Genomic DNA, 72,089 nt, shown 5'->3' with positions numbered 1-72,089 from the left:
TGAAGGTGATGAAGACAAACTGGACAAAGACGTAGAGAATATATTATAAATCAAACAGCAATTGGATAAATTGGTGCATACCGGAGGATGTACAGGTTCAGAAGGAGTGGATGTCGTGTTTTAATACGAGTATACTGTGAAAATATATAGAAAGGGGACTTTTATTAATATTCAGTTACCTCGAATATTGGGAGCAATGACCAATTCTAGTGCAAATACTAGAAGACCAAGGTCAGTCACCCCATTACAGTCAGTCGGGGCATACTGAAATGCTCCGTTCGATTCTAATAACGGGAGTCAGCAAAAAAAAGAAAGGACCAATTCAACGACGGGTGAACCTGGTTCGAAGAGCCAATTGGATCTAATTTCAAGACATCCAATCCAGGTCCTCTTACCCAATATGAGACCTGAATTGGTCGGACAATCCAATGTAGTCTAATTACGGGAAAATCTAGGTCTTATTACGGGCCTCAGTCAATCTGACGCGAGGGACCAATTTGATCCAATTACGGGAACATCCGGGTCTCATTACTAGACTCTTACCCAATATGAGATCTGAATTGGTCGGGCGACTCAATGTGGTCCCGATTACGGGGCTCCGATTCCGTTTCAGGCTGTTCCGTCCTTTGTGTCGTTCCGGGAACGTCCTTTCGGTAAAAGGATTTCTTAAAGGTAAAAATGGAGGAGAAAGCTCTGACGGCGAGAGCCAGTTTTGGATCTAAGCTCTGATGGCGAGAGCCAATTTTGGATCCAAGATGGAAGATTGAAGAAATTCAGAATTAAGGTTAAGAAATGAGAGGGGAGAGAAGAAGTTTTTATGGGGTTTTGAAGGATTGGAGAACTAGCTTCATGCTTCGGGAAGGAAAAAAAAGACAGAGAATTGGGTTTTTTTTCTTCATAGGGTTTTGGGAAGACTGAGGCAATTGTTGCTGAAGTCAGTGTTGTAATGGTGAATCGGGATTTTTAATGAAGTGGGTTTGATTACTCTTGACTGTTTTGTGAAATCGACTTACGTTTGTAATTGAAGAATTAAAAGGGTATCTATAGGATTGAGTATGCGGAGTGAATGAAATTTATTGGGTTAATCTAACAAGACAGTCAGTGGATACAAGATCATGAGTATAAAGCGGTATCGGAGATTAGTAGATTGGGTTGTTCGGGGTTCTCTGTAACGTCTGGAGACCTACCAGCTGGGGCAAAAAGGACTTCGACGAGCAATCGAAGGGCATCCGTATAGATTTACGGTGTATTCTTGTAGTTGTTTACATTCCAACAATCAAAAACCGATAAACTGCTTGAATATTAGCAAATCTCCATACTACCTTCTATAGCCAGATGCCCGACGCGTTCTCGAGCTAGAAAGCACGTAATACAATAACGTCCTGAAATCAAAGGCAAAGGATATCTATTTTTGATGGTGATCTTGTTGAATCTTAGATAAGCCACACACATTTGCAGAGATCCATTTTTCTTCTTCACAAATAAGATATGAGCCTTGATTGGAAATTTAGAATGGTGCATGAAGTTCTTTGCCAAATTTTCATCAATGTACTCCTTTAATGCAACCAATTCATTTTGCGATAAGTTATAGATTGGTTCGAATGGTGGTTGAGCTCTTTCTTGTAAATCAATTGAACAATCATAAGGTTGATGCTTAAGGAGAAGATCTGCATTCTTTTCTTCAAGAATGACTTGGAATTCTTGATATTGATTATGAATATCACTTGATATTGTTTCACTATTAGAAAGAGATGTAGCAAATATAGCAAAAGATGATCCTTCTTTTGCAGCATGCATGAAAGCTTTTGCACCTACTACTAAAGGTTTAGACGTACTAGACCTACGTACTTTTATTTTACTAATGTGATCTTAAATTATACTATCAAGAAAATTAAAATTATGAAAAATCCAATCTATTTGAGGGTTATATTTTTCTAGCCATGATAATCCTAAAATAACTAGATTAAAGAGAGATTTTATTACATTAAATACTACTACGTTGTTATGATCTTTTATTGCTACATCTAAAGGAATAGTTTCATAGATAACATTTTCAAAAGACAAGGAACGACCATCTATGACTTCTACATGTACGGATTTAACTTGCTTCACTAAAGATATTTTTTGATTTTTGGCAAAATCTTTATCTATAAAACATGTTGAGGCTCTTGAATCTAACAAGGCAAAGACTTTATGATTATTAAGTCCTAAATATACTTCTATTATAAAACAAGGTGAAGGATCTAAAGAGAGGATATAACCTTTACTAGGTGTTGCACATGATTCCAACTGCACGGTCCCTATTGTACCTAGAGAAACTCATTTTTTGACACATTATTTTCTTTGGTAATTGTACTCCCTATTTTGTAATTGCATTGCTTCTTTGGATAATATTAAGCAGTGTACTTAGCTTCTCCACAATATAAACACAATCCCTCTTAGCAACGTCAAGTCTTTTCCTGCTTTGTGAGAGGTTTAAAATGTATCATATCAATTTGCATTGGTTCTGGCTTTGACAAATATGTTTCAAAAAACTTGGGAGCTGCCGCCATTGCTTGACTTATTCCTCTTCAACCAAATTTTTGTTCTTGATACCTTTCAAATAAATGATTGTCGCATACAATGGCTTGATTAATAAATTATTCCAAAGATTCTACTTTTGGAATTGTTAACAATAAATCTTTGATGCTATCCTTCAATCCATATCGAAATTAGTTGATAAATGCTTTGTTGTTCCAATCCATATCGCAAGCAAGGTTTTTGAATTTGGCAGCATATATAGTGGCCGATCGTGATCTTTATCGTAAAAATATAAGCTTAATCTCTGCTACTCGTTCTCAATCACTTTCCTTGAATATCACCGTAAACACTTCTAAGAATGAATTCAAATCATAATAGAGTCGTGGATCTTTTTCTATTAAAGGTGCAAACTAAGAGAGAACACTTCTTGATAGTAGTGCGCCTATGAATCCAACTTGGATAGATCCATCAAGATATTGGAAAGGGTGCAATCTTAGATAGAGCTTGACTTATTGCAAAAATCCTCAAAATTTTGATCTTGTTCCATCAAACTTCTCAAGCATACTAATCCTTGTCCTTGTCATACTTGTAGAAGTAAAATTCCCTGGATTTGGTTGTAATGTTGATCTACTTACTTCTTTCAATAACACAACTTCTTGTTGTAGACTCTGAACTTCTTCCATAGGCATAGATATAGTACTTCTATGATTCACATTGGAAATACATGAGATTTCCACTCTTAGAGTGTTGACAACCTCATGAAGATTTGCCATGGTTGTAAATCTATTTTCACTTCTGTCAAGAGTAGCATCCATAATCTTTCCTTCCATAGACAACTCAAACAAATTCAAAAGTTAAATTAGAGGAGGATAATCCACAACCTCTAAAAATAAATCCTATAAAGATAGATAATCCATTCTCTTTAAGAAAAAGATGAGTGTTAGAAAATAAGATTTTTTGCTTATAGATGGATAGTCCATAACCTTCAAAATACAACAACAGAAGTAGAATAATCCACTTACTTCTAAAACAAGACAAAAACAATATATTAGCACTCTTGTCAAACTGTTAAAGACATGAATCTCGAAGAAAGAGAACCCTCAATATACTTTTCTATCATAGAAGAAAACTAGAAAGTCACTCAAAAGATGATGTAATATTAACTAGAATGGCTTTTGCTAAAAATAAAAAGAGTAGAAAGTCTTGAAACAAGACTAAGACTAGAAAAGCATTGATAAGAGTGAAGAAAGCTTCACTCTTGCCTCCATATATACTACCTAACTAAGAGCTACATGACGATGTCTAATAGGACCTCCAACATATGTTGACTTTGCTAGCCACATGTCTTATCTTGTAAGACAAGTTATCTATATATGCGCCACATAGTTGGCTTGATCCACAAGCTATTATACGAAAATAACTTGTTCCACAAGCTATCAATATATGGTTAGTTTTTTGGCCAAGTTTCCAATCTACAAACACATCTAAAGTCAAAACCGTGTCTATGAAGCTTCTAAGAAGCTTTTTTAGAAGACTTTATGAAATTATTCTATATTTACCTAATTTTACTTAATCATATAAGTAACTCTTGTGGTAAATGTATATGTCCGTGACAATGATAGTAAGTAGCTCTTTATCATGGATTTCATAATTAATTTTTGCGATTGAAATTTTTTTACAATAGAATGAAATTAGATGAAGTTTGCTATCTTCTCCATATTGTGACAAAATTTCTCCTAATACAAAGTCTAAGGCATTGATCTCCATAAAATAGGACTTATTGAAATCTAGATGTATTAAAATTGGAGCTGTTATAAATCCATCTTTTAAGCTTTGAAAAACTTTTTTTGCTTTGAGGCTCTAGTCTAATTTATCCTTGTATGTCAACTTCATAAGTGGAGCAACATTCTTGGAGTAATTTTAAACAAAAATCATATAGAAGTTTACAAATCGAAGAAAGCATTGGACATCATGTACAATTTTTGGCTTTATCCAATCGATGATTGCTTGTACTTCCTTTGAATCCATAAAAAGGCCTTTGGTAGAAATAATATATCCAACAAATTTGACTTGAGGTGCATGAAATCTACACTTCTTCATTTTTGCATATAGCCTAGCAATTCATAGGTTTTTCAGTATAAAGCGGACATATTTTTTGTAGTCTTCTAGATTCTTATAAAAGATCAAAATATCATCTAAATAGATCACAATAAAATCATCAAGATACTTTCAAAATATGTCATTCATTAAATGTTGGAATATAGCTTGAGCATTGGTAAGTACAAAAGGCATGACATTGTATTGAAAATGTCCATACTTAGTGCAAAATATTGTCTTCCATTCATCTCCCTCTTTAATGCATACCAAGTTATACGTGCTTCATAGATCAATCTTTGTAAAGATCTTTGTTTGGGTAAGTTGATCAAGAAGTATGAATATCATCAATAATAGATATCTATTCTTTATCATGATTTTATTAAGACTACGATAATCAACACACATTTATAAGGATCTATCTTTCTTCTTCATGAATAATATCAAAGCACTAGCTGGTAACTTAGAATATCAAATAAAATTCTAACCTAAATTTTCTTCAATGTACTCTTTTAATGTCGCAAGTTCATTCTAGGATAAATTATAGATGGATCCAAATGGTGGTGTCAACGACAAGAACTCAATGAAAAAGCAATTCAGACAAGTAAGCCTTCATTCCAAGAAAGGTAACAAAATATAATTAAATAAGTATGTATATTAAAAGAAAAACTAGAATGGCTATTGCCAAAAGATAAAAAAAACTAGAGACCCTTGAAACTAGACTAGAAGCAAGAAAGAAGTTGACAAGAGTGAAGAAGGCTTCACTCTTGTCTCTATATATACTATCTAACTAGGAACTATGTGGCGATGTTCTATAGGACCTCCAATATGTGTTGACTTTGTAAGACACATGCCTTGACTTACAAGGCAAGTTTTTCTATGTGTGGGCCATATAGTTAGCTTGATCTTCAAGCTAACAACATGTGTGGCACATGGCAAACTTGTTGACTATGTTTTTAATCCAAAAAATCAATTAAAGACACTTATGAAGTCAAAGCAACATCTATGAAGCTTCTAGTAAGCTTCCATACCAAATACTATAGAATTAACTTACATTTACTACTTCTACATATTTTTATATTTAATTATAAAAATGTCCGTGACATTACCTCCCTTTCTAGGGACGAGTTCCACGAGGAGCGGTCATCATATGTTGAGAAAATCTATAATGCGATAAATTGTATTTGCGACATATTTTGATCTTTGTTCTCATCAAAGATGATTGATAGGGCCTCTCAACCATCGCTAGTGTCTCATACCAGTGCAGAAAGACCATCTATTTATTTGATCATTGTTGAGGCCTTTGTAACTTTCTTCGAATAGCACATTTGGAACACTATCAAGAATTGTTCCTACCTCTAGCAAAATCACCAAACATCGGGAGTCCCTTCCTAAGTCATAATACCAAATGTGTTGTATCTTACCATCTATTCAAGGAAGAACATGTCATTTTTGAAGATCTTCATCTCAATTCCGTCATTTTGAAAGTTGTGACAATCATAATGTCTCATCTAATTGGTCAGCAAATGAAGGCTCTTGAGTTGAATTCGCTGGTTGTTGGTTCTTCATCTCCTGAGCGTCACAACTACAAAGAAGCTACAAACAAGGATTAAAAGTAGAATATTATTTTGCATAGATGTTGTTTCTTTTATAAAACAAGTTTTTATCTTGATTTTGATGGATGTCATTGATGAAAAGTCTCGACCGCCTTTGCTGTATTTGCAAGATTCTTTACTCGCTTCCATGTGCGTTCACTAATATCATATCCGTGTCAATGGACAAGAAATTCTAATTTATTTCGACGCCGCCTTGAATCAAAGACTTCTTCTACTTCAAACTCTTTATTATTGTCCACTTCTATAGGAGGAGGTGGAACTTGTCATCTTCTTCATATGTCCACTGTCTTATATGGTTCAAGAAGAAAAACGTGGAATATTGGATGAATTTTCATTAACTCCGATAGATGTAAACCATATGCAACTGAATTGATTTGTGCAGAAATAGAAAATGGTCCAAGCCTTCAATAGTCCAACTTATCACAAAGACGAGTGGTCTTGATATTACAACAAAGTAGCCATACCTTATCACCCAAGTAGAATGGTGGTTGTATCTTTTGATAGACATCCACATTGACCTTTTGTTATTTTTGAGCCTCTTTTAATTGCACCTTCATCGTTGCATGTAGCTCTGACAAATGAATTGCCAAATCTTTTGCAGCAGGATTATCAACTTTTGAAAAGTCAAAAATATCAAGTCATGGATGATAACCATAATTAGCAAAGAAAGGTGTTTGTTTTGTAGAAAAATGTACCGTATTATTGTAAGCAAACTTTGCCAATGGTAAAAGCGTTGTCCAATCATCTTCTTGGTAGTTAATGGTACATTTTAAATATTGCTCCAAAACTTGATTAACACGCTCCGTTTGTCCATCAAATTGAGGATGGAATGTCGAAGATAGTTTTATATCCATTTTTAGAATCTTGAAAAGAGTCTGCCAAAAGCTTGATACAAATTGAGTTTTCCTATCTAATATAATATCCTAGGATAACCTATGATAGCAATAGATATTGTCAAGAAAGAGCTTAGCTGTTTCTTCACCTGTGATAGATTTTATACATGATACAAAATGTGCCATCTTAGTAAAATGATCTACTATCACAAATATAGAGACATAAGAACATGAGATTAAAAGACCAGTGATGAAGTCCATAGAAACAGAAGACCATGGTTGTTCTGAAATGGATAATGGCTGAAAAAGTCCAAAAGGTCGATGACGAGGAGTTTTTGATCTTAAGCAAACATCACATGATTGTACAAAATCTTTGACTGCCTTCTATATTTGAGGCCACCAAAAATCCTAAATATCAGCTCCAAAGTCTTATTGTATCCAAAATATCCTACTACTGGGACGAGCTTGAAGAATACGTAAACGTGCTTCTCCTTCTAGAATATATAGGCATCCTTCGAAATAAAGTAGGTTATTCTTGAACTCGAATTTAGAAGGATCATGAGATTTAGAAGAATTATTCTTGATATCATAAACAAAAGGGTCTAAAGACATACTTAACTGGACTTGCTTGAGAAAAGTTAAATCAACAGTCAATTTTGATTTTATTGCTCGAAGATGAAATTCTTGTGGCTTCTATAGAATCGTTCTTTGTTGCTCAAAATCTACATTTCCTTCTTTAGATGCAAGATAAGAATGTCTAGACAAGGCATTGGACAAACCTTGTTGTTTTCTTAATTGATAAGTGATGATGAACTCGAATCTTAATAAAGACATGCTCCAATGAGCTTGACGATGATTTAATACATTTGTTGACATGAAATACTTGAGGTTCTTATGATCCATATACACGATGATGGGACTGGAAGTGCCTTCTAGATAATGACACCATTCTTGAAAAGAATCCATAATTGCAAGAAGTTCTTTGTCATGGATCTCATAATTGGTTTCTGCTACTGAGAATTTTCTTGAATGAAGGGCTATTGGATGAAGTTTGTCATTTGTTCCCATTAGTAATAAAATTGCAGCCAAAGTAAAGTCTGATGCATCTGTTTTCATAAAGAATGCTTTGAAAAAATCAACACGATACAAGATTGGTGCAGAAACAAACGCTGTCTTCAAAGATTCAAAAGTAACTTCCGCTTCTTGATTCTATTGGAGTTTGTCTTTACAAGTCAAACGTGTAAATGGAGCTGCAACTCGAGAGAAGTCTTTGATGAAGATCCGATAGTTGTTGGCAAATTCCAAAAAGTATTGGACATGTCTTACCATTTTTGAGATCTTTCAATCTATAATAGTTTGAACTTTCTTAGAATCCATCATAAGTCCATCATTCGAAATGATGTAACATAAGAAATCGACTTGAATAGTGTGGAATATATACTTTTTTATCTTGGCATAGAGTCCCGCATCTCTTAATTTTTGTAACACATGACGAACATGAAGTTTATGTTCTTCTGGATTCTTAGAATAGATCAAGATGTCGTCTAGATAACAAACCACAAAATTATCCAAAAACTCTCAAAAAACATCATTCATTAGATGTTGAAAAGCTGTTGGTGCATTTGTAAGTCCAAATGGCATGACATTGTATTCAAAATGTCCATACCTAGTTCGAAATGAAGTCTTCCATTTATCTCTTTCTTTGATGCGTACTAGATTGTATGCTCCTCGGAGATCTATTTTTGTGTAGATCTTAGCTTGATTGAGTTGATCAAGAAGTCCAGATATTAAAGGTAGTGGATACTTGTTCTTGATGTTAATCTTGTTGAGTCCTCGATAATCAACACACATCTGCAATGATCCATCTTTTTTCTTCACAAATAGAATTGGAGCTCTTGTCGGATATTTAGAATGGCGTATGAAATTCTTGGCTAGATTTTCTTCAATATACTCCTTGAGTTGAGTCAACTCATTTTTTGATAAACTGTAGATTGGTCCGAATGGCGGTTGTGCTCCTTTTTGAAGGTCAATTGAGCAATCATAGGAATGATGTTCTGGAAGTATATTCGCATTGTTTTTTTCAAATACATCTTGAAATTTTTGATATTGGCTTGGATTGCCATGTGAAGTCTTTGCACCATTAGAAATGGATGTGGCATAAATAATATATGGTGATTCTTTCATAGCAGCATGCAAGAAAGTTTTTACAGCTATAAATATGGATTTAATTGAACTGGACTATGACTCTTTACTTGATTAAGTACACTGTTAGTTATACTTTTAGAGAAAGTAAGAGTTCGAGAAATCCAATCTATTTGACGGTTGTATTTTTCTAACCACGATAAACCTAAAATAAATGGATTAGAGAGAGATCTAATGATATTAAATACTACAAAGTTATTATGATCATTGATTATTACTTCTATAGGAAGGATTTCGTGAGTAATATCTCCAAAAGACAATGGACAACCATCTATGACTTCTACATGAACAAGTTTAGTTTTCTTTAGTAAAGATATGATATGTTTTTTAGTAAATTCTTCATCTAAGAAACACACTGAGGCTCCTGAATTTAATAAGGCAGAGGCTTTGTAATGTTTTGGTCCTAAAATAACATTTAATGTAAAATAAGGAGAGGGCTCTGAGGAGAGAATAGGACCTTTACTACATGTTGTGCAAGGTTCCAACCGCACGATCCCTATTGTAGCTGGATAAACTCGTTTTCTGACATATTGTCTTCTTTGATAGCCATACTCCTTATTTTATGGTTGCGTCATTTCTTTGGATAATGTTGAGCAGTGTATTTTGGTTCTCCAAAATATAAACATCATCCTTTTTGATGATGACGAGTCTTTTCTTGCTCAGTAAGAGGTTTGAAACGTACTGCATCAATTTGCATATCCTCTACTTCCGAATGTATGTGTTGAAGAGGTGTTAGTGTTGCCATTGAATTATAGTAACATTGAGGTGCACTTATATGGTTCTCAGATCGAAATTCAAAAAAGTGATTGTCGTACTTCACAGCAAAGTGAATTGCTTGACTGAATGTTTGAGGATCAGGTAAGTTGAGTATTAATTTTTTTATCTTATATTATAATCTATAGAAAAATTGGCTAATAAGTACAACATCATCCCACTTGATATCAATTGTAAGTTGTCAAAATTATGAAGTATACAACTTTATTAATCGATTGCCTTGTCATAATATATGGATCTTATTGGTTGCAGCATGAGTTGCATAATGTTCTCCATACATGGATCAAAACTTGGCCAGAAAAGCCTCTAGATTATTCAATATTGGATCTCGTCGTTCAAAAAAAGATGAAAACCACGATAGTGTTGAACTTGAAAGAAGCGTATCAATGAATCTAACTTGCGATCCTGAAGTTGGATAGCTTTGGGATTGAAGTTCAATCACAAGTTGCACTTGATTGATAAATCCTCGATACTTAGATCTGGTGCTATCAAACTTCTCAGATAGGGCAATTCTTGGTTCTCTAATATTGGAAGGACGTTCCACCATAAGAGAAAGGACATGGTTTGGTGCAGATGTTGAAGCAGCTTCAACCATTTCTATATCTTCACTTCCTGCCAATCTTGTTGCTCCTTGTGGTGGTAAATTAAGTTGATGCATCGTAAGCATTAATTCCTTCAATTTGTCTTGTATTTGTACCATTGCACTCTTCATTTGAACAAGTTCTGCCATGATAACACTTAGAAAAGAGAAGATGTCTAATATCGCTCATGACAAATAAAAGAGAGGACTTGAGAACAAAAAAAATACTAAAGACAATATTACTTTAGAAGAGGGTAATCCACAACTTCTAATATGCTTATATCTTATCAAGAAAAAGGGATAATCCACTCTTAATCAAGATTAGACAAAGCTTTGATATTGTAGGTCTTCACTCTTGTCAATCTGTCAAGGACAAGAACTCGATGAAAAAGTAATTTAGACAAGTGAGCCTTCACTCAAAGAAAGGTAACAAAATATAAATAAACAAGTATGTATATTGAAAGAAAAACTGGAATCGCTATTGCCAAAAAGAAACTAGAGACCCTTGAAACTAGATTGGAAGCAAGAAAAGAGTTGACAAGAGTGAAGAAGGCTTCACTCTTGTCTCTATATATACTATCTAACTAAGGGCTACGTGGCGACATTCTATAGGACTTCTAATATGTGTTGACTTTGTAGGACACATGCCTTGACTTATAAGGCAAGTTTTTCTACGTGTGGGCCATATAATTAGCTTGGCCTTTAAACTAACAACATGTGTCATTCATGGCCAACTTGTTGACCACGTTTCTAATCCAAAAAGTCAATTAAAGACACCTATGAAGTCAAAGCAACATCTATGAAGCTTCTAAGAAGCTTTCATATCAAATACTATAGAATTAACTTACTTTTACTTACTTATACCTATTTGTATATGTAATTATGAGTGTGTCCGTGATAGGTGGTTGAGTACCTTTTTGAAGGTCAATTGCACAATTGTAAGGGCAATGCTACTGCATGATATCTACATTTTTCTTTTCAAATACATAAGCAAAATCCTTGTACGCCTCTGGAATTGTTGTTATAGCAACCACAGGTTCCGATTTTGGATTTGCGTAGATAGCAAACATAGTACCTTGTTTGGCCACCTTCACAAATGCTCTAGCTCTTACAAGTAAATATTATTTAAGTTTTGGCTCATCGGGTGTTAGAAGCTTATTCATAGATCTAAGAGTTCCATGATCTACTAGAAGAAATTCTAACTTTTGTGATACCCAATCTATCCGTGGATTGTATTTTTTAAGCCATGAGAGTCCTAAAATGATTGGACTTGATGATGATCTAATGACGTTGAATACTACTTGACTGCTATTGTTTTCAAAGATTATTTCTAATAGAATTGTTTCATGAGTGATGTCTCTAGATGATAAAGGTCGACCATCTATTACTTTTATATGTATAGCTTTGGATTTTTTGATTGTACAGATTTTGTGTGATCTAAAAAATTCTTTGTTGATAAAACATGTAGAAGCTATCGAGTCAAATAATGCATAAGAATCTAGTTTTGTAACTCCTAACTATACATGTATAGTAAAACAATGAGAAGGGCTGGCAGAGAGTACATAATTTTTTTTAGTTTGTGATAGTGAAGGATCTAGTCACACAACCCTTATTGTGGCTACACGTCCTCATTTTCCTCCAATGCTTTTAATGATGTGATTGCACTCTTCATTTGATATATATGCTGGCATTTCTTTGAACAATTATTAATTTTATGGCCAAATTTTCCACAATATAAGCATAGGCCAAGTTCCCTTCGACGCTTTTTTTCTTATTCAAAAAGAGGTTTGAAGCAAACTGCATCAATCTGTATATCTTCTACTTCCAACTACTCATTAGAATTGGATGGTGAAGAAGCCACACAATAATTGGTCTATACATGTGGCATAATTGAAGAACATTTATCTTCTCTTCATTGAAATAAATGGTTATCATACTTCATAGCTTTACTAATGGCTTCATTGAGTGTTAGAGAATTTGGCATAGACAACAATAAGTCCTTGACATCATCTCTTAATCTCCAATGAAATTGGCTCATCAATGTATCTTCTCTCCAATTTATATTACATGCTAATTGTCAAAAATTTGAGGCATATGTTGATACAAAGTAGATTCTTTGTCAAAGTCTTCGAATTTTAATTGTTGAAGAATGAACCTTATCATATTCACCAAATGCTTCTGCAAATGTTACCAAAAATGGTTTAAAATTGTACAATATAGGAGAATTCTTTTCAAATAATGGGGCAAATCAGAATAAAGCTTGACCCGAGAGCAAGGGTCTAACCAAATCAATATGAAAAGCTTCAACAGAATATCATTGAAGTTGAAACAAAGAAATTAATCATACTTTGCTTATAAAGCCACAAAATTTTAAACAAGTGCCAGGGAACTTTTCTAGAAGGCTGATCATTGGTTCTTTTGTTGTTATTGTTGTCAAATCTTTGTCTTGAGTGGATGCACTTCCCATGTTTGAAGTAGACATAATCGTTTAAGAATTTGGAATCTTTGTTGCGATTTGATGTGGTGGTTGAGGCACTTCGGCTCCTTGACCATTATGTATGGTCATATATAATTCTTCATTCTGCTTTCACAAAGTTTCTATCTTAATCATCAATGCTTCAAGAGCAATAATAATAGAATTTAACTTAATTTCTTTTGATTCTATCATATTGACTTTTTTATCTTCTGCCATAGAAAATGAAAGAAATATATACCTTCAAAAGAAAAAAACTTGATCTATGATATAAAAAAAAGAAATCAAAAGAATATTAAGAAAAGAACAATATTAGTCTTGGGGAGGGTAATCCACAAGCCTCTAGAATACTATAGTACTTCCAAGAAGAGAAATAATCCACTCTCTGTCAAGAAAGACCAAACTCCTAATATTGTTTTATGGCAGTTTCAACAAGCTATTAGAGACCATATACAAGATAAGGATTCAAGATCAAAGAATGGAGTTAACTCGACATTAAAAAAATAACTAGATAGAAGGCAAGAAGGTCTTAGCTAAACCATAAGAAGTAGGTTGTTGAGATTGAAGATCTCCTCAGCCTCGACTCCTATATATATTAGGTCCTAAGAAGCTTCTTGAGAAGTTTTTATGAAGCTTGAGAACAAAGTAAGCCTAAGATCCTTCTTCAACAACTTCCTAAATCATCTAGAGCCACCTAGAATCTTCTAGGACCTCCTATGACCTTCTAGAACTTTCTTAGAATCTAGTAGAACCTTTTGAAACCTTCTGGAACCTCTTAGAACCTTCAAGAGCCTTCTTAAAACCTACTTGTATCTTCTAGAACCTTTTGGAACCTTCTTCAGTTATATGTCTATGATAAAGCCACACTCTCCCTTACCACCTCATGAATAATTCCATCCATTGTCTATCTTCCTCTTCTATTCTCTATTTCCAATTCTTTATTCTATATTCCTCATTCTTCATTTCCATCTCTATTTCTTATCCCCAATCCCATGTCTTTTATTCCGAATCTCTCATCTCCCCTCTCATATTTCCAAACTTCTTCCTCCCATCTTCCATCTTTTGTTTTCAACCCTTGTCTATGTTCTATGTTTTCCATCTTTTATTTTTTCATTTATTTAGTAATAAAAATTTAAAAACTATAGATTTTTTTAAAATAGGTTTTTTTTCAATAAGTTGAGAAATTATTTATTGACATATTATATGACATTCTATTTATAAAAAAATTAATTATCTTAAAAAAATATTTTATTAAATAATATTAAATTTTTAAATTTTATTTATATATTATTTCTTACATTTTGTAATTGGAATTTTAAACCAAATAAAAAGATAAAGCTAAATCATATATATAAAAAATAACTTTAAAATATATTAGTTTTTGAATTAAAATAGAGGAATTTACTTCTTATATATATATATATATATATATATATAATAATATTTCTTTATTAAGCTATTTTTAGTTCTCCAAAATATGTATATATTTTTAATATTATAATTTTTTATGTATTATTTTAATTAAATTTATTTGAACTATTTTTGAATTTAAAAATTAATTTGGATATCATTTTCCAATAATCATAACTAAATTTTGGTGATTTAATATTTACAATTTATAAAAGATTTTTTTTATTTAATATCTATGTAAAATCCTATGTTAATATAATTTTTATTTATTTTTTCAATTTCATTTTTATTTTTGTTGAATTGATGATATATAATTAACATATGTATGTACATAAATATATTTATTTATTAAATTTTAACTCTATTTTTTGTATTTTATGATATTTAAGAAATAATTCTTAAACGTTTCAAATTATCAATAAATATTTTCTAAAATAATATATAATTTTATTCTCTTCTGAATAAAATCTTAGTTTTGATCCCATTTCTTTTCAAAACTTTTCAACACTAATAAATTTCCTTTGTAACAAACTTAAGTGTTTATATAGTAGAATAAACAAAATAAAAACATAAGAAATATATTCTTGGAAGAAGCAAGAAATCCAAGCCTATGCCTTGAACAAGTTGGAAAGTAAACAAAAACCACCATAAATTAGCTGAATGCAATACTATAAAGAATATATTTCTTCACTTACATCATTTTATTCACATAAAACATATCTTTTATGTATTGCCTCCTATCAAGTATTATCTAACCAAATCTTATCAAAACATTTGTAAATGGCATAAATTACTTCAAACTTAGTTTGGGTCAAAAAATCCTATCTTGCACCATGTGCTTTGTAATGTGTGCCAACAAGCCATGTGGACATTCAACCATAGATTGTCACTTAGTTAAGTCAGCTATTGTCTAACTGTACAATATAATAAGACTAAAACTATGTCATTTTAGTACATTCATTCCATGACATATGACAGTTGCATTAATTAGTGTTTCATATTTCATGAAACTTAAAAAAGCATAATATCCACATGGCTTGATGGCACACATTAGTTCAAAAGCTGGTTGTGATTCCATGCATGAACAATGGGTCCTCAAATAGTACATGAAAAAACTTACCCAACTGCATGCATTGGGTGCACACAAACAACACCAGATTTGATGCCAAAGGTATTCTTCCATGATTGGATACCAAAACCCAACATTCCTTTTGATCCAAAGAAATTCATAAACAAGCTCAAAATCAGGTCAAATTTCCCACAAGCAAGTCACCAGATTTCCAAGTCTCAGAAGAAAGGCAAAAAAAGGTCTCTGCAAGTGGCATCAAATTACCACCCTGCATGATTTACATCAATGCTGCCAATCCAGCACACCCCATACAGGAAGCTGGCCCAAGCCCATAGAAAAGTTCCTGAACTGCTGCTTCAGAAGCTTGCAGATTCTCTGCCCATTCCTGGGAACAGAACTCCATAGCTGCTTGGAAACTGTGTCCCCACATAAACATATTACCTTGGGTTAAATAGAACATCCATAATCATAATTTCAGGTTTCACAACTCTGATGGAATATAATCAAAAGATGTTCCTAAAGTGAAAACATTTTACTGAGCTTTGGCTCAAAGAGGAGAAAAGATATTTTTTAATGCTTTAACAGGAAAAAGAAATTTAAGGATCACAAAAAACATCTACCTTTGGAGAACAATCATGAGAAAGAATAAAAGCAGAATCAAAGACCAGGGGTAGCTGTTCACCTACTGGGAATTGTTGTTGTTGCGATGTCACACAAAGTTGCAGTTCCCAAGTGTGGGCCTTAAAAGTAGAATTCATACCCAATGAGATGGGGCCCGGATGCCGATGCAACTTGATGCAGGATGTGCACTAGTGTCACATGTGGCGCATTTGAGTCTCAAGCCGTAACTGGTGTCAAGATATTTCTGTAAAACCAGGAATCGTTCAATTCAAAACCTGAAGACTGCTCAGAGGTCACTTCCACCTTACTCTTCTGGAAATGGTTACTAGTTCATTAATTCAAGTATACTATGGTTCTAGCATGTGTAAGTTACAAATAACTGCACGTTTCAATGATGAATTAACACATTCGTATTACTTCATGATTCCAATGAAGGGAATCTCAACTAGGTAATAAGTGTGCTCACTGAGAGTTGTACATGGAACTGTACAGTGATGCAGGCCACGCTGATAGCTAAGCACCTCTTTAAAAAACAAAATTCGTAGCTTTCGTGCAAGTTCCAAGGGCCAGACGCGTTGCAGATCAGCAGGCAATCCAAAGAAATAACCACAAAGTAGAGCAAATGCACGAGCAATCTGCATTCAAAATTCACACATGAAAGGAAGAGTTGATATAGAACCTATAAATGTTGCCCCTCATTGTTGAGCCTGTTTTTACTTTTAAAAAATCCCTATCACAAATGGTATAAACTTGAGCATTTGGCTATCGCAAACGATGTTACACACACCTATAGAACCTGCGGCAAATCTATGCCATTATAATGTACCTACTTAAGCCAGGATGTGACAAGGATTTGACCAACTTCAGCGATTCCTGTAACAGCCACACAAAAACTACATTAGCGCAATGGAGATAAACGTGCAAGGAGAAAGAGCGGATGCAAATAACCACCTTGGACGCGTCCAAATTATTGAAGCGTGTGTATACGGAAATACAATGTATGCTGCTGATCGACTTTTAAGTGATGTGGACTGTTTTACAAAAGTGAGACTCAAAACAAATTGTTCCTACGCTAATCTGAGCCATTGCATAAGCAAATTCTCACCATAAAGATAAAATCTGATAAACCTTGATTAAGCGATCTTTGACCAGCAAAACGACTTGAGAGTCGAGTCATGCAGATGGGAACAGTGCAGCTGAAAGCCACGCACGAAATAATTGGGACTAGTCACGAGTAAACGAAACTTGAAAAAACCAGTAAAAGTTCTCCTGAAATGTATTTTCACCAAAGAATTTGTCCTTCGATAAAGGCCTTCTACTGTACTAATTGAGTCATCCCAGGACCTGAGAGTTGGCCCCCTATATCCTTCCCTTTCAACAGAGTTGCGTCTTCGTGGCCAACCCACGGAAAATTGGAGACATGGAATATGCTTGCAACCCCCCGCCCGCTGGATCTGTCGCTTGGACCTGCCCGGAAATAGCGGCATTCGCAACGAATAATGTAGTGTAAAACCCTTCCTCGTTTACGCCGAAAGCGCAGAACTAAGCTTTTTTCTAAAGCTCGAGATTCCATGCGCAGTCTGTACTCTCTCATTCAAATTCAATTGCTTCCTCCATGAATCTGCTTCAAATAAAACATTTCTCATCCACCTGGATTTGTCGTTTAAGCCAGCTAGATGAACCATAAAGTCCCCTCGTGCATACACGCCTGCAATTATCGCCAGAGACAGATAGGTGAGCAGACAGCCAATGACAGGATACTGCTGTATTCCATAACCCAGTGGCGAATTGCACAATCTCTTTTTAAATGGAATTTGAAACAAAAACTTGCCTCGCCAAACCGCTTTCGTTAACGTGACCAGTCGATGACAACTACGCCACGAAGGTCTCCACAAATTTGAATTGAAGAGACACTGCATGTCAGGGATTCGCACATGACGACTAAATTCACCCTTGTCCATTACATTGAGAAGGTACTTCAGAGCGGTGTTGTCTCCACTTTTCGACTGACCAAAAGGTTGGATGAACTCTGTCTGATTCCACCAACGATCAAGGAACTCTCGACTCCAATCAGAGTTTCGGAAGAAGAACATTCCTACACCACAGAATAGACAGGTTACGGCCTCCAGATAGAAAACCGTCGATTATGAATCCAGCTCGACCAGCACATGGGGAACAGAGAGTAAAGGAGAAGTAAGCAAGGGCCTGTACTGGAACGCGAGAAATTTCACCTCTCAATACATAAATGCAAAGTTGTAGAGCAGCATGTAGGTATATACCTGCATTGACACCGGTTACGTCTTCAGTCACAATGAAGTCGGGCATCTCTTCAGGCTTCACATCACCAACGGCTGAGAAAACAATGTCCCCGAGCTTAATGTCAGGATTTGTCACGGCAGAGTCCTGCACCAATCAAAACATGCACCGTTGCATTGATTGAGAAACATTGCAAATTTGTAAGATGAAACCGCAGGGATGATTGTACTGAATAGCACTTTGAACACACGTTCCATGAGGTGATATTTGCCCGCTAAGAAACATACCGCATCGTTCCAAAACAACCAGTCATACTGGGAGAGGTGCTCCTTGACAGCCAAAATTTTGCTCCAGCTGGGAGGTCGAGAAGAATCCAACAAGCTGCTTGCATCGATAAAGTCATACCCATGCCTTTCCACATAAGCCTCTTTGTTTGGCGCAACTATTTCCATCACTCCCTCAAAAGATCTCCCAGGAATAGTGGACGATCCATCGGAACATGTCACCATAGCGAAATTCAGTAGTTGAAAGTATGCCGGCGTATTTCCTCTCTTGGGCAAGCATTGTCGTCCAAAATCGTTGGCGTTTCTAAGAATAATGGATGTCGAAGAGAATCCCAGAGCACAAATGACTAAAATCACGCAAATTAAAACTAAAATAGCTCGGGAAATAGATTGCACGGTGGACCAATAGTGCCGAAAACTGGCTTCTTTCTTGAAGGATTCCCGAGAACGTAAGCGCGCTGCACACTCAGAATACATGCCTTTGAATCTCCTCTGCGGAGAAATACCAGTCCCCTCAGCCATGGTGATATAAGGTGTGGAGTAGATACCAAACGCTAATTCTCACACAAATCGTATGATTCTATCAAAATCTTAGCATCTAATCGCTACCGATTTACATTCCTTGTAGGCCACGCTAAATAAATAAAATAAAAAAACTGCTTGCCAGTCGGGATGTTGAATGGTCTCGGGAACAGGGCGGTTAAGATTCCAGCGAAGAAATCTGTAAACTTCTAGGCTCTTATCAAATACTAGCCTCAGATGGAGGCCCGTAAAGTTCAGATATTCCTGCATCCCAAATGAGAAAACCCGATCCACATGTACACATTCTGAGGAGTGTCCCGTAATCAGCTACACGAACACCGCATTGCCTACACTGACAGTGCACAACAATGTGCAGCCATTGCCTATATAAAATAGCCAGAGGACAAATATTCACCAAATCAAACCCTTATTTCTCATACGCCACTCATGCCTGAATGCTAACTTGTTCAACGATCAGAATCCCCATCTCCACGCAAGAGCGGGAGATAAGCAACACTCGTGGTTCACAGAAAGTGCTTGAAGTCACACAAACTCTGTCACATACAGGGGCGTAGAATCAAGGCCACGGTTAAGGATGATGCTGCACGCAAGTGCAGTGAAGTTATTGATGTCATGCACTCGCCGTCACCAGCAAAGGTTTCCTCGACCCTTCGCAACCGACACTATCCCTCTCACCGACTCCACAAGTACAAGAATCGACACGAGTAGGGAGGGAGGAGAAAAGAAGTTAAAATAAAATTAGAAAAGGTGCAGGAGGAGCACTTTCGAAGAGTGCCTCTCCGCCTCGTTGACAACGCAGACCACAAAAAACGTACATACACCTTGAGTGGTGCTCAGCAGCAACCCCCCCCCCCCCTGCAGCACTAAAATCGGGACTATCCAAAATCTCCGAGGCGGGCTCGTGGTGGTCACGCAGGAGGATGGCTACCGCGTTGGCGACGGCGATGGAGGGGGCGCAGCGGTGGAGACAGTCATGGTGGATGCCATAAAATCCGCCTGTTCCAACGGCTCTCTCCAACCGCGTCCAAGACCGCCGTTGAAGCACTCGATCCCCGCGTCTCCCTCCCTCTCCCTCTACTGGCTCCTGTCGCGACTTCCTCTTGATTTCGCATCCATGGTGGACAAACTCAAGGGCTCCATAGCCAATATTAGTACGCTACATTCACGCTCCGTCTCAGACTCCACCTCCACCTCCTCCTCATCAATTTGAGAGTCCCCTCCCTCTGCTGTGATAGCGGCCTCGGTGTGAGGTGCCCTCGCGACGGCGGCACTGCGACGACGCCTCAGGAACGTCGTCGCACGAAGAAGAAGACGAAGACGACGAAGACGAAGAAGAATTCCATTTCCGGGCTGGCAAGGGACGGCAAGCGACACGCTAGGCGAGGGGTTCGTGACATGTCTTCTGCCTCTGCGCTTCGAATGTCCGGGGTGGTTATGGGCCCCGCCTCTTTCACGGGCATCGGCACGCCACGTGTTCGACACACCAATGTTGCCACTCACGAAGATAGTGCAACTCCCCCCCCCCCTCCTGAGTGTGGTCTTGCACCCTCAAACTCCTTTTCTCGCTCCGCCCTCGCCCATCTCCGTTCCGGTTGATGTTGTCATCCAGGGAAATTGGGATTTTCTGTTACATCACAAAAATAACGAAACCAAAGTATTTCTCTACGTGTAATAATGTTTACATGTATATGATATGTCACCAAGTCCTGTATGTGATAAATTATTCTTATTTTTTTAGTTACGCAGGGACTATATTACAAGCTTGTGATTACACTTGGCATGACCATTGAACAACTATTCCAAGGTTTGAAAAAAATAGGTTTTGCACACATGCACATGCAGTAACTGTTAAATTCAGAAAAAAACATACAAACAGTTCCACAGAATTATGAACCCAACCCCTCCATTAAAAAATTCATATATTGGTACTATGATTCCAGTAACTCTTGTAATTGTTGTTTATTGTACATATAACCAAAAAAATTGACACCTCTTTTATACCCAAATGCACAACTATATATAGCATGAATTGTCAAAAGTGTACAATTTTTGTTTACCACAATTGTATTTGTTGAATCATGATTATCATTAATTTCCTAGTTCACTAATTAGATGTGCATTGGTGAATCACATCACAATAATACAACCTCAATATAGAAAGGGGAATGGTAAAGAAATCCAAATTTTTACTAAAGTGATCCACTCTATCTTAAGCATCATTGCATCTTTTGACCTTTCATCCCTATTCCTAGCTATTCCATGTTTCCCAATAGTTGTAAGGTTAGGAATACCAAGAACAAAGATGATGGTTGGGAATAAGAGAAGGGGAACAAGCCATATGGATTGATTTATCATTTCTTTATGAAAATTCTAGTAATTTTGATATTAAGCATTGCATTCCAAGCATAGAATAGACTTTAAAAGTTTATGTGCCTTTTTTGTATACAAGATTGAAAATTTTCTTTAAATAAAGTTATAAAGAAAAATTGAAATATTGTTAACCACAACATTTTTCTACAATGACCTATTCTCTATTGCAAAAAAAAAAAAAAAAAAAAAAAACACAAAAAAACACAAAAAACACAAAAAAACACAAAACACAAAAAACACAAAAATACAAAAACACAAAACACAAAAAACACAAAAATACAAAAACACAAAAACAAACACAAACAAATAATAATAATAATGATAAATTAAAGGTATGCAACGTATCAATCATGACACACACCATGCCATAAACATAACAAATAATCTCAATACAAATTTTAACTTTATCTTATGCATTTCAACTCAAAGCAACCATACGCACCCTCCAATTGTTGTGGCAATAGAATCTATGGTAAATCCAGAAAAAAGTTATGTCTTTGTTGAGATCATTAAATATAGCCGGCGTTCTCCATAATATTTACTGTAAACTACAATAAATACTATAGCTACAATATTTAGAATCTAGTGGAGAAGTACTATTTATCCTCTCCTCTTTTCTCTTCTTGTATATGAGACACAACTAGATGAACAGATTTTTATGTGTAAAGCTCTCTCTCCTTAGAAACCGTCTTGTGTATATGACTTATTACTACTCTTGTGTGTGTGTATGACTTACTATTACTCTTGTGTTTTTCTAAACATTCTCAACACATTATCAACACAACTTTCTTCTACACACTATCACAATTTTTTGCTCTAATCTTTGACTCTTCAAACCTGTTGCTACTCTTGCTCAATATCTACCTCATGATCTTGTTCTTCTTGCTGGCCCCTCACACATTAACTGCTTACTTACAGCACTTGTTCTACTCTTTGCCCTGCTTGCTTAAAATACTTGATCCAGCCCAACTCCACCCCAGCTTGCTCCTGGCTCTTTGCTGTACCCCGCGCCTGTCGCCAAACTACCGCCAAACAACCGCCGAGCTGCCACCAAACTTGCCACTACCGCTGTTGCCACCCTATCGCCGTTGACGCTGTTGCCCGCCACCATCGCCACCCTAATGCCGCTGCCACTGCCGCTACTGCTGCCACCGCCGCAGTTGCCCGTCACTGCCACCCTACTGCCCTACTGCTACCGCCCTACTGCTGCCTGCTACCGCCATCTTATTGTTGTTCTACTGCCTTAATTTACAATCTCCTTAAAAAATATATATATATATATATATATATATTATTTTTTCAAGTTCAAGTTTATCATTTTATTTGACTTTATATTTTAAGGTACATTTTACTCAACTTTTCTACTTGATCTTGTATTTTCTTTACAGATTTATTTATAATGAGTGCTTCAACATCTTCAAGTGCTTCCACTATGGTTCCAACTATTACCAGGGCATCTCAACATTTTCAAGCTCTTTTATTTCCACCATTGAGTGTAGATGGAAACAATTATCTATTACAGGCAAAAATGGTAAAAGCAAATTTATTTGCAAAAAAACTCTCGAATGCCATTATGTTTGAAGAATCTTCTACAATAAGTATTTCTATACTTCTTGCTATTCGTTGGAAAGCACTTCTCTTCCTTCATTGTCATCTTATACCTATATTACAACATCAATATTTACAAATGGAAGATCCAACAAAACTTTGGAAGAATTTTAAATCTAGGTTTGATCATCAAAAGACCATTTTTCTTCTACGTGCACGTCATAATTGGACACATTTACGTGTCTTGGATTTTCCAAATTTAAATACTTTCAATAGTGAAATGTATAGTATTGTCTCACAATTACGATTATATGGAGAAAGCATTTCTGAAGAAGAAATGATTAAAAAAAATCTCTCTTCATTTCTTCCTATATCTACTCTGCTTGAACAACAATACAAGAACATGAAATTTCAGAGTCATTCTGATTTCATGTCCTATCTACTTCTTACGGAGAAGCAAAATGAGCTACTCTTGCACAATGCGGAAGCTCGTCCTATTGGAACTACAGTTCCAAAATCTCATACACTTAATATTTCAAAGTCTAAGAAGAAATTATATAAACATGGGAAACGTACTCATAAGTATCAAGGTAGTCATAGTCAAGACCATTTCTATCCATATGAAAAGAATAAACGTTCTATTATTAATTATAGTAGAAAATAAAAATCAAATATGCGTTCTTGCCATAAATATGGAATGATTGGACATTTAGCACATGCATGCCGTATTTCAGAATATTTTATTAAAATATTCTAAGAAAATAAGAAATTACGAATTGAGGCTCATGAAGTTCATATCATGGATGTATCCATGGATTCAATTAGTGTTGATGACTTAGAGGCTTATATGAATGATAAAACCTCTAATGATGAATCAAATGATGCGCTCATTGATTCTACAACAACACATACTATCTTGTGAGATAGATGATTTTTTATTGAAAAATCTTCAACTTGGCAAACTAAAAATATGATGACTATGGCTGGAGCAAATGTGTTTTCTTTCCAAGACGGCACAGTGATGGTAAAATCACTTGCGGATTCTATTATAAAATATAAACATTCGATGTTTGCACCCTCAGCACCTTGGAGTCTAATCAGCTACCGAGATGTGCGTATTGATGGTTATCACATCTTGACCACTATTTTAAATAGAAAGAGGTTTTGGTTCTTGCGAAGAACCATAAAGTTGTTGAAAAAGCTTTTGCTATAGAAAATGGTTTATACCGAATTGTGATTCGGCCTCCTATTATATTTAATTTTGCATCATCTATCTCAAAGAGTCGTGTTTTTCTCTAACATGGACGATTGGAACATCCAAGATCCACATTATTTAGAAAGATCATTCCATGTATAACTAGGAACAATTTAAAGCCTGCAGATGTAGACTCTATAGAATTATGTCATACATGTGTGCAAGGTAAAATGATTATTCGGCCTTCAATTTGGAAACTTCCACAAGAATTACCACCAATGCTTGAAAGTTTGCATGGTGATATTTGTAGTCCTATTAATCCAATATCAAGACTATTTCATTCTTTTTTGGTCCTTGTTGATGCATCAGATAAACAATCATATGTTTCATTATTATCAACTCGAAACATGGTGTTTGCCAATCTTATATCTATGCTTATTCACTTTTGGGCACATTCTCCTGATTATCCTATAAAAACATTGCATATAGATAATGCAAAAGAATTTGCATCAAAGTCTTTTGAAGACTATTATACTACAACAGGAATCAAGTTGACATATTGTGTTCCATATGAACATGCTCAAAATGGACTTGCATAGTCATTTATAAAGCGTATACAACTCATTATCCAATGACCCCTCCTTCATGCAAATCTACCTGCATTTATATGGGGTCATGCAATTTTACATGCTGCAGCATTAATACGCCTCCGCCCTTCTTCTCTTAAAATTGTTTCACCACATGAGCTCATTTCGGGTCATGTTCAAAATGTATCTCACTTACGAGTATTTGGTTGCTGTGCTTAGATTCCAATACTAGAACTCAATGACATACCATTGGAACTCATCGACAAGAAGGCATATATGTTGGTTTTGATTTTCCAAGCATTATTCGTATTGTTGATCTATCAATTGGCACATTATTACGTGCACGTTTGTAAAATTGTCGTTTTGAAGAAAATATATTTCCATCTCTTCAAGGAGGAGTATCCAATCAACAAAGAAATAAAGTACTCATATTTGAAGTACTAGAAACGTTTGCAATGAATCCCGACCCTACGACATCTTTGGCAGAAACTAAAGTTGCTAAGATTTTGCATCTAAAACGGATCACAGATAAAACACCTGATGGCTTCAATGATGTACCTAGAATTACAAGAGTTCTTATTAATGAGGCTCAGAATGTACCTGCTTAGATTGCAGTGCCATTGACTACAATACCTCAAGTTATAACAACAACTAAAAGAACTTGTGGACCATATAAGCAACCACATAAGAAAAAAGCTATAAAATTGACTAATCTTAGTATTATTTCTCAAGAAATTACCATACATCTTGTAAGACTATCAATTCATGATGATATATCCATGCATAATGTACCTTCAATTTCTATGAAAAACAATCTTGGAATTGGAAAGAATAAGAACAAGTTGAGTAAAAAATTATCAATTCTGTATTGTGCTATAGATGTTATTTGGAATAGACCATCTATTATGGTAGATGAATCATTTGCATACATGATTATAGAAGCCATTTCTTGTAAAGAAGACGATCCTGATCCTCAAACCATCGAAGAGGCGATGTATCGCTCAAATTGGTCAAAATGAAAAACTGCTATTAAAGAGGAATATGCTTCTTTGCGTTGTTGTGTTGTAACACGAGTATACCGTGAAAATATAAAGAAAGGGGACTTTTATTAATGTTCAGTTATCTCAAATATTAGGAGCAACGACCGATTCCAGTGCCAATATTCAAGGGCCAGTTCAGACATCCCAACACAGTCGGTCAGGGCATACTTACCAGTAACGAAATGCTCCGTTCAAGTCCAATAGTAGGAGTCAAGAGAATTGAAAGGACTAAATCGATGATTGAGCGAGCGTGACGTGAAGGACCAATTTGACGCAATTACTGGAACATCCAGGTCTTACTACAGGCGTCTTAGCCAATATGAGACCTGATTTGGTCGGGCGACTAAATGTGGTCCCGATTACGGGGGTTTTGATTCCGTTTCAGGCTGTCCTGTTCTCTATGCCGTTTCACAAAATGTTGTTTCTGAAAAAAGAACCTTTTAAAAGGCAAAAAACAAAGGAGAAAGCTCTGACAATAGGAGCCAATTCCGAATCCAAGACGGAAGAAAGAAGAAATTCAGAGGCTAGGGTTTGAGAGGGGAGGAAAAAAAAACATTTGGAAATGGTTAGGGTGGAGGAGAGGATTCAAAGATTCGGGAATTAGGGAGGTTAAGAAAAAGGGAGGATACAAGGTTTTTGGATAGGGATCAGAAAAGGGACTTCTCGCACTCAATGCTAAAAGGTCGATGTGTTGTATTGGTGAATCAGGGTTTTAATGAAGTGGGTGTGATTACTCTTGACTATTTTGTGAAATCGAAGTTACGTCTGTGATTGAAGAATTAAAAGGGTGTCTATAGGATTGAATATGTGGAATGAATGAAAATTTTTGGGTTAATCTAACAAGACAGTCAGTGGATACAAGGTCGTGAGTATAAAGCGGTATTGGAGATTAGCAGATTGGGTTGTTCGAGGTTCTCTATAACATCTAGAGACCTATTGGCTTGGGCAAAAAGGATTTTGACAAGCACTTAAAGGACATCAGTATAGATTTACGATAAATTCTTGCAATCATTTATATTCCAACAGTCAAAAATCGATAGACTGCTTCAATATTAGCGAATCTCTATACTACCTCCTAGAGCCAGATGCCCGGTGCATTCTCGAGCAGGAAAGCACGTAATACGACATAAGTGGTGAACCCGACGTAAAAGCTTGAGGTGGAAGATATTAGATTTCGTTTGATTTTATTTTTATTTTTATGAAAAACGAAAATAAAAATTTTGAAGGATCTTTGGGAGGAGTTTCTGATGGGGGTTCTTCTAAAAGACAAGGTATGTACATGGATCCGTCTATTACTAGTATGTTTCAAACCTTCTCATTATCAATGCAGCAACAGCAAAGCAATGATTGAAAGGAAGCTTTGGCAATGAAAGCATTGCAAGCAATGGTCAATAAAATTGATCAATTTGATGGAAGAAATATTTCAAGGTATTTAAGATGTTATGTTCATGAAATGGAATTAAATCGGGTTTCTGAGAAGAAAATGGTTGAATTATTTAGACTTGCCACAATACCAGAGATAAGAGACCATATTACATCGATTATGGATCGTTATGGAAATTCATGGGAGGTTTTTTCATATGCATTGAAAGACAAATATTTCTTGGAAGATGCTGATCGCGTTATTAAGAAGCTATTTCTGGAATGGATTGAACGGCCTAATAAGAATTTGCAAGAAACAAAGCTACTAAGGGAATTTGAGAGGCAGTACTCTCAATTATCGAAGGTAGAAAAATTGACATTGGAGTCGAACAAAGTTGATCTATTTCTTCAAGCTGCTGATAGAGAATTGTAAGTGAAATTAGAACTCCTTCTTGAAGACAAAGAAGAAGATGAAGGATTGACAACAAAGTGGAAGAATGTTGAAGATGCCATGGAGTTGCTTACAAAAAGAGAAAGGAGGAAGGATAGGAACAATATTCCAAAAACAGTACAAGCACCCAAAGCTCCAGTACATACAACACCACCAACAATGCCTACAGTTCAACCTTCGACATCCTTATCAAAGAGAGCAGATATGGGGATGGAAGAAATTATACGAGGAATGCGAGATCTTCAAATCAAATTGACAAGACTTGAAGAGAATACTTCTACAAACAATTTGAAGAATGTTTCAAAACAAGTATATGTACAAAGATGCATTTGGTGTGATGATGCTTCACACACTAGGAAAGATTGCAATGAATTTAATAATATGATACGGCAAAGAATTATTTGCTGGAAAGATGGGAAGATAGCATTAAAAGATAGGGAGAAACTTCTTCAAACCAATTTTGGCAAGGGAGGAATGAGAACATTGGTTCAAGATTACTTAAAAGAGCATGAAACAGCAGTACGAGAAAGTGCAAGTTATGGTGCTAGAGTAGATGATGACCTTGGTGGAAGTACGGAAACTAGTGAGTTTTGGGCTTCTACTATTTTTACAATGCAAGAAGGAAAATTACCTCGAGAAGCGTTATTGAGGACTGTAGCTACAATACGAGGTGCAACAGGTTGGGAGGATCTTGTTGAATCTCTTTCAGTTCATGCATATATTGCTAAGAACCAACATGAAGCTTTGATGGAAGAAAAGAGACGAGGAAATTTTGATGATACGAGAGAAGGAAATTCTTCTAAGAGGCAAACTGGAGGAGACAAGGCTCGAGAGGCAGCTTCACAAGAATTACCTATAAAAGATACCTCAGCATCATTCGAAGAAAAAACAAGGGAGACAAAAGATAAGAGCAAATCAATTACTTATAAGCTACTTTCTGACATTGAAGCGGCAACAAATTTGAAAGGGGTGTTAGAAGAACGTATATTAAACGCTAAGGTGGAATTCACATTGAAAGAAGTTTTGGGAATTGCAAAGAAAGAGTTTCATGATGTTATCATTGACAACATTAAGCGAAAGAGGCAATTAATGGACAAAACTGGAATGAATCATGCTATTGATGCAAGAATATATAAAGATGAAGAAGAGGTTGATATTGATTACAAACAACCAACAAATAAAAAGAATGGATATAATCAACGAGTACATTTCAAAGATTATAGTGATAAGGAAATGGAAACTTTGAGCCATTATACTCGAAAGCATTGGGCAAGGGCAACTACTGAGGTATTGGTGAAAGTAAGAGATATAGAAGAACCAATTGTTGCTTTAATCGACCATAGTTCTGAAATAAATCTCATGACTAAAGATCTTTATAAGAAGCAAAAATGGCCAATTGATATAGAACATGGATGGGCAATACGAGTAGCTAATAATACACGGAACGAATTATATAGAGCTTGTGCAGATGTCAAAATTCGGATTGGGAATGTTGCGACGGAGCAACATTTCTTTGTTCAAGATACAACGTCTTATCCGTTGATTTTAGAATAACCTTATATTATGGCAACACGGATGGAAACAAAAGTACTTGACGATGGTTCTGCTTATACAAAGGTACGTATTGAAGATGAGAGAAAAGCTGTACAATTTCTAACAGTACCTCCTAACCATGAACGCAATCGAGATAGGTTGAGGGAGAAACCATTGCCAAAGATTGTTGAAGGATTTAAGGATTTTGGGGAGGTACCACTATAAAGGGAGATTATTGTCAAGGACAAAGACTCGATGAGGGAAAATATACACCAAAAGACTATCTCGATATAATAAGTCAAAATATAAACAAGTAGGTATATTAAAAGGAAACTGGAATGGCTATTGCCACAAGACAAGAAACTAAAGACTCTTGAACCTGGACTAGAAGCAAGAAAAGAGTTGACAAGAGTGAAGAAGCCTTCACTCTTGTCTCTATATATACTATCTAACTAGGGGCTACGTGGCGACGTTCTATAGGACCTCCAATATGTGTTGACTTTGTAGGACACATGCCTTGACTTACAAGGCAAGTTTTTCTACGTGTGGGCCACATAGTTAGCTTGATCTTCAAGCTAACAACATGTGTGGCACATGGCCAACTTGTTGACCACGTTTCTAATCCAAAAAGTCAATTAAAGACACCTATGAAGTCAAAGCAGCGTCTAGGAAGTTTCTAGGAAGCTTTTATATTAAATATTATAGAATTAACTTACTTTTATCTACTTTTACTTACTTCTACCTATTTCTATATGTAATTATTAGCTTACATGATTATGGCCGTGACATTACCCCCCCTTCTAGAGACGAGTTCCATAAGGCGCGGTCATCATATGTTGAGGAAATCTATGATGCGACAAATTGTATTCGTCATATACTCTGATCTCTGTTCTCTTCGAAGATGATTGATAGGGCCTCTCAACCATCGGTAGTGTCCCATACCAGGGCGGGAAGACCACCCAGTTATTTGATCATTGTTGAGGCCTTCGTAACTTCCTTCGAATAGAATATTTGGAACACCATCAGGAGTTGTTCCTACCTCTAGCGAAATCACCAAACATCGAGAGTCCCTTCCCAAATCATGATACCAAACGCGTTGTATTTTACCATCTGTTCGAAGAAGAACATGTCATTCTTGAAGATCTTCATCTCGATTGCGTCGTCTTGAAGGTTGTGACAATCGTAATGTCTCGTCCGGCAGGTCAGCAAACGAAAGTTCTTGAGTTGAATCCGCTGGTTGTTGGCTCTCCATCTAATTAGCATCACAAATGCAAAGAAGTTACAAACAAGGATAGGAAATTGAATGTTATCTTGCCTCAATCTTGTCTCTTTTATAAGAGAGATTTTCATCTTAGTTTTGATGGATGTCGTTGATGAAAAACTTTGACTTTAGCTGATGCATTTGCTAGATTCCTGGATGGCTCCCATGTGCGTTCACTAATATCATATCCGCGCCAATGAACAAGATATTCCAGCTTATTTCGGTGCCGCCTTGAGTCTACTATCTCTTCTACCTCAAATTCTTCATTATTATCTACTTCTATAGGAGGCGGTGGCATTTGTCTTCTTCCTTGTATATCCACTGTCTTATATGGTTCAAGAAGAGACACATGGAATACAGGATGGATCTTCATTGACTCCGGTAGATGTAACCGATATGCAACTGGGTTGATCTGTTCAGAAACAGAAAAGGGGCCAAGCCTACGATAGTCCAACTTGTCACAAGGTCGAGTAGTCTTGATATTGCGACGAAGTAGCCATACCTTATCACCCACGTTGATTTGTGGTTGCTCCTTACGATATAGATCTGCGTTTATCTTTTGTCGTTCTTGAGCTTCCTTCAATTGCGTCTTCATTATTGCATGTAACTCTGACAACCGATTTGCCATATCTTCTGCTGCAGGATTATCAACTTTTGAAAAATCAAAAGTATCAAGTCGTGGATGATAGCCATAATTGGCAAAGAAAGGTGTTTGTTGCGTGGAAGAATGTACCGTATTATTATAAGCAAACTCTGCCAATGGTAGAAGGGTTGTCCAATCATCTTGTTGGTAGTTGATAGTACACCTTAAATATTGCTCCAAGACTTGGTTTATGCGCTCTGTTTGTCCATCAGTTTGAGGATGGAAAGCCAAAGATAGCTTTATGTCCACTTTTAAAATCTTGAAAAGAGTCCTCCAAAATCTTGACACAAATTGAGTTCCCCTATCTGATATGATATCTTTAGGTAATCCATGATAGCGATAGATATTATCAATGAAAAGCTTAGTTGTTTCTTCACCTGTGATAGATTTTGTACATGGCACAAAATGTGCCATCTTGGTGAAACGATCTACTATCACAAATATAGAATCATAAGATCTTGAGCTTGGAAGATCTATGATGAAATCCATAGAAACAGAAGACCATGGTTGTTCTGATATAGGTAATGGCTGAAGAAGTCCGTAAGGTCGATGACGAGGAATTTTTGATCTTGAACAAATATCACATGATTGTACAAAGTCTTTGACTGACTTCCACATTTGTGGCCACCAAAAATCTCTTGATATGAGTTCCAAAGTCTTATTATATCCAAAGTGCCCTGCTGCTGGAAAGTCATGACGTGCTTGAAGAACACGTAAACGTGCTTCTCCTTCTGGAACATATAGGCGTCCTTCAAAATATAATAGATTATTCTTGAACTCGAACTTAGAAGAATCATGAGACTTGGAAGAATTATTCTCAATATCATAAACAAGAGGGTCTGAGGACATACTGGACTGGATTTGTTTGAGAAAAGTTGAATCAACAGTCAATGTTGATTTCATTGCTCGGAGATGAAATTGCTCCGGTTTCAAGAGGACCGTTCTTTGTTGCTCAAAAGCTGCATCTCCTTCTTTTGGTACAAAATAAGAACGTCTAGATAGGGCATCAGACAAACCTTGTTGTTTTCCTGGCCGATAAGTGATAATGAAGTCGAATCTTGACAAAGACATACTCCAACGAGCTTGACGACGATTCAACACGCGTGCTGACATGAAATACTCGAGGTTCTTGTGATCTGTATACACAGTGACTGGACTACAAGCACCTTCTAGATAATGACGCCATTCTTGAAAGGAATCCACGATTCCAAGAAGTTCTTTATCGTGGATCTCATAATTGATCTCGGCTGCTGAGTATTTTCTTGAATGAAAAGCTATCAGATGAAGTTTGTCATCTGTTCCCATTTGTGATAAAACTGCACCCAAGGCAAAATCCGATGCGTCTGTTTCCATAAAAAATGCCTTGGAAAAGTCAACACGATATAAGACTGGTGCAGAGACAAACGATGTCTTCAAGGCTTCAAATGCTGCTTCCGCTTCTTGATTCCATTGGAATTTATCTTTACTAGTCAAGCGTGTAAGTGGAGCTGCAACTCGTGAGAAATCTTTGATGAAGATCCGATAGTAATTGGCAAATCCCAAGAAACATTGAACATCTCTTACTGTCCTTGGAATCTTCCAATCGATGATTGTTTGGACTTTCTTAGAATCCATCATGAGACCATCATTTGAAATGATGTATCCTAAAAAGTCAACTTGAGTAATGTGAAATACACACTTTTCCATCTTGGCGTACAATCCTGCATCTCTAAATTTTTGTAATACTTGACAAACATGTATTTTATGTTCTTCGACGTTCTTAGAATAGATCAGGATATCGTCTAGATAGCAGACGACAAAATTGTCTAAGAATTCACAAAATACATCATTCATGAGATGTTGAAAAGCAGCTGGTGCATTCGTGAGTCCAAAGGGCATGACATTATATTCGAAATGTCCATACCTGGTTCGAAACGCAGTCTTCCATTCATCTCCTTCTTTGATCCGTACTAGATTATATGCTCCTCTTAGATCTATTTTTGTATAGATCTTAGCTTGATTCAACTGGTCAAGGAGTCCTGATATCAAAGGTAATGGATACCTGTTCTTGATTGTGATCTTGTTGAGTCCTCGATAATCAACACACATTCGTAAAGATCCATCTTTTTTCTTTACGAATAGAATTGGAGCTCCTGCTGGAGATTTTGAATGGCGTATGAAATTCTTCGCTAAATTCTCGTCAATATATGTCTTGAGTTCAGCCATCTCATCTTGCGATGAACTGTAAATTGGTCCAAATGGTGGCTGAGTTCCTTCCTTGAGGTCGATTGAACAATCATATGGGCGATGCTCAGGAAGAATATCTACATTCTTTTTCTCAAAAACGTCTTGATACTCCTGATATTGACTTGGAATGCCAATTGAAGTCTTTACGTTTTCAGAAATAGGTGCAGCATAAATAGCAAAAGTTGATCCTTCTTTTGCTGCGTGTATAAATGCTTTTGCACCTATCAGTACGGGTTTTACTATACTAGACTTATAATTTTTTACTTGGTTGGTAGAACTATTAATAACGCTTTGGGAAAAGTCAAGTTTACGCAAATTCCAATCTATTCGAGGATTATATTTTTCTAGCCAGGATAAACCTAAAATAACTGGATTGGACGGGGATTTAATTATGTTAAAAGCTATGTAGCTATCATGACCGTCTATTGTTACTTTTATAGGATGAGTTTCATGAGTGACATCTCCAGAAGACAAGGGACGACCATCTATGACTTCTACATGTACTGGTTTAGGTTTCTGTACAAAGGGTATTTTATGACTTTTAACAAATTGTTCATCTAAAAAACATGCTGAGGCTCCCGAATCTAATAAAGCAGAGGCTTTGTAATTCTTAGGTCCTAAATATAAGTCTATTATAAAACAAGGAGAGGGTTCTGAGGAGAGGATAGGACCTTCATTAGGAATTGTACAAGGTTCCAGCTGCACGGTCCCTATTGTAGCTGGACGAATCCATTTTCCAACATGTTGTTTTCTTTGACCGTCGTACCCCTCATTTTATAGTTGCTTCGTTTCTTTGGACAATGTTGAGCAGTGTGCTTAGGTTCTCCGCAATATAAACATAATCCTTCTTGACGACGACGAATCTTTTCTTGCTCAGTTAGGGGTTTAAAACGTACCACGTCAATTTGCATGTCTTCTACTTCTGAATATACGTTTGGCAAAGATATTGATGTTGCCATTGAGTAATAACGTTGAGGTTCCCGTGAATGATTCTCGGATCGAAATTCGAAAAGTCGATTATCACATTTTACCGCAAAATCGATTACTTGACTCAAAGTTTGAGGATCAGGTAAGTTGAGCATCAATTTCTTTACTTCGTATTGCAATCCATAAAGAAATTGATTGATGAGTGCAGCATCATCCCACTTGATGTCAATTGCAAGTTGTCGAAATTGTGAAGCATATACTGTTACTGAGCGATTTCTTTGTTGCAGAATTCGGATCTTATTTGTTGCAACACGAGTTGCATCGTGTTCACCATACATAGATCGAAACTCTGCCAAAAAAGCTTCCAAATTGTCCAATATTGGATTTCGTTGTTCAAGAAAAGACGAAAACCACGATAATGCAGAACCAGAAAGTAGAGTGCCAATAAATCTGACTTGTGATCCTGGAGTTGGATAGCTTTGCGGTTGAAGTTTAATTGCCAATTGTACTTGATTGATGAACCCTCGAAACTTTGATCTCGTACCATCAAATTTCTCAGGTAAGGCAATTCTTGGTTCTCTAGTACTTATAGGGTGTTGTACAATTGGAGAAGGAACGTGATTTGTTGTAGATGTTGAAGCAGCTCCGATCATCTCTATATCTCCACTTTCTGCTATTCTTGTTCTTTCCTGTGTTGGTGAATTGAGTTGATGCATCGCAAGCATTAACTCCCTCATTTGCTCTTGCATTTGTGCCATTGTACTCTTCATTTCAACAAGCTCTGCCATAATGACACTAAGAAGAAAAATTTGTTTGATATTGCTCAAGACAAAAGAAAAGAAAGACTTGATAACAAAGAAGATACTAAGAACAATATCAGTTTAGAAGTGGGTAATCCGCAAACTTCTAATACGCTTATGTCTTGTCAAGAGAAAGGGGTAATCCACTCTTACTCAAGAAAAAACAAAGCTCTGATATTATAAGTGTACTCTTGTCAATCTGTCAAGGACAAAGACTCGATGAGGGAAAATATACACCAAAAGGCTATCTCGATATAGTAAGTCAAAATATAAACAAGTGGGTATATTAAAAGGAAACTGAAATGGCTATTGCCACAGGACAAGAAACTAAAGACTCTTGAACCTGGACTAGAAGCAAGAAAGGAGTTGACAAGAGTGAAGAAGCCTTCACTCTTGTCTCTATATACACTATCTAACTAGGGGCTACGTGGCGACGTTCTATAGGACCTCCAATATGTGTTGACTTTGTATGACACATGCCTTGACTTACAAGGCAAGTTTTTCTACGTGTGGGCCACATAGTTAGCTTGATCTTCAAGCTAACAACATGTGTGGCACATGGCCAACTTGTTGACCACGTTTCTAATCCAAAAAGTCAATTAAAGACACCTATGAAGTCAAAGCAGCGTCTAGGAAGTTTCTAGGAAGCTTCTATATTAAATATTATAGAATTAACTTATTTTTATCTACTTTTACTTATTTCTACCTATTTCTATATGTAATTATTAGCTTACATGATTATGGCCGTGACAATTATGGAGGTACAAAAGAGGAGGTACTCTCGCGAGATGAAGGTACCTTTGAAGCGAGTTTTATTGGTATTTTGGAGAATAGAAATATTATGTATAAGAAAGTTGATGATTTTAAAAGAAAAGAAAGAAAAAGATTATATGATATTGAAGGAGAATTACGCAAGTTAAGTACATTGTAAGATGATGAGAGGATTTTAGGTATTTATGAAGAAAATAGACTGGAAGATTCATTGGAATTGATTACATCTATTGGATTAGGGGATAATGATAAGATTGTTGAGATTCATCCGAGAGAGGTTTATACCATACTTGAATCTTTTCAAGCACCAGAAGTCATTGTAGAGACGAGATATAAAATGGCAGATAAGAAGGTAAAGCCTGTTGCCGGACCATTACCAGAAGATTCTAAAGAACAAATGAGAGAAGCATTAAAAGAAGCAAGTTTAAGAGATCCAATGAGTATTGGACACCAGTTTACTAAAGAGACTTTTGAAGAATTGAAGATTGGTTCTGATGGTTTTTTATTGTCGAAAGAAATTACTTACTTCAAAAAGATGTTGGCTAAACAAGGTAGATTGTTTGCCTTCGAATCTTATGAAATTGGGTGTGTGGATCCAAATATTATAACACCTATGGTTATCTTTACTATACCGCATGTACCTTAGAATCTAAGATCGATTCCAATACTGAGGGCACATTTACCTAAATTGATGGAACTATTAAAAGAAAAGATAAAGATGAAAATATTGGAACCTTGATTTGTGCCGTATTCTAGTCGATGGTTTACGGTATCTAAGAAGAATGGGTCACTACGGTTTATTCAAGATATGCAACCGGTGAATGTAATAACTGTTAGGAATGCAGGAATTGGACCTATTGTTGATGAATTTGTTGAGACGTTTGCAGGAAGGGCAATCTATTCAATGGATGACTTGTATTTAGGTTATGATCAATTTCAACTTGCCGAAGGAAGTAGAGATATGACGACGATGAGGACACTATTTGGATTCATTAGAATGTGCACTCTTCTTCAAGGCGCGACCAACTCAGTTGCGCATATGATGAATGGGATGAATAAGGTATTGAGAGATTTTATTCCGGAGAAGACTATGCCTTTTCTGGATGATGTTCCTATAAAAGGGTGCAAAGTAGGAGACAAGGATGAAACTTTAGATAAGAGGGGGTATCGCAAATATGTTGTTGATCAAATACAAGATTGTGAAAAGATTTTAACTCGGCTTGGAGAAGTTCATCTTACATTATCCGGTATGAAGTTCGTATTTGGAGTACAAGAGGTTGTGATTGTTGGACATTTATGTGGATCTTACGGAAGAAAACCAGATCCGACTAAAGTTGATGCAATTGGAAGGATGAAAGAGGATTGTGATTCTTTAATAGAGGTTTGCAGGTTTTTAGGTGTATGTGTATTTTATCGAATCTGGATCCTTCATTATGCTCACATAGCGGATCCATTATATGAACTGTTATGCAAGGGCTACCGATTTAAATGGGAAGAAAGGCATATTCAGGCAATGCAAAGATTGAAGAAATTATTGATGTTACCTCCAATATTGAGGAAGGTTGATGATAAGTGTAATAGACCAGTGATTCTTACAATGGACGCTAGTCCAATTGCCATTGGATGGGCTGTGGGTCAAGATGATTCAAGTGGGAATAGATTTGCAGTTCGATTTAGAGCTAAAGTTTTAAGTATTCATCAGCGTGCATATTTGCAAGTCAAAAGAGAACTTTGGAGAATTGTTTTGGCTATGAAAGATGAAAAGGACTATTTGATTGGGACAGTAGTAGTAATTGAAACAAATTGCTTGCCATTGCTTGGAATGATTATTAACTGTTCAACACCAGATATTGCAATGTTGAGATGGATTGCTTATATTAAGTCACTAAATCCAGAATTTAAGCATGTTATTGGGAAGGACAATTTAGTAGTAGACATATTATCTCGAGCAAGATATGAGAGGGAGGACAAAATGGTTGAAGACATTGATGACGTTGGATTGAAATTCTATTCAATATCAAATCTCAACAGAGAAGACAAGCTATTTCTTGAAGAATCTTATGAAGGAGAATTATTGGATATTGGTCATTAATTGAATACCTTGACGAAGCACGGGAATTGGTCTACAGAAAAATTCAAACAAATAAGAAAAAAAGCATATGGATTTTTGCTTCGAGATGGATTCTTATAGAAGAGACCAAAGAAAGGAATTGGGATGCCACACGAGTGATAGGCAAAAAGGAAGAAAAACTAAAATTATTGAAGGAGTTTCATAATAGTTTATGGACAGGGCATAGAGGAATCTGGGCTACTTTTGCTAAACTCAAGGAACGATATTGGTGGAAAAATATGTATTGAGATGTGCTCTCATTTGTAGAGTCATGTGAAATCTGTCAATCGTATTCTAATATCCGACATCGAGATGGTCTTCATCCTACATATCCTCTGGCTATTCATTTTAAATGGGTTGTTGATTTAGTTATTATGCCAGTTGGGTTATGGCAGATGAGATATTTGGTCTTAGCTCGTGAAGATTTATCAAATCAAGTAGAAGGAAGAGCATTGAGGACAAAATCTACAGAGGGGATTTGTAGGTTTTTGCTTGAAGATGTCATTTGCCGCTACGGATGCGTAGGAAAAATCACTGCATATCGTGGAGAATTAAATGCACAAGAAGCTCGTAAGTTCTTTGAAAGATGTGGAGTTAAACTATCATTGACTACTGCTTTTAATCCGGAAGGGAATGCAAAAAGCGAATGTGGTCACCCACCGATTGTGAAAGCATTAGTTAAAGCTTGTAATGGGAAAGTTAGAAAGTGGCCACGGCTTTTGTCATTTGCATTATGGACTGATCGAACAATACATAGTTCAGTGATGGGATATATGCTAGTAGAACTTATGACAAGTCAAAAATCAATCATCCCGATTGAAGAAAAGGTACTTACTTGGAGTATGCTATCGTGGAAAGTTGGATTGATAAGAGAAGAACTTCTGGCTATTAGGATTCGACAATTAGAGCAAAGATCGGAAGATGTGCAAATAGCATTGGAAAGATTAAAAAGAGCAAGGTTACAAAACAAGGCGCGATTCGATAAGCAACATCGATTGAGACCTAAAGTAATCGAGGAAGGTGATTGGGTACTTGTTTATGATAGTAGTCTGGACAACCAATATAGCACTTTACGGAAGTTTTCAAAATGTTGGTTTGGACCATATGTAGTAACAACTATTCATGATAATGCGACTTACTCATTACGAGAGTTAGATGGTACAAAATTGAAAATACCAATTGCAAGGAAGCGAGTAAAAATATTTAAAGAAAGACATGTGGGGATGAATATGGAAGACTTTAATGAAGGTATAGAGATTCTGCAGCAAGAAGATGAAAGTGATTTGGATAATGAAGGTGACGAAGTTGAACTGGACAAAGACGTAGAGAATATATTATAAATCAAACAGCAATTGGATAAATTGGTGTATATCGGAGGATGCACAGGTTCAGAGGGGGTGGATGTCGTGTTGTAATACGAGTATACCGTGAAAATATAAAGAAATGGGACTTTTATTAATGTTCAGTTATCTCAAATATTGGGAGCAATGACCGATTCTAGTGCCAATATTCAGGGGTCAATTCAAACACCCCATCACAGTCGGTCAGGGCATACTTACCAACAATGAAATGCTCTGTTCGAGTCCAATAGTGGGAGTCAATAGAATCGAGAGGAATAAATCGATGACTGAGTGAGCCTGATGTGAAGGACCAATTTGACTCAATTACGAGAACATCCAAGTCTTACTACGGGCCTCTTAGCCAATATGAGACCTGATTTGTTCGGGCGACTCAATGTGGTCCTGATTATAGGGGTTTTGATTCTGTTTTAGGCTGTCCTGTTCTCCGTGCCGATTCAGGGAACGTTGTTTCTGGAAAAAGAACCTTTTAAATGGCAAAAAATGGAGGAGAAAGCTCTGATAACGGGAGCCAATTTCGAATCCAAGATGAAAGATTGAAGAAATTGAGAGGCTAAGGTTTGAGAGGGAAGGAAAAAAAAAAAAAAAAAAAAAAACATTTAGAAATGGTTAGGGTGGAGGAGAGGATTCAGAGATTTGGGAATTTGGGAGGTTAAAAAAAAGGGAGGATACAAGGTTTTTGGGTAGGGGTCAGAAAAAAGAACTTCTGGCAATCAATACTGAAAGATCAATGTGTTGTATTGGTGAATCGGGATTTTAGTGAAGTGGGTGTGATTATTCTTGACTGTTTTGTGAAATCAAAGTTACGTCTGTGATTGAAGAATTAAAAGGGTATCTATAGGATTGAGTATGCAGAGTGAATGAAAATTTTTGGGTTAATCTAACAAGATAGTCAGTGGATACAAGGTCGTGAGTATAAAGCGGTATCAAAGATTAGCAGATTGGGTTGTTCGGGGTTCTTTGGAATGTCTAGAGACCTACCGGCTAAGGCAAAAAGGATTTCGACGAGCAGTCGAAAGACATCCATATAGATTTACGATATATTCTTGTAATCGTTTATATTCCAACAGTCAAAAACTGATAGACTGCTTGAATATTAACGAATCTCTATATTACCTCCTACAGCCAAACGCCCGGTGCGTTCTCGAGTAGGAAAGTACATAATACGAGAGCGTAAGAGGAAATTCTTTGGTCCAATCATAGACACTCTTACATCTCGCTCTATGGGATATAAAATAGTATTAATATACAAGCGAGATGCTTAAGGCCAAATAATCCGCTATAAAGCTTGTCTTGTTGCTCAAGGATTTAATGAACGATTTGACATTGATTATGAATCCACATATTCTCCAGTCATGGATTCAATTACATTTCGATATATTATTGGAATGACAATTCATGCCACCCTTGAGATGCATCTGATGAATGTAGTAACTGTATATCTATATGGTTCTCTTGATGCAAATATTTATATGAAAGTTCCACCTAGCTTAGAAACATGAACTTCAAATTGACACGCTTTAGGAAAATATCGTGGTATTAAATTATGTAAGGCCTTGTATGGTTTAAAATAATCCGGACGCATGTGGTATCAACGTCTTCGAGATTATTTAATTACAAATAAGTTTATAAGTGATCTACTAATCCCTTGTTTGTTTATGAAACGAGATAAAACTGGTTTTGTAATCATCGCTGTATATATTGATGATCTTAACCTAGTGGGTGCTACATCTGCATGTATTATAGCTACAAACCTACTTATATGTGAATTTGAGATGAAAATGCTAGAAAAAACAACTTTCTGCATTGGTCTTCAGATTATGCATCTAACAGATGGTAGCATTTTTTTCTACCAACTAACGTATATTAGACAAATCTTGCAAAGATTTAATATGATTGATGCTTATCCATTGTCCACACCAATGGTTGGACATGGTTGTGATGGTCATAATCCATACCATCAATGCGAGGAGGAGGAGGAAATATTAGGAGACCAATATCCATACCTCGTAGCGGTTGGAGCACTTTTGTATTTAGCTACATCTACAAGATCAAATATTGCATTTGCAATTAGTGTTCTTGCAAGACATAGTGCATGTCCAATACTACAATATTGGAATGGCATCAAATATTTATTACATTATTTAAAAGGTACTGAAGACTTCGGATTATACTACACACAATTCGTAGATCCAAAATTGGTTTGATACTATAATACAGGATATAAATCTGATATTGCAACAGCTAAATCTCAAACATGATATGTATTCTTAAGACATGGAGCTACAATATCATGGAAATCAATGAAACAAACAATAACTTCAACTTCATCCAACCATGCAGAAATTATTGCCTTATATGAAGCATCTCGAGAATATATTTGGTTGTGATCAATTGATAAATTCATTCAAACAACCTGTGGATTTTCATATGATGATTCTCCAACTATCTTGTATGAAGATAATAGTGCTTGTATTCCACAGATGCAAGTTGGTTTCATTAAAGGCAACAGGACAAAGCATATTGATCCAAAGTATTTTAGTTATACCCATGACTTGATTACTGATCAAGCACTTATAATTAAGAAAATTGAATCTACAAATAATCTTGTTGATCTCTTCACTAAAGCTCTCCCATTAAACAACCATCGTCGACTTACTTATGGCATTGGTATGCGGCGACTTGCTCTTCTTATATAAGAAAGTTAATGGGCTCTTTAAATAATTAAAGAAAATGATGTTGTATTCTTTTTCCTTCATCTATGGTTTTGTCCTTAAATAAAATAAGGTTTTTCTAGATAAGGTTTTAATGAGGCAACAATTGTTGATCTTGCAAGATCACAAAAAAGTATAGATTATAATTCTATACAAATTTTATATTATGTAAATATTATGATGAGCAAGGAGGAGTGTTGAGATCATTAAATGTAGTCGACGCTCTCCATAATATTTACTGTAGACTACAATAAATATTGTAGCTACAATATTTAGAGTCTAGTGGAGAAGTACTATTTATCCTCTCCTCTTTTCTCTTCTTGTATATGAGACACAACTAGATGAACAGATTTTTATGTATGAAGCTCTCTCTCTCCTTAGAAACCCTCTTGTGTGTATGACTTACTACTACTCTCGTGTGTGTATATGACTTACTATTACTCTTGTGTTTTTCTAAACATTCTCAACAGTCTCAAACCATTTCATTGACAATTGGTTAGTTGCAGAACATGGCATCCATAGATAGAATTAATGGATGAACGATGATAACTTAGAAAAAGATGAACGAAAACACATCGCAGTTGCCAGCGTGGCAAGCGTGAATGCAAAATAGAGGGGCTGTGGAATTTAGTCTGGTTAACCATTTTAGGAGTCCATTGGGACAGAGATCTAAGATCTCGCTCGTGAAACACCCGCTCAAGGACTGGGGCCAGTAAAGTTTTAGAGCATTATCATTATTTGTCCAGCTCATCGCTCACCCAATTCTGCTCATTGTTGTTCTTGGTTGCACTCGTGCCACTCACTGGCAGAGCCATTTCAAAGGCGGGCAGAGAAAGATCTCAGATATAGAGCTAAATTAGATGGAACACACCTCAATCGACAAATGAAATCCTAATGAATGCAAAAGATAATTGGTGCACGAGATTGAGCACGAGAACAAGATCGATGTCAGGGAAGCCAACGGGGACAAGAACGGGGACGAGACCGGGGGCCAGAGCGGGGACGAAGCACGGACGAGGAGGAGGAGGAAGGGGACGGAAAAGGGGTGGCTATTTTCTCGTCCATCTTTCGCTTTGCCAGACCGTGGTCCTCCACTTTGTTCGGATTGTCTTCCACAATCTGTTGCACATGGTATCCGATTGCTTTTTTAATATTCTGATTGCTCGCTCACTCGCTCGCTCACTTGCAGGCGGAGGGGGCGGTGCAGTCGTGACCTCAGCCACTGCGCTTCTCTGCTTCCTTCATTCCCACTGCTGATACTCCACGTTCTCCTCCAGTGGACGCCGCCGTTGCTGTTGCTCTACGTTCAAGTTGCAGAATCATGCAGGGCAGTGAGTTAGGAGCGTCGGCGGCCGCCAAAGGTGCGGAAGCAATTGAGCATGGGGTAAGTGCTTCGGATCTGAAGCGTGTCGAATTGTTTCCTCGTTTTTTTTTTTTTTTTTTTTTTTTTTTTCAGGATATGTCGATGTGTAGGGGATAAATTTAGTAGTCGTCTTAGAGGGATTAGTGTCGGGATTCTATGTCATGCACTTAGCTGCGACATTACTTAATGACTTGCTTGTCCAAGTGACTGTGGCCTCATCCACTTCTTATTTACGACATATTGCATCGTTGCTAGCGTCATACGGACAATCATCCTTCTTAAGAACGTCGTTTGAAAGTTCAACAGCATCTTTCATGTGTATTCTGAAGTGCTCAGCTCAAGAGTACCTTCTATACTCTGCCACTAGGGCTTTGAGGATATACATTTGTAATGTATGCTATTAGTCAACTCGTGGATCAGTGCAAAATGAAGGGCTTGGATTTAGGTTTTGAGCTAGTTCTCTTCAAGAATTTGTTGACCATCGCCGCGATGTAGAAGACGTTTTGGTGGATTGAAGTGTTGGCATTCTGCCTCGTATTCATTTTCCACATCGATCAAGTCGTAGACACTTATGTAAAACTACTAGCTTTAAACAGTCCAGAGTCAACAAGATACAGTGCATTAGTCGTCATGCGAGGTTATTCAGGGGTGTGGGGTTAGCATATGAAGTGTGAGTTAGCGAGGACCAGAATTTGTGATGTGGATGGCGCAGACATCTACGAAGGAAGTGAGCGAAGTAGTTTCGCGTGTTAACGTACTTTACTCGATTGTGTGCGTTATCTCTTCTCTCGATCTTTCTCCTCTTATTGACTCTTCGTTGCTTGACCTCGGGAACTTTGTCTATCTCAGCACACTAGCTTGAAATTTATCATAGGGAAGAACAGAATGTTCAATTGCGTTTTCGACCAAGAGCTCCTCCTTCAAGTTTCTCTTTAATAGAAAACTATCTCTTTTTGCATATGAGCAGGTGCCCTCTCTGTAACGCTGAAGATTTCACTGCAAGTCCATTTTTTCCTATTGATTATAATTCTATTGATGAGTCCAGAAGTTTTTTCAACTACTGGTTAGAATGAATCCGCAGACCGAGTCTAGTATCGCCTGCAATAATGTTCACCATAATTCTGCATAATGTTGCTGGTGATGTCTTGAAATAGTAGCAGCCGGCCATAGTATTGCGAAAACTGTGTAAAGAGACTGATGATGGTTGTTGCTTAGAGATTTAATCGTGCATTTTGAATGTTTTACTAATTTATGTCCTAGTTAGGGACTTGATGATTGCCTTTCAGAAACGGTTAAATAGAAAAATACATAGTTGAAATAATTGTACAGAAGTCAGGAATTTGAATTTAAAATAAAAGTTACATCTTTCTGAGGATAGGCGGATGGGCTTGTGGATTGGAAACTCTTTGCGAAGTACTCTCTGAGCTTCTGTGACATTGTCCTGACAATGTCCAGGTCTGGTTTCTGGCTGCTGCAGAGCACGTTTGTGTTTTCTCTTTGGAGATGCAAATTAATGCGGGCTGGGTGATGTTAGATAGTCGGAAACAGCATACACATATTCCTCTATTATGACTTTTGTGCCCAACTCACTCGTCGTGGGTTGCTGTAGAAGGTCAGCGATACACTAGAGAATGAATCAAATGGTACGGAAGCGAGCAGTAATCATGCTGCTCAGGGAACTGCCTCTGTCAAAAGTCAGCTAGGAAAGCAACTGAGCAATGACGAGTTTGTGGATGCTCCCATTGATATAGAGTCGCCGGCGACGGGTGTTGAATCTTTTAAAGATTGTGAGGTTGTGCTTTCCAAGGCGGTAAGTCAACAAGAACAAAGAAGCAAGGCAGAGTGTGTGAATGAACCCCCAGCTTCAGAAACCAGTGCCGCTGAAGCGTCACAAGCTGACAATCCAATTCTCTCTGAGATATCTGAATCTGCGAAGGATGTTTACGAGGCAACAGCAGCCCCTGTCATTGCCACTGAAGGTGATTCTAAAGTTCATGAGTCATCACAGGGTAAATCGGATCAAAAAACAGCTGTTAAGTCTAATCAAGACGTAGCTATTCCGAAGGACTTGACAGAACAAAGTCTGCCGGCATCTTGCGTTGCTCCTCAAAATGGTTCGTATGACGCTGTTTCAAAGAGTAAAGATGAAGCTAAGCCTCCAACTGTAGTCGAGGATAATCACGATGTCGTGGGCACTCCAGTCACAGAGGAGGTCTCCGAAGCCGTTGTTGATAAGAAAGGTGCGTCATTAGAACTTAGTGACAGCTTTGTCTACAATGCCTCTTCTGAGAGTAAACTTATTGTATCAATGATAAACTGAGATACTTACATTCCATGAAAAATTGGTCCGAAGTTATATAATTCATAAGTTTACATTTGTGAGAAGAGTGTGTTAATGATAAATAGATGGTGTTGTGTTGAACCATTATATCAATACCTGGTTGCAGGGGCTGGAAACGCGGATGAACTAAAAATTCTTGAAGAGATGAGAGCCAAAATTGCTGAGATGGATCCAGAATCAAAGGTGTGTTTTACTGTACTGTACATTTGATGCTCACTTATTTATTCAACAATTGTTTTAGAGACGTGAAGATGCAGCTTCTATTTTTAAATGTTATCCTCTATTGTTGGAAAAATTGAATATACATCTAAGTGTCGGGGTAAGTGAAGTAAAGTTGAGAGTTTGCGCTCGCTTATGTTCCGTGGTCTAGTATAAATGCATAAGTTCCGATTTCAGGATACGGACGAGGCCACGCTAAGGCGTTTTTTGAGGGCTCGAGCTTGGAAACTCTCCAAGGCAGTCAAAATGTTCGTGGATCATCAAACTTGGCGGCGTTCTTTTGTGCCTCTCGGTTATATTCCTAAAGAAGAGGTGATTCTTTGATCACTAACATGTCAAGGATGACAACGCCGTGTTTTTTCTTTTACTTAATTTTCTTCTTTCGATGTTAGGGTTGATTATCTCGACATATCTGAAGATGCCTGTGACTAGGAAGAAATGTTTATCCTCCTTTGAAGTTGTATTTGTGGAAAACTTTTGCTGTTTATGACTTGTATATAACCCTACGAAGGTATTTACTTCGTGTAGATTAAGAACGAGCTAGATGCTGAGAAAGTCTTTCTACAAGGGCACGACAAGAAAGGTCGGCCTATTGTTGTCATCATGGCAGCCAAGCACGATGCTAACAAACGCAAGTTTGATGAATTTAAACGTGAGTTAGCATAACTATTTCCATGCTTCCTTCCGATTTTAAAATACGTAAAGTTTTATCACACTAGATTTCTCTCTCTTTGATTATTGCATTGGATAAATGCAGTAATTTATCATGCTTTGCAGTAAGGGGTCAAGACCTGGCCACCAATCGTAAAACCGGCAGGAACTTTTAGCCCTTAGTGAATAATGCTTGTCCTGGTATTTGTAAGACAATATAAACTATAATATACATCCTATCTCAGCCAGTTCACAGTATCTTCAGTATTATTTGGAATTATTTTTGTCACAAGCATTTAACATGTTGCAATGTGCAGGTTATTGTGTGTTCAATTTTGACACAACAGTGGCCTGGTATGCATTTTGATTTTTCGTTCATTACCTTGTCTGCTGAAAGTGCTTAGACAGTTATTTAGGCTGGTTCTCAACGTACTAAACTTGAGCGCAAGAAAGTTTCATGTACTTGCGCCGTTAATTGATGGATGCTTGAATTACTTCTGAATCAACTGCCCGTGTAGCTTGAAGCCTGGGGAGGAGACGTTTACAGTCATTTTGGACCTGAAGGGTTTGGGTTACAAAAATGTGGACGTTCGAGGGTGGATATCTACATTTGAATTTCTGCAGGTTAGTTTCATAATAATTGCCTTGTCCTTACTATCCTACCTTTGGAGATTATGGTGAGTTTGAGAATGCTTCATAGTGGTTCAAATGATTCGAAGTGATCGCTGTGAAACCAAATTATAAAACCATTTGGTTTTGGCTGTCAATCTCTGCGGACATATTGTTGTACATTCGTTGAAATAGTGATGTAATTTGAGTAACTGGGACTGTTCTAATTATGAATATTAGTGCCGAACAATGGCGACCGATTGTATAATATATTAGCTATAGCGGCCCGCATTGGCTGCAGCAGTCATAAATGGAAAGAAATTGCCACTCATCATTATTCTCTTTTGTCAGATGTAATTCAAGTCCTAACAATGGTAGCTACGAAATTGCAGGCATACTACCCAGAGAGATTAGGTATGCTCTTTATCATCCATGTGCCGAAGGTATTCTGGGGAGGATGGAAGCTCGTGTATCCTTTCATCGACAAAGTCACAAGGGAAAAGGTTATTTATATTCTCAGTTCTCAATTGATTGCAATTGGACTCACCAGATATTAGTGCTTGAAACCGTGGTATGCTTGTCTATACGCGTATAATCTAATTTACAGGCAGCACGTAATCATTTTAAATACCAGAAATACTCAATAGAAGTTTTGGATCTTTCAGATTGTTTTTGTGGAAGACAAGCTTATTGAAGAGAAGTTAAGAGAAGAGATTGAGAATGACCAGATCCCAGATATCTACGGTGGGGGAGTGGCCCTGGTGCCAATTCAAAATGTAGCTCTTGTCAACCAGCCTCCGAGAGTAGCAAGCTCTGTATAATTGTATTGAAAATCATCTATTTAAGTTTGTAGAGTGGAATATTCTCAGTTATTTCTACGCCTTGTTTCTCATCACCTGCAAGTTATTCCTGTTGTAACGATGGTATATTGTAGAAGAGATTCTTCAATCAGCAATTCTAAGAATTGACTGGGACCTTGTTTCAATACTGTTAGTTTTTAACTGACTACAATACCGTCAGTTTTACAGCCAGTTCAAAATCAAATATTGTATTTATTGATAACTCATGTCGAATTTAGATGTCATGGAGTCGTTTTGTTACAATTTCCGACTGATTCCGTCAAATTTTGGGCCTTGGAACTCCTTAAGGATGTTGAATAACTGTGTTTAAAGAGACGCAGCTCCATCCCCTAATTTGAAATGATGCTGCATGCAATCATCTCCAAAGTTGCATTGTATGGATTGGCGAAGTTTGGCTGATTTAAATGTGGACTTCAGTTTAATCATATCTCAAGTTTAATTTGAAATGTTCAATGTTTATTTGCTGTTGTAATCACCGATGGCGTGTACGTCGTATTACTTGAACTTCTGAAGCTATTTCTATCATCATTGTTTACTTCAAAAGGTAGAAACAGTTAACCTTGGTCTCTTATTTTCTCCAAAAGAAATTTTCATCAATTGCAATTCGTTGTGTAGAGAAGTTTTGAGAATCATCTGATATAGTTAAAAAAATCATCACGTGTATCTTGAAATTTTATTGCAAGATTTTTAAAATGTCCCAATGAAATATAACAAGATTACATTTTCATCACTACCTAAAATTTCTACCAAAAAACATGCAATAAGCATGTTGCTATAACTAAAAAGAAATTAATTTTTTTCTTATCTAAACAATACTTATTTTTCGTAAATAATTTAATTGATAATTGGTAGTATTATAATGTATTGATTTTAAATTTGTTTAAATTATTAACAAAAAATCATAGTAAAATTGTAGTAAAATTTTATCAATGATCATTGATAAATCTGGTTATTTGATTTGCCTTCTTTCAGATTTTCCTTTATTATAAAAGTCTTGGTTTTAGGTTTTATCTATTTATAATTAAAATTTAAACTTGACAAGAATATTAATAAAGTACATAATATAAAACTTTCATCAAAAAATATATTATATTTTAAAAAGTAAAGATATTTAATAATTAAAATATTATTTTTATTTTATTCATAAAAATATTATTTAAAAATTATATTTTTGAATATAATCTATTTTTAGTTTTACTTATTGATTAGTACATAATATGTTATGTATATACATACATATACATATATATATGTAGTGTCTCAAAAAACTATTTCAATGTTGACATATTTTGGAAAGAATGGTGTATTATAAATGAATTGTAGTGAATAATGACATGTGGTTTGTATAGCAAATAAAGTACTCCTTTACAACTACCAAATGTGCCTAGGTTGAAAAGAATCTATTAAATAATTGTGGTGCCATGACCTATCTAATTTGGAATAGTATTAAAATAATTTTTTGAATGTGGTGTCTAATTTTTAGATTCTATCAATTACTGAATATTACAGCATTCTATCATTATCAAATTTACTATGACAATATTATTACTAATCTAATGATATCATTAATAGTTACTAATAGTTATAAAAGCACCATTCTTAATCACAATTCCTAGCACGGACATATTCCAAATTATCATATTTTAGAATCTTTTAGAATCTTCTATAAATTTCTAGAACCTTCTATATACTTGTAGAATCTTCTACAATCTTTTAGAAAGTTCCATGGGCTTCTAGAAGCCTCTTTAGACTTCTAAAAACTTCTATAGAAAGTACCATAGACTTTGGTAACCTTCATTATAGTATAAATAGGAAACTTTGGAACAACTTTTAATATTAATCTCATTCTTTGTCTTTAATCTTAACATATTTCTTTATTAAATTCTTGTATCTTTCACAATTCCTTGAACAACTATGAGACCTATTTTCTACTCTCTCCAAAATCACCTTTGCTCTTCTTCATTCTCAAAAATCTTATAGCCAAATTTCTTTTGAACTTAGTTGCAATAAAGCTACTATCTCTAAGCTAGCAAAAAAGATCACTTTTAATAGGAAGAAACTCAAATTAGGCAGACCAAAGAAACTCATTGTTGTAGATGAAAGGACAATCATTTGCCAAATCAATACTGGGAAGGCTGAAAATGCTATTGACGTTGCTAAAAACCTTAACAACATTATTAGTAATTTGTGGAAATTCTTGAAAAAAACTTGTTCCCTAGCATTGAAGAATTTGGCATTTCTAAGGAGGAGGTGATTTTTCAATAAGATAATGACTCCAAGCATAACTTAAAACTAATATAAAAGTGATTTGATTATTATGGAATTAAAGTAATAAATTGGCTTACTTAGTCTCCTGATCTTAATTCTATTGAACATCTTTGGAAGCACATCAAATGCCAGCTGAACATCTGGAAGATAAAACCAAATGGAGTTTGAGAATTAAGAAAAAGAATAGTTATGGAATGGAATAGTATTGAAGCAGTTTTGTGCCAAAAGTTAATAGAAAGTATGCTAAGGAGGTTGGAAAGAGTTATCAAGACCAAAGAATGTCTAACAAAGTATTGATATGTAATTGGATACCACATTCAAAAAAATGTTTCAATATTGTTCCAAATTGGATTGGTTATAATTCTAAAATTATCTAATGGATTCTTTTCAATTTGGCTCATTTGATAGCTATAAAAGAGTATTTTATTTGCTATACAAACCACATGTTATTATTTACTACAATTCATTTGTAATACACCATTCTTTCTAAAATATGTCAATATTGAAACAGTTTTTTAAGTCACTATATATATGTATATATTTTTTCATAAAAGTTCAAAATATTGACTTTTCATTTTATCTTTTTTCATCTCTTTAATTATTAAATAATTGATTTAAAAAAATAAAAATAAAATAGATCTTTAGAATAGTAGAGTTTGAAATAGTTTATATCTTTGTAATTAATATATCATGTAATTTTGGATATTTTTTTCATTAAAATACCAATAGATCTTATATAATAATTTTATAGTTTTTTTTTCAAGTAAAACTTTTAAAATAAAAAAAATTATACCATGCCAAAAGTGAATTAAATTTTATAATTTTAAAATGTAAACACAAATCTACTTTAAAAAAATTCAAATCTTTAAAATTATATGTATTTTTCTAATCTAAATAAAATGGTTTTGATAATTTTTTTATAATTATATTTTCTAATCTAAAGTTATAATTTTAGATATGTCTAAAGTAAATTTTTTTCTTTGAAAAAAAAATTCAATTAAAGATTTGTTTGAAGAAATTATAATAAAATATTTAAATAAAATAAAAATAAATTTTATCTAATTTAATAAAAGTAAAAATATGATTTTATAAAAAATCTAACATTTTTTTGGTTATTTATATTATTATAAGATATTTTTTCCTTTAAAAAACATTGATAGATACAACAATATAATTATTAAATGCTTATTTATTTGATTAGGTTTTATCTATCTTTTTTATTGATTTATTATTTATATAAAATAAATCAATAAATTAATTTTAGTTTTAATAATGTATGATGTTTTTTTTTGAAATATTACAAAATCTAATGAAATAAAATATATCTTGTTATGAAAATTATATATATATATATATATATATATTAAATATCATTTAAATATTTTAAAATTTTATTATTTGGAATAAAAATATATGATATAAAATTAGTATAAATATTATACATTATATACATATTTTTATGAGTATGATATTTTCAAAAAATAAAAATCTTAACATATATTTTTTGTTTTAAAAGTAACTATAATACTTAAAAAATATTTTTATAAATATTTTTGATTAATTAGATAGTTTTAAATAAATTAGATGTGACAAAAAATTATAAAAATATTTAATTAATCTTTTTTATAATCCACAATTATATATATATATATATATATATATATATATATATATATATATATATATATATATATATATATATTTTTTTAAAAAATTAAAAGATATTTTTATCAAGTAATTTTTTTGATTAATGATAATTTTGTTTTTTAATAAAGTTTGTCTATAAAAACAAGCTAAAGCTCCTATATCCATTAAAGCAAAGACTTTGCAATTTTTTGGTTTTAAAGAAATATCTATTATGAAGCTGTCACGGACACAGAATACAGACTTGATTTCTACCAAGAAGTTCAAGGAGAACTGGCAAGAACTAGATTAATCAGATGAATACAAGAACAACACCAGAGAGGTGAGCTAGAGCTCCAAGAGATGTGTTGTCGAGACTGAAGAACTCTTCAGCCTCAATCCCAATATATACTCCTATTTAGGAAGCTTCTCAAGCAACTTCTACTAACTAGGAAGCTTCTACAAGGTTCGAGAGACTTGCTTCTAGAAGGTTCTAGAAACTTATCTCTAGAAGGTTCTAAGGACTATGTCCCTAATATCTTCTACTAACTAAGAAGCTTCTAGAAGGTTCCAGAGACTTGCTTCTAGAAGGTTCTAGAAGCTTGTCTCTAGAAGGTTCTAAGGACTATGTCCCTAACATCACCCCCTCCTTTAGCTTCGAGGTCTCTGAGAAGCAATGTTGTTGTCAATCAGTACCAACGCAAGAAAATGAAGATCTGTCGCATAACGTCTACTATGAACTCCAACTATTGTTCACGAGGTAAGTGGTTCATCGGCCCTTGAAGCCAACGGTAGTGGCCCACTCCTTCAACTTCTGACCAAGCATGAACTTCTGTGTCTTCATTGTGAAATTGTCTTACAAATATGCCTTCTGGTTGACCATCGTAAGCAAGCTCGGACTCAAATACAATCACCAGTGATCGGTTACTTGGTATCCTCCGTCGTTGCCGTGGTACAGGTGGTTCTTCATCTCGGGGTCACCTTCGTGAACTAGTTGGTTGAGATAATCTGACTGGCATAGTATCTATCTCTTAGCTATCCATATCAGAAGACCAAACTATGGCTACTGAAAAAATTCTATTTTATCTTGGAGAAAATAACTACACCAACTACGAATTTTGGTGGTGCTTTCTCCCTTTCTTATATTCTTGGATGAGCAAGCTTCAGAAAGAAGCTATTGTCGAACCGGCTTAGGTTTATGAGGATGTTGTTGATGAAACTCTTGTACCTTTTGTGGCGCATTGGTGAGATTTTCAGCTGGCTCCCACGTTCGCTCATTAATGTCGTAGCCGCACCAATGAACAAGATACTCCAACTTGCCCCATCTTGGCCAAGAATCCAGCACCTTTTCAACCTCGTATTCCTCGTGGTTCTCGATCTCAATACTAGGTGGCGGACATTGCACTCTTCCAGGAAAAGATGACTCTCGATAAGGCTCCAACAAAGAAACATGAAAGACTGGATGTACCTTCATAGAAGTCGGTAATTCCATACGGTACGCCACTGGATTGATTTGCTTTTGGATGATAAATGGTCCCAATCTTCGATAGTCCAATTTATCACATGGTCGCTTGGTCTTGATATTCCGTCGAAGAAGCCATGCTTTATCTCCAATTTTGAAAGTAGGTGCTTGATTCCGAAATCTATCTGTAGACGCCTTGTAGGATTCTTGAGCAAATTGTAATTGAAGCTTCAACGTATTTTGAAGCTCTGATAGTTGTTTCGCAAATCCTTCAACTGCTGGATTGTTATTTGTTGATGGACTCAATAAATCAAGCTTTGGATGATATCCATAGTTGAAAAAGAATGGTGTGTATTGAGTCGACGCATGGAGGGTGTTGTTATATGCAAACTCGGCTAGCGACAGATATGTGGTCCAATCGTCTTGCTGATAGTTGATGTTGCATTGTAAGTATTGTTCTAAGACTTAGTTCACCCGTTCCGTTTGACGGTCAGTTTGAGGATGAAAAGCCGAAGAAAGCTTGATATCCACCTTCAGTACCTCAAAGAGAGATCTCCAAAACTTTGATACGAACTGGGTTCCTCGATCTGATACGATATCATCTGGTAGTCCATGATATCGATACACATTATCAAGAAAGAGCCTTGCTGTGACTTCACTGGACGATGTGTTCTTGCAAGGGACCAAGTGTGCTATTTTTGTAAGCCGATCTACCATGACAAAGATGCTGTCAAATGAGTTCGATGATGGCAGGTCCATGATGAAGTCCATGGAAATTGAAGACCATGGTTGACGTGGAATCGACAATGGCTGTAGGAGTCCATAAGGGCGATGCCGAGGATTCTTGGATCTTGAACAAATATCGCAGGAGAGGAAAAAATCTTTCACATCCTTTCACATTTGGGGCCACCAAAAATCTCGAGAAATAAGCTCCAAGGTCTTGTTGAATCCAAAATATCTCGCAGCTGGAAAATCGTGGCGAGATTGAAGAACTCGGAGTCGTGCTGGTCCTTTTGGGATATATAACCGCTCTTCAAAGTATAAAAGATCTCCCTCCACTTTGAACTTGTCGTCATTGGCACGCTGCTTAAAATCAATGGCTACTGAATCTTCAATGGTTACGGCACGTACCTAATTCAGGAAGTTAGCATCAATTGGCATAATAGTAGTGCAAAGCTGAAATTGCTCTGGCTTCAACAATGTTGTACATTGTTGATCAAACGCTGCTTCTCCAGCCTTTGGTACAAGATACGATCTCCTCGATAAGGCATCAGATAGTCCTTGCTGCTTTCCAGGTCGATAAGTGATAATAAAATCGAACCTAGATAGCAACATACTCCATCGAGCTTGACGTTGATTTAGAACTCGAGCCGACATGAAATACTCCAAATTCTTGTGATCTGTGTATACGATCACTGGATGTGCAACTCCTTGAAGAAAGTGACGCCATTCTTGGAAAGAATCCACTATAGCAAGAAGTTCCTTATCGTAGATCTCATAATTGATTTCAGCAGCAGAGAACTTTCGAGAATAGAATGCAACCGGATGGAGCTTCTTATCTTTTCCCATTTGTGAAAGTACAGCTCCCAAAGCAAAATCCGATGCATCAGTTTCTAAATAGAAGGCCTTTGTAAAGTCTGGATGTATCAAGATTGGAGCCGTAGTAAATGCGGTCTTCAGGTTTTGAAACGCCTTCTCTGCTAGAGGTCCCCATTCCAGCTTATCCTTGCATGTCAACCGAGTGAGAAGAGCAGCAACCTTGAGAGTAATTCTTGATAAAGATCTGATAGAAGTTGGCAAAACCAAGAAAGCATTGTATATCTCTAACTGTCTTCGGAACCTCCCAGGACACGATTGCTTCCACCTTCTTGGGGTCCATCTTCAAGCCTTCCGTAGTCACAACGAACCCCAGAAACTCTATCTCTATTTGGTGAAATAAACACTTCTCCAACTTGGCATATAGTCCTCGCTCGCGTAGTTTCTCCAATACCAAACAAACGTCTTTTTCATGCACTTCCTCATTTTTGGAGAATATCAAAATATTATCCAAATAGATGACAACAAAATCGTCAAGGTACTCTCGGAAAATATCATTCATCATATGTTGAAAGACCGCTGGAACATTGGTAAGACCAAAGGGCATGACATTATATTCAAAATGGCCATACCTTGTACGGAACGCTGTCTTCCACTCATCTTCTTCCTTGATTCGTACGAGGTTGTAAGCTCCCCTTAGATCAATTTTTGTAAAGATCCTTGCACGTCCAAGTTGTTCTAAGAGACCAAAAATCAAGGGTAACGGGTAACAATTCTTCTTTGTTACCTTGTTGAGGCCTCGATAGTCCACGCACATCCGCAACGAGCCATCTTTCTTCTTCACAAATAAGATGGGTGCTCCAGCTGACGATTTTGAATGACGGATGAAGTTCTTGGCTAGATTCTCGTCGATGTACTTCCGCAACTCCGCCAATTCCATCTGCGATAGATTGTAGATTGGGCCAAAAGGCGGTTGTGCTCCTTCCTGTAAGTCTATGGAGCAATCATATGGTCTGTGTTTCGGTAGCATGTCGGCATTTTTCTTTTGAAACACATCTTTAAAATCCTTATATTGCTCCGGTATACTTGCTGTCGAGATCTTCTCCCCAGTAGTTGGAGCCACATAAATGACAAACGGTGTGCCTCCCTTGGACAATCTTATAAATGCTCTTGCTCCAATAAATAAGGATTTTTCTATTCAGGGTTTTCTACTAGGCTTGCTCTTGGATGGTTTTGTGGGAAAGGTCATCTTCCGCAACTTCCAATCTATGGATGGGTTATGCTTTTCCAACCAGGAAAGACCAAGAATAATAGGATTTGATGGGGTTCTAATAATATTGAAAATAATATGACTACTATGGTCCTTAAACGTCACTTCTATAGGTTTTGATTTATGGGTGACACTACCAGACAACAAAGGTCGTCCATCTATGACCTCAACGTGAACAGGTTTGGATTTTTGTACTAAAAGGATCTTATGATGCTTTGTAAATTCTTCGTCTAAAAAACAAGCAGATGCTCCTGAATCTAATAATGCTAAGGTTCTCAGTTTCTGAGGGCCAATAAGCAAAGGGATTGTAAAACAAAGGGCAGGTTGAGCAGAAAGAAAGGAATCTGGTTGTTGTTGCGATATTTCATTGTCCAGCCGCACGGTTCCTATTGTGGCTGGGCATCCTCGTTTTCCTGAATAAATGCACCCCTAGTCTTGATAATACGTCGATTTTGCTTCTTGGGGCAGTTTTCAACTTTGTGGCCTTCTTCACCGCAATACAAGCATAGACCTTCCTCCATACGCCACTTTTTTTTCTTCTAGAGTAAGAGATTTGACACGTACCGCATCAATTTGCATGTCTTCTACCTCTGAATGTGAATTCACGCTGCTTGCTGACATAGTTGGGGTGTGGCGAACCGTATGTTGTCTTGAACGTTGGTCTCGGTGACGTTGGAATAGGCAGTTATCGCACTTCACAGCTTGGCTAATAGCTTCGTTGAGCGTTTGCGGATTAGGAAGAGTTAACAGCAAATCCTTCACATCGTCCCTTAAACCCCAATAGAATTGACTCATCAACGCTTCTTCGTCCCAATTGATGTCGCATGCTAATTGCCTGAAGTCCGATGCATAGACTGATGTAGAACGCATCCCTTGTCGTAGTGACCGAATCTTTGTTGTAGCCCATCGAACCTTGTCGTGTTCACCAAATGCTTCTGCAAATGCCTCCAAAAAGGTTTCAAAGTTGTTTAGTATGGACGATCGTTTCTCAAACAAAGGAGCAAACCATAATAGAGCTTGTCCTGTAAGTAAGGTTCCAACAAGCCCAACACGTGACTCCTTCGTTGGATAGCGTTCGGGCTGTAAAACTATTATCAACCTGATTTGGTTGACGAATCCTCAAAACTTGGAACGTATACCATCGAACTTGTTCGGAAGGCTAACTCGGGGTTCTTTATGTTGTAGAACCAGCGGTGCTTGTCGAACCTGAGGCAAAGTTGCTTCTCCAAGTGTAGAAGTTTGAGGCTGGTGCAACTTAGATTGTGCCATCCCAGATGCTCCATCATTGTGAAGCCTTGCCACAACTCCTTCAATCTCTGCAGTTCTTTGCGATAACGTAGCGAGGGCATTCATGATAGCATCTAACTTGGACTTTGAACTTTCCATCATACTAATGTCTTGGCCTCCGACTATTCTAAGAGAAGGACAGGAATGACTCTACAAGAAGATAATATTGGTTTAGAGGAGGATACTCCGCAACCTCTAAAATGCCTTAAGAGCTTCAAGAAAAGGGGTAATCCACTCTCTCCAAGAAGAATAAGACTCCAATATTCTAACAAAAGAAGTATCAGTTTAGAGGAGGGTAATTCGCAACCTCTAAAGTGCTAGTACACTTCCAAGCAGAGGAGTAATCCACACTCTAATAAAGAAGAAACTAGCTCTGATATCTGAGGTGAGTGAAGTCTCGACAAATTATCACGGACACAGAATACAGACTTGATTTCTACCAAGAAGTTCAAGGAGAACTGGCAAGAATTAGATTAATCAAATGAATACAAGAACAACACCAGAGAGGTGAGCTAGAGCTCCAAGAGATGTGTTGTCGAGACTGAAGAACTCTTCAGCCTCGATCCCAATATATACTCCTATTTAGGAAGCTTCTCAAACAACTTCTACCAACTACGAAGCTTCTAGAAGGTTCCAGAGACTTGCTTCTAGAAGGTTCTAGAAACTTATCTCTAGAAGGTTCTAAGGACTATGTCCCTAACATCTTCTACCAACTAAGAAGCTTCTAGAAGATTTCAGAGACTTGTTTCTAGAAGGTTCTAGAAGCTTGTCTCTAGAAGGTTCTAGAAACTTGTCTCTAGAAGGTTCTAAGGACTATGTCCCTAACAGAAGCATGGTTAAGGATCTAAAAAGAAAATAAGACCTTTACTACATATTGTATAAGATTCTAGTTGTAGAATTCCTATTGTAATTGGAAAAAAATATTTTTCAACACATTGTCTTTTTTGGCAATCATGCTCCTTATTTTGTTGAACAAGGTTTTATTTTTTTGGTTATGCAACCTTATTTTTTCTTATCGTAGAAACGGTTGTTAATTAGAATTGAATGCTAAATCTAGTAAGATACTAGTTGAAGTTAGAAGAGAGGTATTCTCTTCCTTGATTAGATTGGAGATTGTGGAGCTTATGGCTAGTTTGTATTTGTGTCTATACATGAAATATCTTACAAAATTCAAAACACTCACTCTTTTTGCAAAAGAAATAAACTATAATGTATCAAGAGAAATTATTGATGGAGGTTATATAATATTCTTGAAATCCTAAAAGATTAGTGTGGCCACTCTTCCAATGAAATTTGAATGCATTAGATTTAATAATTGAACAGCTTAAAATGTGTCTGCTTTTGAAAACTTTTTGGCTCTTTATTTTTTATAGCAACATGTTGAACATACATTAGGTGGGACTTGCTTAAAAAATAAGTTTGTAAACATCTTGTTTTGTGCCAATTGTTTTAACCTATTAGTGGTAATGTGGTTAAGGCGAAAATGCCAAAGCTATTTTGTTGAAAGTTCTTGCAAAAATGTTGCTTTTGAATTGTGATGGATTTTATTGGGGTGGTTTTGGCTAGAAGATTGCTGGAAATACAAAAAGACATGGCATTGAGCATGGTGGCAAAATAGGCTTCAATGGATGATGAAAGTATATTTGTGGTATTAAAGTATTCAGTGTTCTTGATCTAACAATGGTTGGTTTTGTTTTGCTTTTTGGATATTTGTGATATTTTGTGGATTATTTTGAAGCTATTCTTATTTGCCACTTGCCCTTGCTTTTGCATCTTCTAAAGAAGGCTTGGGATTTGAAAGACAATCCTTTTATGGTTGTCTCTTCTTGAAAGAGAATTGCAATTAGCTTTGGAAGTATTGCAGTACTTGTTGTGTGTACTGTTGAAATCATTGTGCCATATCGTAATAGCATAGACCTCATAAGTGTAAGGATTTTGATTTGTAGTGGGATGATTATTCCTACAAAGTAATATTGTTGGATCTTGAAATTGTATAAATATAGCCTCTTCTTTTGTGAGCTTGTTATTTTTATTTTTATTTTTCTAGAACTTATTTTAGGAAGATCTCAAAATTATGCTTTGATATCATATTAGAACTAATAAGTTACTTTTAAGTTAAATAGTTTAGAGTAAATTTTTCTTATTATTTCATTAATTCAAACACTGTGTTTTACTCTGTTGAGGGGGACGCAACCAGAAGGGTCACTACTCCTTAACAGGGCACAACTTTGTATTTCTAAACACCACAATTTTATTATTGGAACTGATGTTTTCTAATACACGGTGTTGTATTATTTCTCCATCAAGGAGGTGTGGTGTTGGTCCCTGTCAAAAAAGTGTATGTTGATCGAAATTGTGTTGCTATTTTACGCATCAAAGATGTGCTGTGTCGATTCTCTATTGAGGAAGTGTGGTATTGATCCCCCTGAAGGAGGTGCTATGTTGATCCCTGTGAGGGAGGAGGTATTGTATTGAATTCCCATCAAGGATAGGTGGTCTTGATCCTCATCGAGGAGGTGCGTCAATTCTCTATCGAGGAGGAGTCGTATTCATCTCTGTCAAGGAAGTACTGTGTTAATCTCCATCAAGGAAGTGCTATGTTGGTCTTTGTCGTGTTGTTGTTGTCCATGACAAGGAGGTGCTGTGTTGACCCCTTTCAAGAGGATAACGTATTGATCCTTGTCTAGGTGGTGAAGTGATTTCCTTGTTGATGTCCCAATTAGGCGGTGTTGTTAATTCTCATATCACTAGTGTTGGTTTCCTCTTGTCAATCCCTGACAAGGAAGTGTTGTGTTGATTTCCTGTCAAGAGGTGTGTTGGTCCTCTCGCTGCTGTTTCTCTCGTTAAAGCGTTAAACTCTTTGTTGTTCAGCTGAGCTCTCCTTCTCCAAGCCGAGGCTTTATGCTGTTCTGATCAAATTGTTGTTGCCCTCTTTTTCAAGCCGAGATGGTCATGCAATTACTGAAGCAATCCCTAACCACCTTCTTCTCCGAGCCAAGGTATTCTTGCTGTTTCGATTCAATTGTCGTTTCCCTTTTCTACGAGCCATTGTGGTTGTGTTGTTACTGAAATTGTTCGTTGTCACATTCTTCTCCGAGTCGAGGTGGTTGTGTTGTTCCTACACTGAGTTTATCGGTACATTCTTCCTTGAGCTGAGGTGTTCTTGTTGTCTCAACCCGATCGTCATGTCCTTCGTCTCCTAGCTGAGGCAGCTCTGCTGTCTCAATTCCTGTTCATTGCCGCCAATCTTCCGGCCAACGGAACTGGGATTGAGTTGTTCAGCTAATAGTCATTGCTTCATGACAATGTTGTAAGTTGAGCTTGGTGGTTTGTTAATTGTGAGTTAGTTGAACAGTGTATTTAATGTGGGCAATGCTGTGGTCATTGAATCCCCTTGTAGTGGCATATTTTATGAATCAAAGTTAAGCCAAAAGAGTTTAATAACAAACTAGAACAAAATATGAAAATATAAAAATATAAAATGATAAAATAATTAATAATAAAACAATTTAAAAATATATAAGGTAATTAGGAAAAATCACAAAAAATAAGAAAAATAAAATAAAGATGTAGAAATCACAAATCTCAAAGTAACCTAAAAATTGACACTTATAAGTAAAAAAAGTTTAATGCTCAATTTTGTTAGAAAATTAATAACTTAAAAATACAAAGACATTAATTAACATAATTTAATTAGCATGTAAAGTGAATTATCTATCTCAATAATAAAGACTAATTAAATTCTTAATATTCAATTAGAATCCATATAGCATATTAAGAATTTATAATAAATATTATTCTATTTTTATTAATATACTTTATTTTAGTCATATTAGCTAAATCTATGAAATTTATTCAAAAAATTAAATCTATAATTAATCTCTAGAATTCTTTGAAAGCCAAAATGAATTTTGGTTACTTTGGGTATTTTACATGATATATCAAACTTTGATTTTATTTATTTATTTTAAGTATAGAAAATCTTACAAATTTTATATTTTATTAATTTAATATATATATATATATATATATATATATATATATATTTTTGGAATTAGCTATGATATTTTTTAGATTTAGATTCTAATTGGAGCAATTTGGGCATGGACTTGCACCAATCACATGATGACTATAATTGTAGGTAATTTTGAAGGCTACATGATAAGAATATTAGATAGCAATAAGTCCAATATTGGTCAAGTACATAGCTACCTATTATATTTTTGAGTTAATGGTTATATATGGCCTTCTAAAATCCATACTAGTATAATTTTTAATATTTTTTTCTATTTATATTATCTTCCTTCTAAAATATATAAAAGTACTTCTATCTATTATTATTTTTTTGAATATAAGCTAGAAGCAAGATTTTATGATTAAATGTATGAAAAATAATATTAAAAAAGATTTAGAATTCATTTTCTTAAAAAGAATATTAAAAAATATTTAGAATTCATTTTCTTAAAAAGAATATTTTTTTTGGTAGTTTTGGAGTTTGAAAGATAAGATAACATAAGGAAATTTAGAAGTTAAAAACTTATTGTAGAATAATACCACATCATTAATACAAATCATATAAGCATAGTCAATTTTTTATAAGGATTGCAATAACATGGTCTTGATAGCATTGACCTTGAAATAGCAATCAAAGCATGTTTATTCATAGGTTGTAGGTGCCTCTCAATATGTTCAAGCAAATATTCAATAATTCCTCAAATTTAGAATAATAGATGTAAAAATTATTTTTTTATAATTTTTTAATCTTTAAATCTAATTAAATTAGAATATAGTAGAAAAAATAAAATAATAAAAAATTATTTGAATTATTTATTAAATCTACATTTATCTAGACAATGATATATTTATTGTAATGAATTATTTTTACAAATGGAATTTTTATATAATAATAAAAAATTATATATTAGAAGAGACTTTTTTAAATTTATTAAATCTTGTTAATAATTTTTTTTTTTCAAGGTCAGCCATAACAGTTCAGATTTTTAGGATATTCCTGTAAGAAGAAAAACAAATTATTTTAAGAGATTATTTAATAATATTATTATTTCTAAAGACAAAATTTTAAAGATATTGCTATTTTCACTACAATCTTCTATCCACCACATACCACCTTTGTTCAAAACATGTCAAATTAATCAAATTAGTTTTTATTGAATAATTTTCTAACTATTTGATTGAACAAAAATTTTACTTGGATAAAAAAAGCTGTAAAAAATGTCAAGTGAGTGACAAGTTGTATTGGCAATAGCAAAACTTATGGTGGCATTAACAACATTCTTTTAAAATCTTTTAAATCTTTTAAAAAGTATAATTTTTTATTTGTATGCCAAAACACAAGATATGTCACTTAATACTAATACTATTAAAACCACACAATCATTAAAGATTTATATAATATCAAAATCTATATCTAATATTTATTACTACTAAAAACTAAGCAATTCTAATTGCATCAAAGATATTAAATTCTAAAGTAAAACCTTTAAACCTAAATTTTCAATAATTTACTTGATAAGAAATTTTCTAAAGATAAAGATTGCTTGAATCTTAAAGACATGAAATTTGGACTTTTTCATACTTCAAATCATAAAATCTTTAAATTTTTCATAGCATGAGATATAGCTAGACTCTTCAAAAAGTTGGCATAATATTTAATAAAATAATTTTTAAGTAATATGAGATTTTTGAAGCCATTTTATATTCCTTCCATTTATTTAGAATCACTTTAGTCTAAGTATATAAAAGATTTCAATATACTAAAGGTATTATACTTAATCTTCATCTAAAAATATAATATTTATGATAAAGACTAAAATATAAAATTTAACATGACTCTCAAACCTATTTCTTCTATCATTATTTTTATACTAAAAAATATAACTACTTATGGAATGTCAATAAACTTCTAAATCATTAAAATAATTTTATATCTAAAGTTTATAAAAAAAAAAGAGAGAAAATCTATTGTATAATGTCTCTACTTCAATACAACCACTCAAATCCAAGTATCTCAAAGATGTTAAAGCATTAAAGGTATCACCTTCAATCTTCATCTTTATACAACTTTTAAGTAATAATTCTTACAAAGATGAGAGATGCTTCAATCCCATAGGCATGTCTTCTAAATTCTCACACCTTTCACATGATAATGTCTTTAAGTTTGTTATACTGGCAAATGTAGCATGAATCTTCTTCAAATTGGTACAATATTTATAAAATAATTTCCCAATAGATACAAGATTGGCAAATCCATTCTATGATGTCTCCACTTCAAGACAACCACTCAAATCTAAGTATGCCAAAGATGTCAAAGAATTAAAGATATCACTTTCAATCTTTATCTTTATATTACCTCTAAGAGATAAATCTTGCAAAGATGAGAGATGCTTCAATCCCATAGGTATGTCTTCCAAATTCTCACACCTTCAAACTATAATATCTTCAAGTTTATTATTCCAACAAATGTAGTATGAATCTTCTTTAAATTGGTACAATCCTTATAATACAATTCTTTAAGAGATACAAGATTGAATAATCCATTGTGTATTGTCTCTACTTCAATACAACCACTCAAATCCAAGTATGTCAAAGTTGTCAAAGCACTAAAGATATCACTTTCAATCTTTAACTTTATACAACCTGTAAGTGATAAATCTTGCAAAGATGAAAGATGTTTTAATCCCATAGGCATGTCTTCTAAATTCTCACACCCTTCAAATTATAATATCTTTAAGTTTGTTGTACCATCAAATATGGCATGAATCTTCTTGAAATTGGTATAATTTTTTTAAAAAAATATTTCAAGAGCTATAAGATTGGCAAATAATTTACATATTTTTTATAAATTAAAGCAAGTTGTTAAGTTTATTCAAATCAAAGATTATTCAAAGTGCACCTTGTCACCTATTTTTTCTACATCTTCAAAATTTTGTAAATTCAAATATCTTAATGATTTTATGGTAGAAAGTATGTTTGCAACATCTTTTAATTTTAAATATCTTTTTAAATTAAGATAATTTAAAACCATGATTTTTTTATTATGAAAGCATAAGTTTTTAAGTTGAGATTAATTTTTTAGATTCATAGTTTTTAAAAACTTCACACTTCATGCATCAAATAAAAATGATGTTAGACTTATCAAGCCAATTATCTCTAATTTAATAAGATTTTGTATATGATTTTGGTGTGTGAGATGTAAAATAATTTAAATATTATATAAATATATATATATATATATATATATAAATTCTTTAAAAGCCTATATTAATAGACTTGCTTATACCAACTATACCTACTGTATGGTTTTTAGAAGTAATTTCTCCAATTCCAATTTTTTTTAATTTAAGACTTCAATCTTTGTATGTTTTTTGAAAATACTTGTCAATCTGCATATAAATACAACAACATAAACATTAACTTATTATTACAATATATATCAAAGTAATATGATTTTTAATATTTTTATTATCTTCTATTCAAAAAAATATACTATACATATATATATATATATATATATATATATATATATTACTAATAACTTAAATTAAATTAAATTAAATTAAATATAAAAAATTAAAAATAAAATTTATTATCTCTAAATCTTTATAATTTTTTAACACTTATATTTGAATTATGTATATTTGATGTATTATTAGATACATTTTGTAAAAAATATTATTTCATGGTTATTTTTGTATACATACTTAGTCAACTTCTTATATGAATTTATGATTCAATCTTATAATTTTTGCTTAAGATTGTTGAAATAATTCACTTTTAGTGACATATTGGAATTAGATACCATCTTTTCATTCTTTGTGAGTTGATTTTTAAAAGAATGTTTCTTCACTTCCATCAAGTATTTCACAATTTCTAAAAATAAAGTTCTTTTTGAAGAATTTTTTATATCCAAACATTCTTTAATCAACAGTTGAAGTCTATGATCAAATTTGTATAAGCTTTCTAATTTCTTCTATACATAAATAGAAGTGTTATTATAAATCCGTTTATTTTTAATATTTTCTAAAATAACATAACTAAGAATTATAAAATCTAAAAATGTCCACTTTAAATAGATGTATTTTTTTATAGAATAGCTTAGTTTAAAAGCCATATACCTAATTGTTCCATATATTCGTTGATGTTTTGGTCTTTCATCACCATTTATGTCAACTTTGGATATTCCAAAATCTATTAATTTTACATGTATGTAATAATTTTTAAATTTTTTGTCTATTTCAATTTACAATTACAACACTTTTAGGCTTTAAATTAGGATGAATTACTTTCATATCATGAAGATAAACATTGCATTAGTAATTTGAATCATCACAACAACTTTGTGTAAGAATGACATCTCTAAAGATTAATTATCACATAACAAATCAAATAAGCTCATATCACCTTTTCTTATATCAATTATAATTTCTCCACAATGTTTTAATGGATCTTATAAGCACAATAAAATAACTTAATTATACTTAGATAATTTAGACTTGTTTTTCAATTTAGTTTTGAAATATGTGCTTGTTTTTCAATTTAGTTTTGAAATATGTGCTTGTTTTTCAATTTAGTTTTGAATTTTATACTTTTAAAAGATACAATCTTTGTGATACTTTCAAAGTCCAACCAAGTTGTCACATATATTACTACTCCTGGTTTTTAGTACAACTTTTGAGATTTTTTTTTATAATCTGGTTCAAGAAAGTCTTTAGAAAAAGCCATATACTCTTTTATTCCTCATTCAAAGTTTTAAATGTAAGATTGCTATTCTAATATATAATTGATTAATTTAAAAGTATTAGAATGATTAGATAAATTTTCAACTATATTATTTAATTTTTCAAATAATAATCTTTCATCATTTGCAACATCTTTTAAATTGCATGGATCAAATTTGTTGTGTCCATTAATCTCCATCTTTAGAAATAATCTTCTTTTCACAACAACTTTATAAATCATATTACGAAACCATTGCAATTCTAAGAATAATTCTTTGAATGTCTCTTGGCTAGATCTTTCATCAATATCACTTTTTTCCAATCACCTGAACAATTCTTTATTATTCCCTTTGCTTTTCAATAATTCAACATAAGTTTTTCAATATTAGTTGCAGCATGTGTTCATATATTCTAATTATAGCTTTAACTTCTTATAAATCTTTTTAAAAAATTTCCAATAAATTTTTGAATTGATTTGCGTTGAATTATTCATCTCTTATATATTTGATAGTATTAAGTTTCAATTCTATAGTCTTTGTTGAATATTCACATCCATAATCCCATATAAACATCACATAATTTTTACAAGTTAAATTAATTCTTATGAAATTCAATATACTTATAAAATATAATGTTTTTATATTTAATCCATATTTTTCTAACTTGAAACTATTATCAAAACTAAATAGTAGAATAAAAGATAAATAATTTGAAGATATTATATTTTACTTTAAATATAATATTTAAATATTTCTTTAGCAAAAAAATTGAACAAAACCTACCATGTTTTGTTAAACTAAAATTACAACTCATTAATTTACTAGATGTTATTTTTAAGTTAAAATATTCATTAAATGTCATAAATAAAAATAATCAAATAATTTTTATAAAATTAAAAATTCAAATAAATATATTAGATAGATAAATATAATTAAAAATAAATTTCTTCTATAAAAATTTTAGTACAAAATATCTAAAATTTCTTCTATACTTCAATATCTATAATTAGAATTTGAGGGACTTTAGCAATATAAAATAGCTGCAATCCAAAAATTGAATTTTGAAATTTGCAACTCTTTCAAAGTTAAGAGATCCAAACTGTCCTTCAAAGTTAGATGATCCAAATAGCTTATTAAATAGACCGCTTTTTTACTTGAATTTTTGCTACAAATTCCTCTTGTCTTTGCTTTTGATGACCAGAAGCTAACATCAAACAACTCTCACTTAAAACAAATTCCATCCCAAAATCCACTAATCAAAGAGACTAATCAAAGAAAATTAGATGCCCTCCAACAATGAATTGACTTACAACCAACAGCATACTCCAACTGCATCAAGCACTTGTACAGAATTCTACCATATCTCTAGAGAACAACTAACAAAGTTCACTTGAAGGGCTCAGAAGGCAATAACCTCATGCAATTATTCATGATATTTGAATCACAATATTCAATTTGTGCTCTGCATGGCTTCAATGCTGATCCAACAAGTGCATCTGTAGCACAAGTAGAACCATATGTCTTGGGGCTTCCAAACAACACAAAAGAACCACTGCTACTGCTCTTTATTAGAATTCAAAAAACCCCTGGCCCACTGCTATGTTCTTGCTAACTACCCACTCAATTTTGTGATCTATCCATCTATGCTAATCTTACATCAATAAAAACACCCAACAACATTCAAAAGGGGACTTTGTTATCTTCTTGTTGCTACCTCTGCTCCCACTTTCTCCACCTCCATACAAGAAAACCTCTAGTCAAATGAGACCCCTGGCACTACTGCTGTGGAAGTCTATGCCCTTGAGTGGAGCCTCACATGGTATCAACCATAGTATGCCTTCATATTTGGGAGTCATACTCTTCTTTTGCTGTTTGTTTGGTCTTCCAGCACCAGATACCCAGTTTCACAACCCCAAATTTTGGACATTGTGGCCACATTCTACAATAATGGTTCCAATATGGGAAGAATATTTGCACCCAATTAGATGCTCTTTCTTGGCATGTCTATCTACACATGGGGTTTAGGAATCTTTGTAATCCTATGCCTTCTGTCCTAAAACATGCCTTTTTCTTTTTTTTTTCCTTTTTTTTCTTTTTTTAACTTACATTAGTTTTTATAATTTTTGAATACACATGTATCATGTCTTATACGTTTTTAACTTATACTAGTTTTTATAATTTCTGATTGTACATGTATTGATGAATGTAACTGCAGAATAAATGATTCTACATATAAATCAAATCTTTTGTATTCATCCTTGTGTGTGTTTTATAATTAGTGTCAAAGAAAGTTGAACATGCATTCTATTATTCATGAAGTAGGTTTGAGGTAGGTTTGAGGTAGGTTTAACTTCTAAAAACCAGATTTACAATTATCTTTATGCATTGTAGTGTATATATATTTTTAAACATTCTAAAATCAATCATATTTTTATGATAGCATGTTGAAAAATCTTATTCATTTTTTCAATTTAACATATAGTTTTGATAAGAAAAATTTAAAATACTTTTTTTTCTTCTATCAACATGTACTCAATCTAATTTGCATGAATACTATTTTTAGTATTTTATCACAAAATAATCACCACTTTCTATGGAATTAATAAATTTGTCATTGCATAAGGTTGATAAACACTCAAATCCTTTACATGAAGTATATAAATAATATAATAAATTAATTCTACTTTATTTTTATTGATACAAATTCATACAAATTTTATTAAATATGTCAAAAAAAGATTCAAGTAATATTTTTAATATTTATATATATATATATATATATATATATATATATATGCAAATAATTAGTATCTCAAATTTAAAAACAAAGATTTTATTTAAGACATACAAAAATAACATTTATTAATATTATTCATCAAATACTATCCAAAATTTAGCTTTACAATATTATCTTCTAAAATCTTTTTGTATACAATATTTTCTTATGTCTAGTTTTCTTACATATGCTTGCTAAATAGTGATTAATTTTAAAAGTTAGTAATAAATAAAATATTATATTAGAATTGTAAAAACTATGATATAAATAAAAATATAACCTTTAAATCTATTAAAATAAGATCAATATCAATAAAAATAATATAATATAATTAAAGCAAAAATTTACACAAAAAAATTACACATGATCTACTATTAATAAAAAGAAATGCAATAACTAGAATTTAAATTTTTATTTCTATATTAATTATTGTTTGATAAATATATATTTTTTATTTTAGATACTTAGATATGATAAGAACCAAATTTAAACCTTAATTCAATTTATATGAAATTTGTCACCAAAATTCTATGTTGTTTTTAAAATTTTATATTATATTCTATATATATGATCAATTAAGTTTCTCAAAGTATAATAAAGAATTTAATTAGTATAAAATTTTAAAAGTTTATAAAAAAATAATTATTCAAATTTAAGCAATTTTCTTTTTAACAAATACCTTTAGAAAGTTGTATGTCACTTTTCTATTTTTAATTTACCTTCTTTAATTATTGAAACCTCTAATTAATATAACATGCAGAATTTACATCCAAATTATATTATTAATAAGTTATTTATGAAACAAATTCTACTATAATACACTAAATATTTGGTTCATGTATTACTTTACAAAACTCTATATATATGAACTTCATTAAATATTAATATTGCCATTACTTTTTGAATATATTTTTTAACTCATTCTACTTTACAAAATACAACTTATAGCATGTGTATCCAAACATTATAATTTTTATGCATATTATAATTATATAAAAATCCTATTTGTACCTATTTTAAATATTATTATATGATATTTCTTGACATATGTATGGAATATCTTATAAAAAAATAATTCAAAAATTAAATTCAAGTTCAAAAAAAAATTATTATATTATTATTTATAAATTAAAATTTTAAAATCTTGAAATCTCAATGGAAACATATCTTAATTTTGCAACAGACTAAAGCTTAGAAATTCGAAGTTCAATGCTTAAAATTTAATAAAAAAACATGTATTAAAAAAAATTAAATATAAAATTACAAACTAAGCTATAACTTACGCAACCTTTAATTTTACTTTGTATACAAATCACACAATTATTTAAATAATACAATAACTTATAAGTTATCAAGCACAATTGGTGCTTTAACTCAATAACAGTAATATGTTCCAACATAAAAACAATAGCGATCACTTGTATATAAGATACTTTTTTATATTAATTTAAAAACATTTATTTAATAATACAAAATAAGATGAAAATAAATACCTTGCAAGTTAATTGCTTGGTATTAGCAAAAAAAAACATCATGTTAATAGTTAAATAAATCTGATTTAAATTTTTGATAGATATCCTATATAAAGATATGTTGTTTGATTAACTGATTAAAATTTTTCATAGAAATATTTAAAAAATATTCATTGAATCAATAATAGATTATTAATTATGCAATTTTTATCTACCACTTATATGTATATTAATGTATAAAGTCTTTATAGTAAAAAAAACTTATGAATGACGAATTAAAATTTTATCCTACAAACTTGATTTTTGCTAATAATAAAAATTATTTTATAATTTATTGAACTATAATTTTGAATATTCTTATTATTACTAGAATTTTATCTCATTTCTTAAACAAAAGAACTAAAGTCTCTATAATAATATTATACACTATTGTATATAGATTATTTATTAGAATATACTGTACTTATATTATTAGAAATAGAGTCTAAAGTTAAAATTATTTATTTTATAAATAAAAATAGAATTCTTACACACACACACACACACACACATATATATATATATATATATATATATATATATATACATTTAAATTATGATATAATGGCTTTTAATAAAAAAAATAATTTATACCACAATTGATAAATCTTAGTATGCTCTAAAAGTATTTAAAAAAATTATCTTAAAGATTTATTCTCCAAAATTTGTTTTTTTGTAGACCGATATATATTGATTTTTTACAAGAAAAATCCAAATAAAACATTAGTGTACTATTCGGAAATAGATATTATCCAAATAATACATAAGATTTATTTTATTTTAAAGTAGTTATAGAAAGCTAAAATTTATGTTTTATAGTTCAATTCTATCCAAATAATTAATTTTAATATGTTATTATCTTAGAAAATAAAAAGGCCCTGGTAAATTTTAAAAATTCTTAATTCTTGAAAATTATATGTATTTAAAATATTTTTATGATATTTTTACCTTTAAATTAATTTTTAATTTTACTTTTTTTTAATTTTATATATTTATAAAATTAAAATATTAATTCAAATAATATATTTAGATTAATTTTATTGATGCATTATTGAGAGGTAAAATTCTATTATTATTCATTATTGTGATTTTTTGTAAACATGTTTTATTTTGAGATTTTATTTACTTAGTTATTTATGTATTTGTTAAAATGCATATTAAAATCATCAGATTTATGTGGGAATATTTTTAAAATATATTGTTTTTGATTTATTCTAAATAATTAATAACAACAAACTATCAATTTTATTTTTATTTTTGAACTTATAAAAGATGCCAAAATATGTATTTTTTTTTTTGATATAGATGAATCTAGAGGGAAAAAACAGGTGTTAGTAGACTATTTAGGATATAAAAAAAGAAATGGACAAGGAGAGTAAGAAAGTTTTGCAATACCTTACATGGG

General features: G+C 34.0%; 3 protein-coding genes across 6 annotated transcripts; 1 reads left to right on the top strand and 2 right to left on the bottom strand.

Annotated features, from left to right (window-relative positions):
- Positions 1–15,789: 15,789 nt before the first annotated feature.
- LOC112288965 (uncharacterized) lies at positions 15,790–17,439 on the bottom strand. 3 transcript variants are annotated; one of them, XM_024533769.3, is made up of 5 exons: positions 17,298–17,439; positions 17,019–17,065; positions 16,659–16,827; positions 16,254–16,436; positions 15,790–15,987 (listed from the first exon to the last, which is right to left on the bottom strand). In XM_024533769.3, exons 1-4 carry the CDS (start codon positions 17,367–17,369, stop codon positions 16,326–16,328), a joined length of 399 nt encoding a protein of 132 aa, XP_024389537.2. In that variant the 5' UTR covers positions 17,370–17,439; the 3' UTR covers positions 15,790–15,987; positions 16,254–16,325. The 3 variants fall into 3 exon arrangements, with proteins under 3 accessions (XP_024389537.2, XP_073393528.1, XP_073393529.1); XM_073537427.2 differs by having other exon boundaries at positions 16,258–16,436; XM_073537428.2 differs by having other exon boundaries at positions 16,671–16,827.
- On the bottom strand, positions 17,303–20,439 carry LOC141044360 (putative alpha-1,2-galactosyltransferase C1289.13c). Its single transcript, XM_073537426.2, has 4 exons — positions 18,736–20,439; positions 18,472–18,595; positions 18,024–18,287; positions 17,303–17,900 (listed from the first exon to the last, which is right to left on the bottom strand). The coding sequence occupies exons 1-4, from the start codon at positions 19,252–19,254 to the stop codon at positions 17,716–17,718; spliced, it is 1,092 nt and encodes a 363-aa protein (XP_073393527.1). The 5' UTR covers positions 19,255–20,439; the 3' UTR covers positions 17,303–17,715.
- Positions 20,440–43,335: 22,896 nt separating this feature from the next.
- Positions 43,336–48,416, top strand: LOC112289132 (phosphatidylinositol/phosphatidylcholine transfer protein SFH12). 2 transcript variants are annotated; one of them, XM_024534092.3, is made up of 9 exons: positions 43,336–43,555; positions 45,147–45,774; positions 45,982–46,058; positions 46,272–46,406; positions 46,623–46,746; positions 47,063–47,099; positions 47,264–47,369; positions 47,747–47,857; positions 48,020–48,416. In XM_024534092.3, the coding sequence occupies exons 1-9, from the start codon at positions 43,493–43,495 to the stop codon at positions 48,173–48,175; spliced, it is 1,437 nt and encodes a 478-aa protein (XP_024389860.1). In that variant the 5' UTR covers positions 43,336–43,492; the 3' UTR covers positions 48,176–48,416. The 2 variants fall into 2 exon arrangements, with proteins under 2 accessions (XP_024389860.1, XP_024389859.1); XM_024534091.3 differs by having other exon boundaries at positions 45,144–45,774.
- Positions 48,417–72,089: the final 23,673 nt, after the last annotated feature.

Source organism: Physcomitrium patens, chromosome 11, assembly GCF_059467195.1.
Source record: "Physcomitrium patens ecotype Gransden chromosome 11, ASM5946719v1, whole genome shotgun sequence".
In the NCBI taxonomy this organism is placed as follows: domain Eukaryota; kingdom Viridiplantae; phylum Streptophyta; class Bryopsida; order Funariales; family Funariaceae; genus Physcomitrium; species Physcomitrium patens.
Note: the sequence above shows the minus strand (reverse complement) of the source record. Positions and strands in the feature narration are given on the sequence as shown.

Coding starts and splice junctions, on each gene's coding strand:
- LOC112288965 (XM_024533769.3), bottom strand. CDS start 17,369: ATGACTCGACTCTCAAGTCGTTTTGCTGGTCAAAGATCGCTTAATCAA. Junction 16,828..17,018: donor TCACATCCTGGCTTAAGTAG/GTACATTATAAT, acceptor TTTTGAATGCAG/ATTGCTCGTGCATTTGCTCT. Junction 16,437..16,658: donor AGTTCCATGTACAACTCTCA/GTGAGCACACTT, acceptor CTGGTTTTACAG/AAATATCTTGACACCAGTTA.
- LOC141044360 (XM_073537426.2), bottom strand. CDS start 19,254: ATGGCTGAGGGGACTGGTATTTCTCCGCAGAGGAGATTCAAAGGCATG. Junction 18,596..18,735: donor GGTTGTTTTGGAACGATGCG/GTATGTTTCTTA, acceptor TGATTGGTGCAG/GACTCTGCCGTGACAAATCC. Junction 17,901..18,023: donor AACGAAAGCGGTTTGGCGAG/GCAAGTTTTTGT, acceptor CGATAATTGCAG/GCGTGTATGCACGAGGGGAC.
- LOC112289132 (XM_024534091.3), top strand. CDS start 43,493: ATGCAGGGCAGTGAGTTAGGAGCGTCGGCGGCCGCCAAAGGTGCGGAA. Junction 46,059..46,271: donor AGATGGATCCAGAATCAAAG/GTGTGTTTTACT, acceptor TTCCGATTTCAG/GATACGGACGAGGCCACGCT. Junction 46,407..46,622: donor GTTATATTCCTAAAGAAGAG/GTGATTCTTTGA, acceptor TACTTCGTGTAG/ATTAAGAACGAGCTAGATGC.